This window comes from Oncorhynchus clarkii, chromosome 29 (assembly GCF_045791955.1).
Source record: "Oncorhynchus clarkii lewisi isolate Uvic-CL-2024 chromosome 29, UVic_Ocla_1.0, whole genome shotgun sequence".
Lineage (NCBI taxonomy): Eukaryota > Metazoa > Chordata > Actinopteri > Salmoniformes > Salmonidae > Oncorhynchus > Oncorhynchus clarkii.
Genome location: NC_092175.1, coordinates 48,068,854 through 48,140,942, shown reverse-complemented (window position 1 = coordinate 48,140,942; position 72,089 = coordinate 48,068,854). Strand labels below are relative to the sequence as shown.

The window sequence follows — 72,089 nt, the reverse complement described above, 5'->3', positions numbered from 1 at the left end:
TGACAGACCAGCTAGATCTGCTGTCGCTATTACATTATCACAGGCCAGCTAGATCTACTGTCTCTATTATATTATGACAGACCAGCTAGATATACTGTACCTATTATATTATTACAGACCAGCTAGATCTGCTGTCTCTATTACATTATGACAGAGCAGCTAGATCTACTGTCTCTCTTATATTATGACAGAGCAGCTAAATCTCCTGTCTCTATTATATTATGACAGACCAGCTATATCTACTATCTCTATCATATTATGACAGACCAGCTAGATCAACTACCTCTATTATATTATGACAGGCCAGCTAGATCTGCTGTCTCTAATACATTATGACAGAGGAGCTAGATCTACTGTCTCTATTATATTACGACAGAGCAGCTAGGTCTACTGTCTCACTTATATTATGACAGACCAGCTAGATCTACTGTCTGTATTATAATATGACAGACCAGCTGGATTTACTGTCTCTGTGTCTCTATTATATTATGACAGGCCAGCTAGATCTACTGTCTCTATTATATTATGACAGACCAGCTAGATATACTGTCTCTATTATAATTTGAAAGACCAGCTAGATCTATTGTCTCTATTATATTATGACAGACCAGCTAGATCTGCTGTCTCTATTACATTATGACAGAGCAGCTAGATCTACTGTCTCTACTATATTATAACAGAGCAGCTGGATCTACTGTCTCAATTATATTATGACAGACCAGCTAGATCTGCTATCTCTATTGTATTATGACAGACCAGCTAGATCTACTGTCTCGAGGTCTCTATTATATTATGACAGACCAGCTAGATCTGCTGTCTCTATTATATTATGACAGACCAGCTAGATCAACTGCCTCTATTATATTATGACAGACCAGCTAGATTTACTGTCTCTGTGTCTCTATTATATTATGACAGGCCAGCTAGATCTACTGTCTCTATTATATTATGACAGCCCAGCTAGATATACTGTCTCTATTATATTATGACAGACCAGCTAGATTTACTGTCTCTATTATATTATGACATACCAGCTAGTTCTACTGTCTCTATTATATTATGACAGACCAGCTAGATATACTGTCTCTATTATAATTTGAAAGACCAGCTAGATCTACTGTCTCTATTATATTATGACACACCAGCTAGATCTACTGTCTCTATTATATTATGACAGAGCAGCTAGATCTACTGTCTCAATTATATTATGACAGACCAGCTGGATCTGCTGTCTCTGTGTCTCTCTTATATTATGACATGCCAGATAGATCTACTGTCTCTATTATATTATGACAGACCAGCTAGATCTACTGTCTCTAGGTCTCTATTATATTATGACAGACCAGCTAGATCTGCTGTCTCCTTGTCTCTCTTATATTATGACATGCCAGATAGAGCTAATGTCTCTATTATATTATGACAGACCAGCTAGATCTACTGTCTCTATTATATTATGACAGACAAGCTAGATCAACTGTCTCTATTACATTATGACAGAGCAGCTAGATCTACTGTCTCTATTATATTATGACAGAGCAGCTAGATCTAATGTCTCAATTATATTATGACAGACCAGCTAGATCTGCTATCTCTTTTACATTATGGCAGAGCAGCTAGATCTACTGTCTCTATTATATTATGACAGAGCAGCTAGATCTAATGTCTCAATTATAGTATGACAGATCAGCTAGATCTACTGTCTCTATTATACTATGACACACCAGCTAGATCTACTGTCTCTATTATATTATGACAGAGCAGCTAGATGTACTGTCTCAATTATATTATGACAGACCAGCTGGATCTGCTGTCTCTGTGTCTCTCTTATATTATGACATGCCAGATAGATCTACTGTCTCTATTATATTATGACAGACCAGCTAGATCTACTGTCTCTAGGTCTCTATTATATTATGACAGACCAGCTAGATCTGCTGTCTCCTTGTCTCTCTTATATTATGACATGCCAGATAGAGCTACTGTCTCTATTATATTATGACAGACCATCTAGATCTGCTATCTCTATTGTATTATGACAGACCAGCTAGATCTACTGTCTCGAGGTCTCTATTATATTATGACAGACCAGCTAGATCTGCTGTCTCTATTATATTATGACAGACCAGCTAGATCAACTGCCTCTATTATTTTATGACAGACCAGCTAGATTTACTGTCTCTGTGTCTCTATTATATTATGACAGGCCAGCTAGATCTACTGTCTCTATTATATTATGACAGACCAGCTAGATATACTGTCTCTATTATATTATGACAGACCAGCTAGATCTACTGTCTCTATTATATTATGACAGACCAGCTAGATCTACTGTCTCTATTATATTATGACAGACCAGCTAGATCTACTGTCTCGAGGTCTCTATTATATTATGACAGACCAGCTAGATCTACTGTCTCTATTATATTATGACAGACCAGCTAGATCTACTGTCTCTATTATATTATGACAGACCAGCTAGATCTACTGTCTCTATTATATTATGACACACCAGCTAGATCTACTGTCTCTATTATATTATGACAGAGCAGCTAGATCTACTGTCTCAATTATATTATGACAGACCAGCTGGATCTGCAATCTCTAATGTATTATGACAGACCAGCTAGATCTACTGTCTCGAGGTCTCTATTATATTATGACAGACCAGCTAGATATACTGTCTCTCTTATATTATGACATGCCAGATAGATCTACTGTCTCCTTGTCTCTCTTATATTATGACATGCCAGATAGAGCTACTGTCTCTATTATATTATGACAGACCAGCTAGATCTACTGTCTCTATTATATTATGACAGACAAGCTAGATCAACTGTCTCTATTACATTATGACAGAGCAGCTAGATCTACTGTCTCTATTATATTATGACAGAGCAGCTAGATCTAATGTCTCAATTATATTATGACAGACCAGCTAGATCTGCTGTCTCTTTTACATTATGGCAGAGCAGCTAGATCTACTGTCTCTAATATATTATGACAGAGCAGCTAGATCTAATGTCTCAATTATATTATGACAGGCCAGCTAGATCTGCTGTCTGTAATACATTATGACAGAGGAGCTAGATCTACTGTCTCTATTATATTACGACAGAGCAGCTAGGTCTACTGTCTCACTTATATTATGACAGACCAGCTAGATCTACTGTCTGTATTATAATATGACAGACCAGCTGGATTTACTGTCTCTGTGTCTCTATTATATTATGACAGGCCAGCTAGATCTACTGTCTCTATTATATTATGACAGACCAGCTAGATATACTGTCTCTATTATAATTTGAAAGACCAGCTAGATCTATTGTCTCTATTATATTATGACAGACCAGCTAGATCTGCTGTCTCTATTACATTATGACAGAGCAGCTAGATCTACTGTCTCTATTATATTATAACAGAGCAGCTGGATCTACTGTCTCAATTATATTATGACAGACCAGCTAGATCTGCTATCTCTATTGTATTATGACAGACCAGCTAGATCTACTGTCTCGAGGTCTCTATTATATTATGACAGACCAGCTAGATCTGCTGTCTCTATTATATTATGACAGACCAGCTAGATCAACTGCCTCTATTATTTTATGACAGACCAGCTAGATTTACTGTCTCTGTGTCTCTATTATATTATGACAGGCCAGCTAGATCTACTGTCTCTATTATATTATGACAGACCAGCTAGATATACTGTCTCTATTATATTATGACAGACCAGCTAGATCTACTGTCTCTATTATATTATGACAGACCAGCTAGATCTACTGTCTCTATTATATTATGACAGACCAGCTAGATCTACTGTCTCGAGGTCTCTATTATATTATGACAGACCAGCTAGATCTACTGTCTCTATTATATTATGACAGACCAGCTAGATCTACTGTCTCTATTATATTATGACAGACCAGCTAGATCTACTGTCTCTATTATATTATGACACACCAGCTAGATCTACTGTCTCTATTATATTATGACAGAGCAGCTAGATCTACTGTCTCAATTATATTATGACAGACCAGCTGGATCTGCAATCTCTAATGTATTATGACAGACCAGCTAGATCTACTGTCTCGAGGTCTCTATTATATTATGACAGACCAGCTAGATATACTGTCTCTCTTATATTATGACATGCCAGATAGATCTACTGTCTCTATTATATTATGACAGACCAGCTAGATCTACTGTCTCTAGGTCTCTATTATATTATGACAGACCAGCTAGATCTGCTGTCTCCTTGTCTCTCTTATATTATGACATGCCAGATAGAGCTACTGTCTCTATTATATTATGACAGACCAGCTAGATCTACTGTCTCTATTATATTATGACAGACAAGCTAGATCAACTGTCTCTATTACATTATGACAGAGCAGCTAGATCTACTGTCTCTATTATATTATGACAGAGCAGCTAGATCTAATGTCTCAATTATATTATGACAGACCAGCTAGATCTGCTGTCTCTTTTACATTATGGCAGAGCAGCTAGATCTACTGTCTCTATTATATTATGACAGAGCAGCTAGATCTAATGTCTCAATTATATTATGACAGGCCAGCTAGATTTGCTGTCTCTAATACATTATGACAGAGGAGCTAGATCTACTGTCTCTATTATATTACGACAGAGCAGCTAGGTCTACTGTCTCACTTATATTATGACAGACCAGCTAGATCTACTGTCTGTATTATAATATGACAGACCAGCTGGATTTACTGTCTCTGTGTCTCTATTATATTATGACAGGCCAGCTAGATCTACTGTCTCTATTATATTATGACAGACCAGCTAGATATACTGTCTCTATTATAATTTGAAAGACCAGCTAGATCTATTGTCTCTATTATATTATGACAGACCAGCTAGATCTGCTGTCTCTATTACATTATAACAGAGCAGCTAGATCTACTGTCTCTATTATATTATAACAGAGCAGCTGGATCTACTGTCTCAATTATATTATGACAGACCAGCTAGATCTGCTATCTCCATTGTATTATGACAGACCAGCTAGATCTACTGTCTCGAGGTCTCTATTATATTATGACAGACCAGCTAGATCTGCTGTCTCTATTATATTATGACAGACCAGCTAGATCAACTGCCTCTATTATATTATGACAGACCATCTAGATTTACTGTCTCTGTGTCTCTATTATATTATGACAGGCCAGCTAGATCTACTGTCTCTATTATATTATGACAGACCAGCTAGATATACTGTCTCTATTATATTATGACAGACCAGCTAGATCTACTGTCTCTATTATATTATGACAGACCAGCTAGATCTACTGTCTCTATTATATTATGACAGACCAGCTAGATCTACTGTCTCGAGGTCTCTATTATATTATGACAGACCAGCTAGATCTACTGTCTCTATTATATTATGACAGACCAGCTAGATCTACTGTCTCTATTATATTATGACAGACCAGCTAGATCTACTGTCTCTATTATATTATGACACACCAGCTAGATCTACTGTCTCTATTATATTATGACAGAGCAGCTAGATCTACTGTCTCAATTATATTATGACAGACCAGCTGGATCTGCTATCTCTAATGTATTATGACAGACCAGCTAGATCTACTGTCTCGAGGTCTCTATTATATTATGACAGACCAGCTAGATATACTGTCTCTCTTAATTATGACATGCCAGATAGATCTACTGTCTCTATTATATTATGACAGACCAGCTAGATCTACTGTCTCTAGGTCTCTATTATATTATGACAGACCAGCTAGATCTGCTGTCTCCTTGTCTCTCTTATATTATGACATGCCAGATAGAGCTACTGTCTCTATTATATTATGACAGACCAGCTAGATCTACTGTCTCGATTATATTATGACAGACAAGCTAGATCAACTGTCTCTATTACATTATGACAGACCAGCTAGATATACTGTCTCTATTATATTATGACAGAGCAGCTAGATCTAATGTCTCAATTATATTATGACAGACCAGCTAGATCTGCTGTCTCTTTTACATTATGGCAGAGCAGCTAGATCTACTGTCTCTATTATATTATGACAGAGCAGCTAGATCTAATGTCTCAATTATATTATGACAGGCCAGCTAGATTTGCTGTCTCTAATACATTATGACAGAGGAGCTAGATCTACTGTCTCTATTATATTACGACAGAGCAGCTAGGTCTACTGTCTCACTTATATTATGACAGACCAGCTAGATCTACTGTCTGTATTATAATATGACAGACCAGCTGGATTTACTGTCTCTGTGTCTCTATTATATTATGACAGGCCAGCTAGATCTACTGTCTCTATTATATTATGACAGACCAGCTAGATATACTGTCTCTATTATAATTTGAAAGACCAGCTAGATCTATTGTCTCTATTATATTATGACAGACCAGCTAGATCTGCTGTCTCTATTACATTATGACAGAGCAGCTAGATCTACTGTCTCTATTATATTATAACAGAGCAGCTGGATCTACTGTCTCAATTATATTATGACAGACCAGCTAGATCTGCTATCTCTATTGTATTATGACAGACCAGCTAGATCTACTGTCTCTATTATATTATGACAGACGAGCTAGATCAACTGCCTCTATTATATTATGACAGACCAGCTAGATTTACTGTCTCTGTGTCTCTATTATATTATGACAGGCCAGCTAGATCTACTGTCTCTATTATATTATGACACACCAGCTAGATATACTGTCTCTATTATATTATGACAGACCAGCTAGATCTACTGTCTCTATTATATTATGACAGACCAGCTAGATCTACTGTCTCTATTATATTATGACAGACCAGCTAGATCTACTGTCTCGAGGTCTCTATTATATTATGACAGACCAGCTAGATCTACTGTCTCTATTATATTATGACAGACCAGCTAGATCTACTGTCTCTATTATATTATGACAGACCAGCTAGATCTACTGTCTCTATTATATTATGACACACCAGCTAGATCTACTGTCTCTATTATATTATGACAGAGCAGCTAGATCTACTGTCTCAATTATATTATGACAGACCAGCTGGATCTGCTATCTCTAATGTATTATGACAGACCAGCTAGATCTACTGTCTCGAGGTCTCTATTATATTATGACAGACCAGCTAGATATACTGTCTAGGTATGACAGACCAGCTAGATCTGCTGTCTCTATTACATTATCACAGGCCAGCTAGATCTACTGTCTCTATTATATTATGACAGACCAGCTAGATATACTGTATCTATTATATTATGACAGACCAGCTAGATCTGCTGTCTCTATTACATTATGACAGAGCAGCTAGATCTACTGTCTCTCTTATATTATGACAGAGCAGCTAAATCTCCTGTCTCTATTATATTATGACAGACCAGCTATATCTACTATCTCTATCATATTATGACAGACCAGCTAGATCAACTGCCTCTATTATAAAATGACAGGCCAGCTACATCTGCTGTCTCTAATACATTATGACAGAGCAGCTAGATCTACTGTCTCTATTATATTACGACAGAGCAGCTAGGTCTACTGTCTCACTTATATTATGACAGACCAGCTAGATCTGTTATCTCTATTGTATTATGACAGACCATCTAGATCTACTGTCTCGAGGTCTCTATTATATTATGACAGACCAGCTAGATCTACTGTCTGTATTATAATATGACAGACCAGCTAGATTTACTGTCTCTATTATATTATGACAGACCAGCTAGATATATTGTCTCTATTATATTATGACAGACCAGCTAGATCTGTTGTCTCTATTATTTTATGACAGACCAGCTAGATCTGCTGTCTCTTTTATATTATGACAGATCAGCTAGATCAACTGTCTCTATTATAATATGACAGACCAGCTAGATCTACTTTCTCTAGGTCTCTATTATATTATGACAGACCAGCTAGATCTGCTCTCTATTACATTATGACAGAGCAGCTAGATCTACTATCTCTATTTTAATATGACAGACCAGCTATATCTACTGTCTCTGTGTCTCTCTTATATTATTACAGGCCAGCTAGATCTACTGTCTCTATTATATTATGACAGACCAGCTAGATCTACTGTTTCTATTATATTATGACAGACTAGCTAGATCTACTGTCTCTATTATATTATGACAGACCAGCTAGATCTGCTGTCTCTAATATATTATGGCAGACCAGCTAGATCTGCTATCTCTATTATATTATGAAAGACCAGCTAGATCTGCTGTCTCTTTTACATTATGGCAGAGCAGCTAGATCTACTGTCTCTATTATATTATGACAGAGCAGCTAGATCTAATGTCTCAATTATATTATGACAGGCCAGCTAGATCTGCTGTCTCTAATACATTATGACAGAGGAGCTAGATCTACTGTCTCTATTATATTACGACAGAGCAGCTAGGTCTACTGTCTCAATTATATTATGACAGACCAGCTAGATCTACTGTCTGTATTATAATATGACAGACCAGCTGGATTTACTGTCTCTGTGTCTCTATTATATTATGACAGGCCAGCTAGATCAACTGCCTCTATTATATTATGACAGACCAGCTAGATTTACTGTCTCTGTGTCTCTATTATATTATGACAGGCCAGCTAGATCTACTGTCTCTATTATATTATGACACACCAGCTAGATATACTGTCTCTATTATATTATGACAGACCAGCTAGATCTACTGTCTCTATTATATTATGACAGACCAGCTAGATCTACTGTCTCTATTATATTATGACAGACCAGCTAGATCTACTGTCTCGAGGTCTCTATTATATTATGACAGACCAGCTAGATCTACTGTCTCTATTATATTATGACAGACCAGCTAGATCTACTGTCTCTATTATATTATGACAGACCAGCTAGATCTACTGTCTCTATTATATTATGACACACCAGCTAGATCTACTGTCTCTATTATATTATGACAGAGCAGCTAGATCTACTGTCTCAATTATATTATGACAGACCAGCTGGATCTGCTATCTCTAATGTATTATGACAGACCAGCTAGATCTACTGTCTCGAGGTCTCTATTATATTATGACAGAACAGCTAGATATACTGTCTAGGTATGACAGACCAGCTAGATCTGCTGTCTCTATTACATTATCACAGGCCAGCTAGATCTACTGTCTCTATTATATTATGACAGACCAGCTAGATATACTGTATCTATTATATTATGACAGACCAGCTAGATCTGCTGTCTCTATTACATTATGACAGAGCAGCTAGATCTACTGTCTCTCTTATATTATGACAGAGCAGCTAAATCTCCTGTCTCTATTATATTATGACAGACCAGCTATATCTACTATCTCTATCATATTATGACAGACCAGCTAGATCAACTGCCTCTATTATAAAATGACAGGCCAGCTAGATCTGCTGTCTCTAATACATTATGACAGAGCAGCTAGATCTACTGTCTCTATTATATTACGACAGAGCAGCTAGGTCTACTGTCTCACTTATATTATGACAGACCAGCTAGATCTGTTATCTCTATTGTATTATGACAGACCATCTAGATCTACTGTCTCGAGGTCTCTATTATATTATGACAGACCAGCTAGATCTACTGTCTGTATTATAATATGACAGACCAGCTAGATTTACTGTCTCTATTATATTATGACAGACCAGCTAGATATATTGTCTCTATTATATTATGACAGACCAGCTAGATCTGTTGTCTCTATTATTTTATGACAGACCAGCTAGATCTGCTGTCTCTTTTATATTATGACAGATCAGCTAGATCAACTGTCTCTATTATAATATGACAGACCAGCTAGATCTACTTTCTCTAGGTCTCTATTATATTATGACAGACCAGCTAGATCTGCTCTCTCTATTACATTATGACAGAGCAGCTAGATCTACTATCTCTATTTTAATATGACAGACCAGCTATATCTACTGTCTCTGTGTCTCTCTTATATTATTACAGGCCAGCTAGATCTACTGTCTCTATTATATTATGACAGACCAGCTAGATCTACTGTTTCTATTATATTATGACAGACTAGCTAGATCTACTGTCTCTATTATATTATGACAGACCAGCTAGATCTGCTGTCTCTAATATATTATGGCAGACCAGCTAGATCTGCTATCTCTATTATATTATGAAAGACCAGCTAGATCTGCTGTCTCTTTTACATTATGGCAGAGCAGCTAGATCTACTGTCTCTATTATATTATGACAGAGCAGCTAGATCTAATGTCTCAATTATATTATGACAGGCCAGCTAGATCTGCTGTCTCTAATACATTATGACAGAGGAGCTAGATCTACTGTCTCTATTATATTACGACAGAGCAGCTAGGTCTACTGTCTCAATTATATTATGACAGACCAGCTAGATCTACTGTCTGTATTATAATATGACAGACCAGCTGGATTTACTGTCTCTGTGTCTCTATTATATTATGACAGGCCAGCTAGATCTACTGTCTCTATTATATTATGACAGACCAGCTAGATATACTGTCTCTATTATAATTTGAAAGACCAGCTAGATCTATTGTCTCTATTATATTATGACAGACCAGCTAGATCTGCTGTCTCTATTACATTATGACAGAGCAGCTAGATCTACTGTCTCTATTATATTATAACAGAGCAGCTGGATCTACTGTCTCAATTATATTATGACAGACGAGCTAGATCTGCTATCTCTATTGTATTATGACAGACCAGCTAGATCTACTGTCTCGAGGTCTCTATTATATTATGACAGACCAGCTAGATCTGCTGTCTCTATTATATTATGACAGACCAGCTAGATCAACTGCCTCTATTATATTATGACAGACCAGCTAGATTTACTGTCTCTGTGTCTCTATTATATTATGACAGGCCAGCTATAATCTACTGTCTCTATTATATTATGACACACCAGCTAGATATACTGTCTCTATTATATTATGACAGACCAGCTAGATCTACTGTCTCTATTATATTATGACAGACCAGCTAGATCTACTGTCTCTATTATATTATGACAGACCAGCTAAATCTACTGTCTGTATTATAATATGACAGACCAGCTGGATTTACTGTCTCTGTGTCTCTATTATATTATGACAGGCCAGCTAGATCTACTGTCTCTATTATATTATGACAGACCAGCTAGATATACTGTCTCTATTATAATTTGAAAGACCAGCTAGATCTATTGTCTCTATTATATTATGACAGACCAGCTAGATCTGCTGTCTCTATTACATTATAACAGAGCAGCTAGATCTACTGTCTCTATTATATTATAACAGAGCAGCTGGATCTACTGTCTCAATTATATTATGACAGACCAGCTAGATCTGCTATCTCCATTGTATTATGACAGACCAGCTAGATCTACTGTCTCGAGGTCTCTATTATATTATGACAGACCAGCTAGATCTGCTGTCTCTATTATATTATGACAGACCAGCTAGATCAACTGCCTCTATTATATTATGACAGACCAGCTAGATTTACTGTCTCTGTGTCTCTATTATATTATGACAGGCCAGCTAGATCTACTGTCTCTATTATATTATGACAGACCAGCTAGATATACTGTCTCTATTATATTATGACAGACCAGCTAGATCTACTGTCTCTATTATATTATGACAGACCAGCTAGATCTACTGTCTCTATTATATTATGACAGACCAGCTAGATCTACTGTCTCGAGGTCTCTATTATATTATGACAGACCAGCTAGATCTACTGTCTCTATTATATTATGACAGACCAGCTAGATCTACTGTCTCTATTATATTATGACAGACCAGCTAGATCTACTGTCTCTATTATATTATGACACACCAGCTAGATCTACTGTCTCTATTATATTATGACAGAGCAGCTAGATCTACTGTCTCAATTATATTATGACAGACCAGCTGGATCTGCTATCTCTAATGTATTATGACAGACCAGCTAGATCTACTGTCTCGAGGTCTCTATTATATTATGACAGACCAGCTAGATATACTGTCTCTCTTATATTATGACATGCCAGATAGATCTACTGTCTCTATTATATTATGACAGACCAGCTAGATCTACTGTCTCTAGGTCTCTATTATATTATGACAGACCAGCTAGATCTGCTGTCTCCTTGTCTCTCTTATATTATGACATGCCAGATAGAGCTACTGTCTCTATTATATTATGACAGACCAGCTAGATCTACTGTCTCTATTATATTATGACAGACAAGCTAGATCAACTGTCTCTATTACATTATGACAGACCAGCTAGATATACTGTCTCTATTATATTATGACAGAGCAGCTAGATCTAATGTCTCAATTATATTATGACAGACCAGCTAGATCTGCTGTCTCTTTTACATTATGGCAGAGCAGATAGATCTACTGTCTCTATTATATTATGACAGAGCAGCTAGATCTAATGTCTCAATTATATTATGACAGGCCAGCTAGATTTGCTGTCTCTAATACATTATGACAGAGGAGCTAGATCTACTGTCTCTATTATATTACGACAGAGCAGCTAGGTCTACTGTCTCACTTATATTATGACAGACCAGCTAGATCGACTGTCTGTATTATAATATGACAGACCAGCTGGATTTACTGTCTCTGTGTCTCTATTATATTATGACAGGCCAGCTAGATCTACTGTCTCTATTATATTATGACAGACCAGCTAGATATACTGTCTCTATTATAATTTGAAAGACCAGCTAGATCTATTGTCTCTATTATATTATGACAGACCAGCTAGATCTGCTGTCTCTATTACATTATGACAGAGCAGCTAGATCTACTGTCTCTATTATATTATAAAAGAGCAGCTGGATCTACTGTCTCAATTATATTATGACAGACCAGCTAGATCTACTGTCTCTATTATATTATGACAGACCAGCTAGATCTACTGTCTCTATTATATTATGACAGACCAGCTAGATCTACTGTCTCGAGGTCTCTATTATATTATGACAGACCAGCTAGATCTACTGTCTCTATTATATTATGACAGACCAGCTAGATCTACTGTCTCTATTATATTATGACAGACCAGCTAGATCTACTGTCTCTATTATATTATGACAGACCAGCTAGATCTACTGTCTCTATTATATTATGACAGAGCAGCTAGATCTACTGTCTCAATTATATTATGACAGACCAGCTGGATCTGCTATCTCTAATGTATTATGACAGACCAGCTAGATCTACTGTCTCGAGGTCTCTATTATATTATGACAGACCAGCTAGATCTGCTGTCTCTATTACATTATCACAGGCCAGCTAGATCTACTGTCTCTATTATATTATGACAGACCAGCTAGATATACTGTATCTATTATATTATGACAGACCAGCTAGATATACTGTATCTATTATATTATGACAGACCAGCTAGATCTGCTGTCTCTATTACATTATGACAGAGCAGCTAGATCTACTGTCTCTCTTATATTATGACAGAGCAGCTAAATCTCCTGTCTCTATTATATTATGACAGACCAGCTATATCTACTATCTCTATCATATTATGACAGACCAGCTAGATCAACTGCCTCTATTATAAAATGACAGGCCAGCTAGATCTGCTGTCTCTAATACATTATGACAGAGCAGCTAGATCTACTGTCTCTATTATATTACGACAGAGCAGCTAGGTCTACTGTCTCACTTATATTATGACAGACCAGCTAGATCTGTTATCTCTATTGTATTATGACAGACCATCTAGATCTACTGTCTCGAGGTCTCTATTATATTATGACAGACCAGCTAGATCTACTGTCTGTATTATAATATGACAGACCAGCTAGATTTACTGTCTCTATTATATTATGACAGACCAGCTAGATATATTGTCTCTATTATATTATGACAGACCAGCTAGATCTGTTGTCTCTATTATTTTATGACAGACCAGCTAGATCTGCTGTCTCTTTTATATTATGACAGATCAGCTAGATCAACTGTCTCTATTATAATATGACAGACCAGCTAGATCTACTTTCTCTAGGTCTCTATTATATTATGACAGACCAGCTAGATCTGCTCTCTCTATTACATTATGACAGAGCAGCTAGATCTACTATCTCTATTTTAATATGACAGACCAGCTATATCTACTGTCTCTGTGTCTCTCTTATATTATTACAGGCCAGCTAGATCTACTGTCTCTATTATATTATGACAGACCAGCTAGATCTACTGTTTCTATTATATTATGACAGACTAGCTAGATCTACTGTCTCTATTATATTATGACAGACCAGCTAGATCTGCTGTCTCTAATATATTATGGCAGACCAGCTAGATCTGCTAGTTCTATTATATTATGAAAGACCAGCTAGATCTGCTGTCTCTTTTACATTATGGCAGAGCAGCTAGATCTACTGTCTCTATTATATTATGACAGAGCAGCTAGATCTAATGTCTCAATTATATTATGACAGGCCAGCTAGATCTGCTGTCTCTAATACATTATGACAGAGGAGCTAGATCTACTGTCTCTATTATATTACGACAGAGCAGCTAGGTCTACTGTCTCAATTATATTATGACAGACCATCTAGATCTACTGTCTGTATTATAATATGACAGACCAGCTGGATTTACTGTCTCTGTGTCTCTATTATATTATGACAGGTCAGCTAGATCTACTGTCTCTATTATATTATGACAGACCAGCTAGATATACTGTCTCTATTATAATTTGAAAGACCAGCTAGATCTATTGTCTCTATTATATTATGACAGACGAGCTAGATCTGCTATCTCTATTGTATTATGACAGACCAGCTAGATCTACTGTCTCGAGGTCTCTATTATATTATGACAGACCAGCTAGATTTACTGTCTCTGTGTCTCTATTATATTATGACAGGCCAGCTAGATCTACTGTCTCTATTATATTATGACACACCAGCTAGATATACTGTCTCTATTATATTATGACAGACCAGCTAGATCTACTGTCTCTATTATATTATGACAGACCAGCTAGATCTACTGTCTCTATTATATTATGACAGACCAGCTAGATCTACTGTCTCGAGGTCTCTATTATATTATGACAGACCAGCTAGATCTACTGTCTCTATTATATTATGACAGACCAGCTAGATCTACTGTCTCTATTATATTATGACAGACCAGCTAGATCTACTGTCTCTATTATATTATGACACACCAGCTAGATCTACTGTCTCTATTATATTATGACAGAGCAGCTAGATCTACTGTCTCAATTATATTATGACAGGCCAGCTGGATCTGCTATCTCTAATTTATTATGACAGACCAGCTAGATCTACTGTCTCGAGGTCTCTATTATATTATGACAGACCAGCTAGATATACTGTCTGTATTATAATATGACAGACCAGCTAGATCTGCTGTCTCTATTACATTATGACAGGCCAGCTAGATCTACTGTCTCTATTATATTATGACAGACCAGCTAGATATACTGTATCTATTATATTATGACAGACCAGCTAGATCTGCTGTCTCTATTACATCATGACAGAGCAGCTAGATCTACTGTCTCTCTTATATTATGACAGAGCAGCTAAATCTCCTGTCTCTATTATATTATGACAGACCAGCTATATCTACTATCTCTATCATATTATGACAGACCAGCTAGATCAACTGCCTCTATTATATTATGACAGGCCAGCTAGATCTGCTGTCTCTAATACATTATGACAGAACAGCTAGATCTACTGTCTCTATTATATTACGACAGAGCAGCTAGGTCTACTGTCTCACTTATATTATGACAGACCAGCTAGATCTGTTATCTCTATTGTATTATGACAGACCATCTAGATCTACTGTCTCGAGGTCTCTATTATATTATGACAGACCAGCTAGATCTACTGTCTGTATTATAATATGACAGACCAGCTAGATTTACTGTCTCTGTGTCTCTATAATATTATGACAGGCCAGCTAGATCTGCTGTCTCTATTACATTATGACAGAGCAGCTAGATCTACTGTCTCTATTATATTATGACAGAGCAGCTAGATCTACTGTCTCTATTATATTATGACAGATCAGCTAGATACATTGTCTCTATTATATTGTGACAGACCAGCTAGATCTGTTGTCTCTATTATTTTATGACAGACCAGCTAGATCTGCTGTCTCTTTTATATTATGACAGATCAGCTAGATCAACTGTCTCTATTATAATATGACAGACCAGCTAGATCTACTTTCTCTAGGTCTCTATTATATTATGACAGACCAGCTAGATATGCTCTCTCTATTACATTATGACAGAGCAGCTAGATCTACTATCTCTATTTTAATATGACAGACCAGCTATATCTACTGTCTCTGTGTCTCTCTTATATTATTACAGGCCAGCTAGATCTACTGTCTCTATTATATTATGACAGACCAGCTAGATCTACTGTTTCTATTATATTATGACAGACCAGCTAGATCTGCTCTCTCTATTACATTATGACAGAGCAGCTAGATCTACTATCTCTATTTTAATATGACAGACCAGCTATATCTACTGTCTCTGTGTCTCTCTTATATTATTACAGGCCAGCTAGATCTACTGTCTCTATTATATTATGACAGACCAGCTAGATATACTGTCTCTATTATAATTTGAAAGACCAGCTAGATCTATTGTCTCTATTATATTATGACAGACCAGCTAGATCTGCTGTCTCTATTACATTATAACAGAGCAGCTAGATCTACTGTCTCTATTATATTATAACAGAGCAGCTGGATCTACTGTCTCAATTATATTATGACAGACGAGCTAGATCTGCTATCTCCATTGTATTATGACAGACCAGCTAGATCTACTGTCTCGAGGTCTCTATTATATTATGACAGACCAGCTAGATCTGCTGTCTCTATTATATTATGACAGACCAGCTAGATCAACTGCCTCTATTATATTATGACAGACCAGCTAGATTTACTGTCTCTGTGTCTCTATTATATTATGACAGGCCAGCTAGATCTACTGTCTCTATTATATTATGACAGACCAGCTAGATATACTGTCTCTATTATATTATGACAGACCAGCTAGATCTACTGTCTCTATTATATTATGACAGACCAGCTAGATCTACTGTCTCTATTATATTATGACAGACCAGCTAGATCTACTGTCTCGAGGTCTCTATTATATTATGACAGACCAGCTAGATCTACTGTCTCTATTATATTATGACAGACCAGCTAGATCTACTGTCTCTATTATATTATGACAGACCAGCTAGATCTACTGTCTCTATTATATTATGACACACCAGCTAGATCTACTGTCTCTATTATATTATGACAGAGCAGCTAGATCTACTGTCTCAATTATATTATGACAGACCAGCTGGATCTGCTATCTCTAATGTATTATGACAGACCAGCTAGATCTACTGTCTCGAGGTCTCTATTATATTATGACAGACCAGCTAGATATACTGTCTCTCTTATATTATGACATGCCAGATAGATCTACTGTCTTTATTATATTATGACAGACCAGCTAGATCTACTGTCTCTATTATATTATGACAGACAAGCTAGATCAACTGTCTCTATTACATTATGACAGACCAGCTAGATATACTGTCTCTATTATATTATGACAGAGCAGCTAGATCTAATGTCTCAATTATATTATGACAGACCAGCTAGATCTGCTGTCTCTTTTACATTATGGCAGAGCAGCTAGATCTACTGTCTCTATTATATTATGACAGAGCAGCTAGATCTAATGTCTCAATTATATTATGACAGGCCAGCTAGATTTGCTGTCTCTAATACATTATGACAGAGGAGCTAGATCTACTGTCTCTATTATATTACGACAGAGCAGCTAGGTCTACTGTCTCACTTATATTATGACAGACCAGCTAGATCTACTGTCTGTATTATAATATGACAGACCAGCTGGATTTACTGTCTCTGTGTCTCTATTATATTATGACAGGCCAGCTAGATCTACTGTCTCTATTATATTATGACAGACCAGCTAGATATACTGTCTCTATTATAATTTGAAAGACCAGCTAGATCTATTGTCTCTATTATATTATGACAGACCAGCTAGATCTGCTGTCTCTATTACATTATGACAGAGCAGCTAGATCTACTGTCTCTATTATATTATAACAGAGCAGCTGGATCTACTGTCTCAATTATATTATGACAGACCAGCTAGATCTGCTATCTCTATTGTATTATGACAGACCAGCTAGATCTACTGTCTCTATTATATTATGACAGACGAGCTAGATCAACTGCCTCTATTATATTATGACAGACCAGCTAGATTTACTGTCTCTGTGTCTCTATTATATTATGACAGGCCAGCTAGATCTACTGTCTCTATTATATTATGACACACCAGCTAGATATACTGTCTCTATTATATTATGACAGACCAGCTAGATCTACTGTCTCTATTATATTATGACAGACCAGCTAGATCTACTGTCTCTATTATATTATGACAGACCAGCTAGATCTACTGTCTCGAGGTCTCTATTATATTATGACAGACCAGCTAGATCTACTGTCTCTATTATATTATGACAGACCAGCTAGATCTACTGTCTCTATTATATTATGACAGACCAGCTAGATCTACTGTCTCTATTATATTATGACACACCAGCTAGATCTACTGTCTCTATTATATTATGACAGAGCAGCTAGATCTACTGTCTCAATTATATTATGACAGACCAGCTGGATCTGCTATCTCTAATGTATTATGACAGACCAGCTAGATCTACTGTCTCGAGGTCTCTATTATATTATGACAGACCAGCTAGATATACTGTCTAGGTATGACAGACCAGCTAGATCTGCTGTCTCTATTACATTATCACAGGCCAGCTAGATCTACTGTCTCTATTTTATTATGACAGACCAGCTAGATATACTGTATCTATTATATTATGACAGACCAGCTAGATCTGCTGTCTCTATTACATTATGACAGAGCAGCTAGATCTACTGTCTCTCTTATATTATGACAGAGCAGCTAAATCTCCTGTCTCTATTATATTATGACAGACCAGCTATATCTACTATCTCTATCATATTATGACAGACCAGCTAGATCAACTGCCTCTATTATAAAATGACAGGCCAGCTAGATCTGCTGTCTCTAATACATTATGACAGAGCAGCTAGATCTACTGTCTCTATTATATTACGACAGAGCAGCTAGGTCTACTGTCTCACTTATATTATGACAGACCAGCTAGATCTGTTATCTCTATTGTATTATGACAGACCATCTAGATCTACTGTCTCGAGGTCTCTATTATATTATGACAGACCAGCTAGATCTACTGTCTGTATTATAATATGACAGACCAGCTAGATTTACTGTCTCTATTATATTATGACAGACCAGCTAGATATATTGTCTCTATTATATTATGACAGACCAGCTAGATCTGTTGTCTCTATTATTTTATGACAGACCAGCTAGATCTGCTGTCTCTTTTATATTATGACAGATCAGCTAGATCAACTGTCTCTATTATAATATGACAGACCAGCTAGATCTACTTTCTCTAGGTCTCTATTATATTATGACAGACCAGCTAGATCTGCTCTCTCTATTACATTATGACAGAGCAGCTAGATCTACTATCTCTATTTTAATATGACAGACCAGCTATATCTACTGTCTCTGTGTCTCTCTTATATTATTACAGGCCAGCTAGATCTACTGTCTCTATTATATTATGACAGACCAGCTAGATCTACTGTTTCTATTATATTATGACAGACTAGCTAGATCTACTGTCTCTATTATATTATGACAGACCAGCTAGATCTGCTGTCTCTAATATATTATGGCAGACCAGCTAGATCTGCTATCTCTATTATATTATGAAAGACCAGCTAGATCTGCTGTCTCTTTTACATTATGGCAGAGCAGCTAGATCTACTGTCTCTATTATATTATGACAGAGCAGCTAGATCTAATGTCTCAATTATATTATGACAGGCCAGCTAGATCTGCTGTCTCTAATACATTATGACAGAGGAGCTAGATCTACTGTCTCTATTATATTACGACAGAGCAGCTAGGTCTACTGTCTCAATTATATTATGACAGACCAGCTAGATCTACTGTCTGTATTATAATATGACAGACCAGCTGGATTTACTGTCTCTGTGTCTCTATTATATTATGACAGGCCAGCTAGATCTACTGTCTCTATTATATTATGACAGACCAGCTAGATATACTGTCTCTATTATAATTTGAAAGACCAGCTAGATCTATTGTCTCTATTATATTATGACAGACCAGCTAGATATACTGTCTAGGTATGACAGACCAGCTAGATCTGCTGTCTCTATTACATTATCACAGGCCAGCTAGATCTACTGTCTCTATTTTATTATGACAGACCAGCTAGATATACTGTATCTATTATATTATGACAGACCAGCTAGATCTGCTGTCTCTATTACATTATGACAGAGCAGCTAGATCTACTGTCTCTATTATATTATAACAGAGCAGCTGGATCTACTGTCTCAATTATATTATGACAGACGAGCTAGATCTGCTATCTCTATTGTATTATGACAGACCAGCTAGATCTACTGTCTCGAGGTCTCTATTATATTATGACAGACCAGCTAGATTTACTGTCTCTGTGTCTCTATTATATTATGACAGGCCAGCTAGATCTACTGTCTCTATTATATTATGACACACCAGCTAGATATACTGTCTCTATTATATTATGACAGACCAGCTAGATCTACTGTCTCTATTATATTATGACAGACCAGCTAGATCTACTGTCTCTATTATATTATGACAGACCAGCTAGATCTACTGTCTCGAGGTCTCTATTATATTATGACAGACCAGCTAGATCTACTGTCTCTATTATATTATGACAGACCAGCTAGATCTACTGTCTCTATTATATTATGACAGACCAGCTAGATCTACTGTCTCTATTATATTATGACACACCAGCTAGATCTACTGTCTCTATTATATTATGACAGAGCAGCTAGATCTACTGTCTCAATTATATTATGACAGGCCAGCTGGATCTGCTATCTCTAATGTATTATGACAGACCAGCTAGATCTACTGTCTCGAGGTCTCTATTATATTATGACAGACCAGCTAGATATACTGTCTGTATTATAATATGACAGACCAGCTAGATCTGCTGTCTCTATTACATTATGACAGGCCAGCTAGATCTACTGTCTCTATTATATTATGACAGACCAGCTAGATATACTGTATCTATTATATTATGACAGACCAGCTAGATCTGCTGTCTCTATTACATTATGACAGAGCAGCTAGATCTACTGTCTCTCTTATATTATGACAGAGCAGCTAAATCTCCTGTCTCTATTATATTATGACAGACCAGCTATATCTACTATCTCTATCATATTATGACAGACCAGCTAGATCAACTGCCTCTATTATATTATGACAGGCCAGCTAGATCTGCTGTCTCTAATACATTATGACAGAACAGCTAGATCTACTGTCTCTATTATATTACGACAGAGCAGCTAGGTCTACTGTCTCACTTATATTATGACAGACCAGCTAGATCTGTTATCTCTATTGTATTATGACAGACCATCTAGATCTACTGTCTCGAGGTCTCTATTATATTATGACAGACCAGCTAGATCTACTGTCTGTATTATAATATGACAGACCAGCTAGATTTACTGTCTCTGTGTCTCTATAATATTATGACAGGCCTGCTAGATCTGCTGTCTCTATTACATTATGACAGAGCAGCTAGATCTACTGTCTCTATTATATTATGACAGAGCAGCTAGATCTACTGTCTCTATTATATTATGACAGATCAGCTAGATACATTGTCTCTATTATATTGTGACAGACCAGCTAGATCTGTTGTCTCTATTATTTTATGACAGACCAGCTAGATCTGCTGTCTCTTTTATATTATGACAGATCAGCTAGATCAACTGTCTCTATTATAATATGACAGACCAGCTAGATCTGCTCTCTCTATTACATTATGACAGAGCAGCTAGATCTACGATCTCTATTTTAATATGACAGACCAGCTATATCTACTGTCTCTGTGTCTCTCTTATATTATTACAGGCCAGCTAGATCTACTGTCTCTATTATATTATGACAGACCAGCTAGATCTACTGTTTCTATTATATTATGACAGACTAGCTAGATCTACTGTCTCTATTATATTATGACAGACCAGCTAGATCTGCTGTCTCTAATATATTATGGCAGACCAGCTAGATCTGCTATCTCCATTATAATATGACAGACCAGCTAGATCTACTTTCTCTAGGTCTCTATTATATTATGACAGACCAGCTAGATCTGCTGTCTCTATTACATTATGACAGAGCAGCTAGATCTACTGTCTCTATTATAATATGACAGACCAGCTAGATCTACGGTCTCTGTGTCCCTCTTATATTATGACAGGCTAGCTAGATCTACTGTCTCTATTATATTATGACAGCCCAGCTAGATATACTGTCTCTATTATATTATGACAGACCAGCTAGATCAACTGTCTCAATTATAATATGACAGACCAGCTAGTTCTACTGTCTCTATTATATTATGACAGACCAGCTAGATCTACTATCTCTATTTTATTATGACAGACCAGCTACCTCAACTGCCTCTATTATATTATGACAGACCAGCTAGATCTACTGTCTTAATTATATTATGACAGACCAGCTAGATCTGCTATCTCTATTGTATTATGACAGACCAGCTAGATCTACTGTCTCTGTGTCTCTATTATATTATGACAGGCCAGCTAGATCTACTGTCTCTATTATATTATGACAGACCAGCTAGATATACTGTCTCCATTATATTGTGACAGACCAGCTAGATCTGCTGTCTCTATTATATTATGACAGACCAGCTATATCTACTATCTCTATCATATTATGACAGACCATCTAGATCAACTGCCTCTATTATATTATGACAGGCCAGCTAGATCTGCTGTCTCTAATACATTATGACAGAGGAGCTACATCTACTGTCTCTATTATATTACGACAGAGCAGCTAGGTCTACTGTCTCACTTATATTATGACAGACCAGCTAGATCTACTGTCTCTATTATATTATGACAGACCAGCTAGATATACTGTCTCTATTATAATTTGAAAGACCAGCTAGATCTATTGTCTCTATTATATTATGACAGACCAGCTAGATCTGCTGTCTCTATTACGTTATGACAGAGCAGCTAGATCTACTGTCTCTATTATATTATAACAGAGCAGCTGGATATACTGTCTCAATTATATTATGACAGACCAGCTAGATCTGCTATCTCTATTGTATTATGACAGACCAGCTAGATCTACTGTCTCGAGGTCTCTATTATATTATGACAGACCAGCTAGATCTGCTGTCTCTATTATATTATGACAGACCAGCTAGATCAACTGCCTCTATTATATTATGACAGACCAGCTAGATTTACTGTCTCTGTGTCTCTATTATATTATGACAGGCCAGCTAGATCTACTGTCTCTATTATATTATGACAGCCCAGCTAGATATACTGTCTCTATTATATTATGACAGACCAGCTAGATTTACTGTCTCTATTATATTATGACATACCAGCTAGTTCTACTGTCTCTATTATATTATGACAGACCAGCTAGATATACTGTCTCTATTATAATTTGAAAGACCAGTTAGATCTACAGTCTCTATTATATTATGACACACCAGCTAGATCTACTGTCTCTATTATATTATGACAGAGCAGCTAGATCTACTGTCTCAATTATATTATGACAGACCAGCTGGATCTGCTGTCTCTGTGTCTCTCTTATATTATGACATGCCAGATAGATCTACTGTCTCTATTATATTATGACAGACCAGCTAGATCTACTGTCTCTAGGTATCTATTATATTATGACAGACCAGCTAGATCTTCTGTCTCCTTGTCTCTCTTATATTATGACATGCCAGATAGAGCTACTGTCTCTATTATATTATGACAGACCAGCTAGATCTACTGTCTCTATTATATTATGACAGACAAGCTAGATCAACTGTCTCTATTACATTATGACAGAGCAGCTAGATCTACTGTCTCTATTATATTGTGACAGAGCAGCTAGATCTAATGTCTCAATTATATTATGACAGTCCAGCTAGATCTGCTGTCTCTTTTACATTATGGCAGAGCAGCTAGATCTACTGTCTCTATTATATTATGACAGAGCAGCTAGATCTAATGTCTCAATTATATTATGACAGACCAGCTAGATCTACTGTCTCTATTATATTATGACAGACCAGCTAGATATACTGTCTCTATTATAATTTGAAAGACCAGCTAGATCTACTGTCTCTATTATATTATGACAGACCAGCTAGATATACTGTCTCTATTATATTATGACAGACCAGCTAGATCTACTGTCTCTATTATATTATGACAGACCCGCTAGATCTGCTTTCTCTATTAAATTATGACAGACCAGCTAGATCTACTGTCTCTATTATATTATGACAGACCAGCTAGATATACTGTCTCTATTATTAAATGACAGACCAGCTAGATCTACTGTCTCTATTATATTATGACAGACCAGCTAGATCTACTGTCTCTATTATATTATGACAGACCTGCTAGATCTACTGTCTCTATTATATTATGACAGACCAGCAATATCTGCTGTCTTTGTTATATTATGACAGATCAGCTAGATCTACTGTCTCTATTTTAATAATACAGACCAGCTAGATCAACTGTCTCTATTATAATATGACAGACCAGCTAGATCTACTTTCTCTAGGTCTCTATTATATTGTGACAGACCAGCTAGATCTACTGTCTCTATGACATTATGACAGAGCAGCTAGATCTACTGTCTCTATTATAATATGACAGACCAGCTAGATCTACGGTCTCTGTGTCTCTTATATTATGACAGGCCAGCTAGATCTACTGTCTCTATTGTATTATGACAGACCAGCTAGATCTACTGTCTCGAGGTCTCTATTATATTTTGACAGACCAGCCAGATCTACTGTCTCTATTATATTATGACAGACCAGCTAGATATACTGTCTCTATTATATTATGACAGACCAGCTAGATATACTGTCTCTATTATATTATGACAGACCAGCTAGATCTGCTGTCACTATTATATTATGACAGACCAGCTAGATCTGCTGTCTCTAATAAATTATGACAGACCAGCTAGATTTACTGTCTCTATTATATTATAACAGACCAGCTAGATCTACTGTCTCTATTATATTATGACAGACCAGCTAGATCTACGGTCTCTATTATATAATGACAGACCAGCTAGATATACTGTCTCTATTATTATATGACAGACCAGCTAGATCTACTGTCTCTATTATATTATGACAGACCAGCTAGATCTGCTGTCTCTATTATATTATGACAGACCAGCTAGATCTACTGTCTCTTTTAATATGACAGACCAGCTAGATCTATTGTATCTATTATAATATGACAGACCAGCTAGATCTACTGTCTATAGTGTATTATGACAGACCAGCTAGATCTGCTGTCACTATTATATTATGACAGACCAGCTAGATCTACTGTCTCTATTAAATTATGACAGACTGGCTAAATCTACTGTCTCTATTGAATTATGACAGACCAGCTCGATCTGGTGTCTCTATTATTTTATGACAGACCAGCTAGATCTGCTGTCACTATTATATTATGACAGACCAGCTAGATCTGCTGTCTCTATTATATTATGACAGACCAGCTAGATCTACTGTCTCTATTATAATATGACAGACCAGCTAGATCAACTGTCTCTATTATAATATGACAGACCAGCTAGATCTACTTTCTCTAGGTCTCTATTATATTATGACAGACCAGCTAGATCTACTGTCTCTATGACATTATGACAGAGCAGCTAGATCTACTGTCTCTATTATAATATGACCGACCAGCTAGATCTACGGTCTCTGTGTCTCTTATATTATGACAGGCCAGCTAGATCTACTGTCTCTATTGTATTATGACAGACCAGCTAGATCTACTCTCTCGAGGTCTCTATTATATTTTGACAGACCAGCTAGATCTTCTGTCTCTATTATATTATGACAGACCAGCTAGATATACTGTCTCTATTATATTATGACAGACCAGCTAGATATACTGTCTCTATTATATTATGACAGACCAGCTAGATCTGCTGTCTCTAATACATTATGACAGACCAGCTAGATTTACTGTCTCTATTATATTATAACAGACCAGCTAGATCTACTGTCTCTATTATATTATGACAGACCAGCTAGGTCTACGGTCTCTATTATATAATGACAGACCAGCTAGATATACTGTCTCTATTATTATATGACAGACCAGCTAGATCTACTGTCTCTATTATATTATGACAGACCAGCTAGATCTGCTATCTCTATTATATTATGGCAGACCAGCTAGATCTGCTGTCAATATTATATTATGACAGACCAGCAATATCTGCTGTCTCTATTATATTATGACAGACCAGCTAGATCTACTGTCTCTTTTAATATGACAGACCAGATAGATCTATTGTATCTATTATAATATGACAGACCAGCTAGATCTACTGTCTATAGTGTATTATGACAGACCAGCTAGATCTGCTGTCACTATTATATTATGACAGACCAGCTAGATCTGCTGTCTCTAATACATTATGACAGACCAGCTAGATTTACTGTCTCTATTATATTATAACAGACCAGCTAGATCTACAGTCTCTATTATATTATGACAGACCAGCTAGGTCTACGGTCTCTATTATATAATGACAGACCAGCTAGATATACTGTCTCTATTATTATATGACAGACCAGCTAGATCTACTGTCTCTATTATATTATGACAGACCAGCTAGATCTGCTATCTCTATTATATTATGGCAGACCAGCTAGATCTGCTGTCAATATTATATTATGACAGACCAGCAATATCTGCTGTCTCTATTATATTATGACAGACCAGCTAGATCTACTGTCTCTTTTAATATGACAGACCAGATAGATCTATTGTATCTATTATAATATGACAGACCAGCTAGATCTACTGTCTATAGTGTATTATGACAGACCAGCTAGATCTGCTGTCACTATTATATTATGACAGACCAGCTAGATCTGCTGTCTCTATTAAATTATGACAGACCAGCTAGATTTATTGTTTCTATTATATTATAACAGACCAGCTAGATCTGTTATCTCTATTATATTATGAAAGACCAGCTACATCACTGTCTTTTTATATTATGGGAGACCAGCTACATCTACTGTCTTTATAATATTACGAAAGACCGTCTAGACCTACTGTCTCTACTATATTCTGACAGACCAGCTACATCTATTGTCTCTATTATATTATGTCAGAACAGCTAGATCTACTGTCTCAATTATATTATTACAAACCAGCTAGATCTACTGTCTCTATATTTTGATATACCATTTAGATCTACTGTCTCTTTTAATATGACAGACCAGCTATATTTACTGTGTCTATTATATTATGTCAGACCAGCTAGATCTACTGTCTCAATTATATTATTACAAACCAGCTAGATCTACTGTCTCTATATTTTGACATACCATTTAGATCTACTGTCTCTTTGATATTATGACATCCCAGCTAGATCTACTATCTCGTATATACTACGAAAGACCAGCTAGATCTATTATCTCTATTACATTATGACATCGCAGCTAGACCTACTGTCTATATTTGACAGATAAGCTAGATCTAATGTCTCTATTATTTTATGGTAGATGACAAACATCTACTGTTTCTATTATTTATTGACAGACCAGCTAAATCTACTATCTCAAATATATTATGGGAGACCAGCTAGATCTACTGTCTCTATTATATTATGACACACCAGCTAGATCTACTGTCTCTATTGTATTATGACAGACCAGCTAGATCTGCTGTCTCTATTATAGTATGACAGACCAGCTAGATCTACTGTCTCTATTATATTATGACAGACCAGCTAGATCTACTGTCTCTATTATATTATGACAGACCAGCTAGATCTGCTGTCTCTATTATAGTATGACAGACCAGCTAGATCTACTGTCTCTATTATATTATGACAGACCAGCTAGATCTACTGTCTCTATTATATTATGACAGACCAGCTAGATCTACGGTCTCTATTATATTATGACAGACCAGCTAGATATACTGTCTCTATTATTATATGACAGACCAGCTAGATCTACTGTCTCTATTATATTATGACAGACCAGCTAGATCTGCTGTCTCTATTATATTATGGCAGACCAGCTAGATCTGCTGTCTCTATTATATTATGACAGACCAGCAATATCTGCTGTCTCTATTATATTATGACAGACCAGCTAGATCTACTGTCTCTTTTAATATGACAGACCAGCTATATTTACTGTGTCTATTATATTATGTCAGACCAGCTAGATCTACTGTCTCAATTATATTATTACAAACCAGCTAGATCTACTGTCTCTATATTTTGACATACCATTTAGATCTACTGTGTCTTTGATATTATGACATCCCAGCAAGATCTACTATCTCGTATATACTACGAAAGACCATGCTAGATCTATTATCTCTATTACGTTATGACATCGCAGCTAGACCTACTGTCTATATTTGACAGATAAGCTTGATCTACTGTCTCTAGTATTTATGGTAGATGACCAACATCTACTGTTTCTATTATTTATTGCTAGACCAGCTAAATCTACTGTCTCAAATATATTATGGGAGACCAGCTAGATCTACTGTCTCTATTATATTATGACACACCAGCTAGATCTACTGTCTCAATTATATTATGACAGATCAGCTAGATCTGCTGTCTCTATTATAGTATGACAGACCAGCTAGATCTACTGTCTCTATTATATTATGACAGACCAGCTAGATCTACTGTCTCTATTATATTATGACAGATCAGCTAGATCTGCTGTCTCTATTATATTATGACAGACCAGCTAGATCTACTGTCTCTATTATATTATGACAGACCAGCTAGATCAACTGTCTCTATTATATTATGACAGATCAGCTAGATCTACTGTCTCTATTATAATATGACAGACCAGCTAGATCTACTGCCTCTATTATATTATGACAGACCAACGAGATCTGCTGTCTATATTATAATATGACAGACCCAATTATGACAGATCAGCTACATCTACTGTCTATTATATATTACAACAGACCAGCTATATCTGCTGTCTCTATTAAATCACGACAGACCAGATAGATCTACTGTCTCTATTATATTTTGACATACCAATTTATATCTACTGTCTTTTTTATATTATGACAGACAAGCTAGATCTGTTATCTCTATTTTATTATGAAAGACCAGCTACATCACTGTCTTTTTATATTATGGGAGACCAGCTACATCTACTGTCTTTATAATATTACGAAAGACCGTCTAGATCTACTGTCTCTACTATATTCTGACAGACCAGCTACATCTATTGTCTCTATTATATTATGTCAGAACAGCTAGATCTACTGTCTCAATTATATTATTAAAACCAGCTAGATCTACTGTCTCTATATTTTGATATACCATTTAGATCTACTGTCTCTTTTAATATGACAGACCAGCTATATTTACTGTGTCTATTATATTATGTCAGACCAGCTAGATCTACTGTCTCTATTATATTATGTAACACCAGCTAGATCTACTGTCTCTATTATATTATGACAGACCAGCTAGATCTGCTGTCTCTATTATAGTATGACAGACCAGCTAGATCTACTGTCTCTATTATATTATGACAGACCAGCTAGATCACTGTCTCTATTATATAATGACAGATCAGCTAGATCTGCTGTCTCTATTATATTATGACAGACCAGCCAGATCTACTGTCTCTATTATATTATGACAGACCAGCTAGATCAACTGTCTCTATTATATTATCACAGATCAGCTAGATCTACTGTCTCTATTATAATATGACAGACCAGCTAGATCTACTGCCTCTATTATATTATGACTGACCAACGAGATCTGCTGTCTCTATTATATGATGACAGACCAGCTAGATCTGCTGTCTATATTATATTATGACAGACCCAATTATGACAGATCAGCTACATCTACTGTCTTTAATATATTACAACAGACCAGCTATATCTGTTGTCTCTATTAAATCACGACAGACCAGATAGATCTACTGTCTCTATTATATTTTGACATACCAATTTATATCTACTGTCTCTTTTATATTATGACAGACAAGCTAGATCTGTTATCTCTATTATATTATGAAAGACCAGCTACATCACTGTCGTTTTATATTATGGGAGACCAGCTACATCTACTGTCTTTATAATATTACGAAAGACCGTCTAGATCTACTGTCTCTACTATATTCTGACAGACCAGCTACATCTATTGTCTCTATTATATTATGTCAGAACAGCTAGATCTACTGTCTCTATTATATTATGCCAGACCAGCTAGATCTACTTTCTATATTATATTATGACGTACCAGCTAGATAAAATGTCTCTATTATATTATTTTAGACCACCTAAATCTACTGTCTATATTATATTATGACAGACCAGCTACATCTACTGTGTCTACTATATTATGGCAGACCAGCTAGATCTACTGTCTTTATTATATTATGTTAGACCAGCTAGATCTACTGTCTCTATTACATTATGACAGACTAGCTAGATCAACTGTCTCCATTGACTTATGACAGACTAGCTAGATCTACTGCCTATATTATATTATGACAGACCAATTATGACAGTCCAGCTACATCTACTGTCTTTAATATATTATAACAGACCAGCTAGATCTACTGTCTCTATTATATTATGACAGACCAGCTAGATCTACGGTCTCTATTATATAATGACAGACCAGCTAGATATACTGTCTCTATTATTATATGACAGACCAGCTAGATCTACTGTCTCTATTATATTATGACAGACCAGCTAGATCTGCTGTCTCTATTATATTATGGCAGACCAGCTAGATCTGCTGTCAATATTATATTATGACAGACCAGCTAGATCTACAGTCTCTATTATATTATGACAGACCAGCTAGATCTGCTGTCTCTATTATATTATGACAGACCAGCTAGATCTACTGTCTCTTTTAATATGACAGACCAGCTAGATCTACTGCCTCTATTATATTATGACAGACCAACGAGATCTGCTGTCTCTATTATATGATGACAGACCAGCTAGATCTGCTGTCTATATTATATTATGACAGACCCAATTATGACAGATCAGCTACATCTACTGTCTTTAATATATTACAACAGACCAGCTATATCTGTTGTCTCTATTAAATCACGACAGACCAGATAGATCTACTGTCTCTATTATATTTTGACATACCAATTTATATCTACTGTCTCTTTTATATTATGACAGACAAGCTAGATCTGTTATCTCTATTATATTATGAAAGACCAGCTACATCACTGTCGTTTTATATTATGGGAGACCAGCTACATCTACTGTCTTTATAATATTACGAAAGACCGTCTAGATCTACTGTCTCTACTATATTCTGACAGACCAGCTACATCTATTGTCTCTATTATATTATGTCAGAACAGCTAGATCTACTGTCTCTATTATATTATGCCAGACCAGCTAGATCTACTTTCTATATTATATTATGACGTACCAGCTAGATAAAATGTCTCTATTATATTATTTTAGACCACCTAAATCTACTGTCTATATTATATTATGACAGACCAGCTACATCTACTGTGTCTACTATATTATGACAGACCAGCTAGATCTACTGTCTTTATTATATTATGTTAGACCAGCTAGATCTACTGTCTCTATTACATTATGACAGACTAGCTAGATCAACTGTCTCCATTGACTTATGACAGACTAGCTAGATCTACTGCCTATATTATATTATGACAGACCAATTATGACAGTCCAGCTACATCTACTGTCTTTAATATATTATAACAGACCAGCTAGATCTACTGTCTCTATTATATTATGACAGACCAGCTAGATCTACGGTCTCTATTATATAATGACAGACCAGCTAGATATACTGTCTCTATTATTATATGACAGACCAGCTAGATCTACGGTCTCTATTATATTATGACAGACCAGCTAGATCTGCTGTCTCTATTATATTATGGCAGACCAGCTAGATCTGCTGTCAATATTATATTATGACAGACCAGCAATATCTGCTGTCTCTATTATATTATGACAGACCAGCTAGATCTACTGTCTCTTTTAATATGACAGACCAGCTAGATCTACTGCCTCTATTATATTATGACAGACCAACGAGATCTGCTGTCTCTATTATATGATGACAGACCAGCTAGATCTGCTGTCTATATTATATTATGACAGACCCAATTATGACAGATCAGCTACATCTACTGTCTTTAATATATTACAACAGACCATCTATATCTGTTGTCTCTATTAAATCACGACAGACCAGATAGATCTACTGTCTCTATTATATTTTGACATACCAATTTATATCTACTGTCTCTTTTATATTATGACAGACAAGCTAGATCTGTTATCTCTATTATATTATGAAAGACCAGCTACATCACTGTCGTTTTATATTATGGGAGACCAGCTACATCTACTGTCTTTATAATATTACGAAAGACCGTCTAGATCTACTGTCTCTACTATATTCTGACAGACCAGCTACATCTATTGTCTCTATTATATTATGTCAGAACAGCTAGATCTACTGTCTCTATTATATTATGCCAGACCAGCTAGATCTACTTTCTATATTATATTATGACGTACCAGCTAGATAAAATGTCTCTATTATATTATTTGAGACCACCTAAATCTACTGTCTATATTATATTATGACAGACCAGCTACATCTACTGTGTCTACTATATTATGACAGACCAGCTAGATCTACTGTCTATATTATATTATGACAGACCAATTATGACAGTCCAGCTACATCTACTGTCTTTAATATATTACAACAGACCAGCTATATCTGCTGTCTCTATTAAATCACGACAGACCAGATAGATCTACTGTCTCTATTATTTTTTGACATACCATTTATATCTACTGTCTCTTTCATATTATGACATCCCAGATAGATCTACTGTCTCGATTATAATTGACAGATGAGCTTGATCTCATGTCTCTATTATTTTATGGTGGATGAGCTACATCTACTGTTTCTATTATTTGACATACCAGCTAAATCTACTTTCTCAACTATATTATTGGGAGACCAGCTACATCTACTGTCTCTACTATATTATTTGAGACCAGCTAGATCTACTGTACGCTTTATATTATGAAAGACCAGCTACATTACTGTCTTTTTATATTATGGGAGACCAGCTAGATCTACTGTACGTTTTATATTATGACAGACAAGCTAGATCTACTGTCTCTATAATATTATGACAGACCAGCTAGATCTGTCTAAATTATATTATCACAGACAAGCTAGATCTACTGTCTCTATTATATTATGACAGACAAGCTAGATCTACTGTCTCTATTATATTATGACAGACAAGCTAGATCTACTGTCTCTATTATATTATGACAGACAAGCTAGATCTACTGTCTTTATAATATTACGAAAGACCGTCTAGATCTACTGTCTCTATTATATTATGCCAGAACAGCTAGATCTACTTTCTGTTATATTATGACGTACCAGCTAGATAAAATGTCTCTATTATATTATTTGAGACCACCTAAATCTACTGTCTATATTAAATTATGACAGACCAGCTACATCTACTGTGTCTATTATATTATGACAGAACAGCTAGATCTACTGTCTTTATTATATTATGGCAGACCAGCTAGATCTACTTCCCGTTTTACATCATGACAGACCAGCTAGATCTATTGTCTCTATTAAATTACAACAGGCCAGCTAAATCTACTGTCTCTACTATATTATGACAGACGAGCTAGATCTACTGTCTCTATTATCCTTTGACAGACCAGCTTGATCTACTGTCTCTAATATATTATGACAGACCAGCTCCGTCTACTGTCTCTATTATATTATGACAGACCAGATAGATCTACTGTGTCTATTATATTATGACAGACCGGCTAGATCTACTGTCCGTTTTATATTATGACACACGAGCTACATCTACTGTCTTTCCTAAATTTCGATCGACCAGCTCTGTCTACTGTCTCTAATATCTTACGACAGACCAGCTAGATCTTTCTTTCTCTATCTCTTCCGTTCATCTGTCCAAACAATTGTACGCAAGTATAAACATGGTCTGCAACTGCACATGGGGACAAAAATCGTACTTTTGGAGAAATGTCCTCTGGTCTGATGAAACAAAAATAGAACTGTTTGGCCATAATGACCATCATTATGTTTGGAGGAAAAAGGGGGAGGCTTGCAAACCGAAGAACACCATCCCAACCGTGAAGCATGGGGGTGAGAGCATCATGTTGTGGGGGTGCTTTGCTGCAGGAGGAACTGGTGCACTTCACAAAATAGATAGCATCATGTGAAAGGAAAATTATGTGGACATATTGAAGCAACATCAGTCAGGAAGTTAAAGCTTGGTGGAAAATGGGTCTTCCAAATGGACAATGACCACAAGCATACTTCCAAAGTTGTGGCAAAATGGCTTTAGGACAACAAAGTCAAGATATTGGAGTGGCCATCACAAAGCCCTAACCTCAATCCGACGGAATATGTGTGGGCAGAACTGAAAAAGCGTGTGCGAGCACGGAGGCCTACAAACCTGACTCAGTTACACCAGCTCTGTCAGAAGGAATGGGTCAAAATTCCCCCAATGTATTGTGGAAAGCTGGTGGAAGGCTACCTGAAACGTTTGATCCAAGTTAAACAATTCTGTTATACTCACAGGTAAGGCCACCAAATACTAATTGAGTGTATATAAACGTCTGACCCACTGGGAATGTGATGAAAGAAATAAAAGCTGAAATAAATCACTCTCTAGTTGTATTCTGATATTTCACATTCTTAAAATAAAGTGGTGATCCTAACTGACTTAAGACAGGGAATTTTAACTAAATGTCAGGAATTGTGAAAAACGAAGTTTAAATGTATTTGGCTAAGGTGTATGTAAACTTCCGACCTCAACTGTATAATGACGGCCTTCCCCGGCTAACGCTGGGTCAATTGTGCGCCACCCTATGGGACTCCCAATCACAGCCGGATGTGATGCGGCTTGGATTCGAACCAGGGACTTGCACTGAGATGCAGTGCCTTATACTGCTGCGCCACTCGGGAGCCCCTTTTGGAAAACTCCAAGCGGGCTGTCATGTGCCTTTTACTGAGGAGTTGCTTCCGTCTGGCCACTCTACCATAAAAGGTCTGATTGGTGGACTGCTGCAGTGATGGCTGTCCTTCTGGAACCTTTTCCAAATCTCCACAGAGGAACTCTAGAGCTCTGTCAGAGTGACCATCGGGTTCTTGGTCACCTCCCTGACAAAGACCCTTCTCTCCCGATTGCTCTGATGAAGCTAATCAGGTAAATAATTAACTGGAAAGTCGGGGCACCACAAAATAATGTTTATAGAGCTGTTATCTTCTGAATAAACTCTTAAAGACCTGGTAATCTTTTACCTCAATAGCAGTCAATATTTAATCGTCACCTTATTTAGTCTCATCTGAAAGTTGTAAATTATTGGTTATCTTCACGAACCCTGGCTAACAAGTTGAATCAGCAATAGAAAATTTGGTTTAAAACCTCTTTGGGCTAGGGGACAATATTTTGACATCCGGATGAAAAGCGTGCCCAAAGTAAATTGCCTGCTACTCAGGCCCAGCTAGGATATGCATATAATTGGTAGATGTGGATAGACAACACTCTGAAGTTTCTACAACTGTTAAAATAATGTATGTGAGTATAACAGACCTGAAATGGCAGGCGAAACCCCGAGGACAAACCATCCCACCCAAAAAACAATTCAGCATAACACCGATTCCAATGGCTGGCACTTTTATTATAGGGCGAAATCCTCCCTGATTGCAGTTCCTAGGGCTTCCACTAGATGTCAACAGTCTTGAGAAAGAGTTTCAGACTGGTTTTTTGAAAGATGAGGGCGAAGTTGTAGATTTTCTATGTGGCTCCTATTTTGGCTGTAGTGTTTCCAAGCGCATGGCCAAGAGTGCGCGTTCTTTTTGTTAATCTCCGGTAAAGACAATAACGATTCTTCGTCTTAAATTTGATCGATTAGTTACGTATTAGGGTACCTAAGGTTTGATTATAAATGTTGTTTGACTTGTTTGGACAAGTTTATTAGTAACGTTTGGGATTCATTTTGTATGAATTTTGCTGGAGGGAAATCGGTGGATTATTGACTGAAGCGCACCAGCTATTTATGGATATAAATTAGGACTTTATCGAACAAAAGGAACATTTGTAATGTAACTGGGACCTATTGGAGTGCCAACAGAAGAAGATCTTCAAAGGTAAGGCATATATTATATCGCTATTTCTGACTTTTGTATCGAAACGGCCTGGTTGAAATCTGGGTTTCATGTTTTTGTATGCAGGCGCTGTCCTCAGATAATCTCATGGTTTGCTTTTGCTGTAAAGCCTTTTTGAAATCTGACACTGCGGCTGGATTAACAAGAAGTTAAGCTTTATTTTGATGTATTACACTTGTATTTATATGACTGTTAAATATTTATATTTCTGTCGTTTGAATTTGGCGCTCTGCAATTTCACTGGATGTTGTCAAATCGATACCGCTAAATGGATTTAATTATTTATTTACTAAATACCTAAATAATCATGCAGAATTACATCTACACAGACTGGATCATACATTGATTACAAATTATGTCATAAAGGAAAATGTCCCTAGCGGACGGAACATATATGACGGCTGGTTACACAAAGTAAGGGGGTTGGGTTTTGAATGAAAGAGCGGGAAAAGATTTTGTGTCTCTATCGGGCCGTAGGCAGCTAGTCTATCGTAAATACAGAATCTTATGCATTCTAAATAACCACCCATTTGGAAAAGGAAAATGCAATAAACATTTACTCTGAGCTGCGCTTCGGTAGATTGGTCGTAGATAGAAGGCGGGGGGGTCCAGCATGGATCTCTGGTCCTCTGAAGAATGTCTAGTGGTGAACTGGAGCATGGTAGAATGGATACTCTGTCCGTCCTCTCCTAGCCCACGCCTACAGTTGCTGCGCTAATGCAACGGCTAGGAAGTGTCACTTCTTTAGTGAATAAGAGTTCAAAGTTCATACCAAGTTGCCATACTTTAAGCTCATGCGATATTCTGGCTGGTATAGTCGAAATTCAGCCTTTCGGCGTGTGGGTCGTCATCTTCACGTTGAAATTCGATGTTCATTTCGTTAGGTTCTTGTCGTTCAACCAGAGCTCACGCCGAGGTTGGCTTAGTTCTGTAGGAGACCTTGTCCTTTTCAACGCGGGGACAGCATGTCCTCACGTTCTTGGAACAGGAAGTTGAATTTTCGTCAACGGGTTTATATAGTGGTGAAAGAAGGGTGTGTTTCATAGTTTACAACCAGTGTCTGTTCACTTGGGCGGGGCCTCTGAGTGAGCAGAGTTTCTCAAACTCAAAAATTTGACAAACCGTTCTCTCATTTAAGAAGTGAAATTACATTTAATCTTTTCACAAATAGTTTCATATTTAAACATTGAAATTATACAACAATTCCAAGTGAATCTGATAACTAGAATTTGTAGACTTTCCAAGATACAGTTTATGTCATCCTATCATCAGTAATAATGTCTCAGATGCCAACTGATCTGACATCATATTCATTAAGTATCAATGTATATTTTCAACTGGTTGGATTACCAAAATATGGTACAGTTTCCCACCTTTCGATGTTACCAGACTCTCTGTTAACAAAGGGATTTTCAACAGTCACATTGGTAGAGTAGAGACAGGAAAAAGGGGAAAGGTATTTATGGGGGTCATAAACCTCCCCCAACAGGCCAACGTCATGACACTAGGCTCGAGGTCGACCGATTAATCGGAATGGACGATTAATTAGGCCCGATTAATTGGGGCCGATTTCAAGTTTTTATAACAATCGGAAATCGGTATTTTAGGACACTAATTTGTCAGATTTTTTTTTTTTTTTTTTACACCATTATTTAACTAGGCAAGTCAGTTAAGACCACGTTCTTATTTTCAATGACGGCCTAGGAACGGTGGGTTAACTGCCTTGTTCAGGGGCAGAACGACAGATTTTTACCTTGTCAGCTCGGGGATTCAATCTTGCAACCTTACGGTTAACTAGTCCAACGCTCTAACCACCTGCCTCTCATTGCACTCCACGAGGAGCCTGCCTGTTACGCGAATGTAGTAAGAAGCCAAGGTAAGTTGCTAACTAGCATTAAACTTATCTTATAAAAAACAATCAATCAATCAATCATAATCACTAGTTAACTACACATGGTTGATGATATTACTAGTTTATCTAGCATGTCCTGCGTTGCATATAATCGATGCGGTGCGCATTCGCGAAAACGGTACCTAACCATAATCATCAATGCCTTTCTTAAAATCAATACACAGAAGTATATATTTTTAAACCTGCATATTTAGTTAATATTGCCTGCTAACATTTCTTTGTGTCACTTCTCTTGCAACAGAGTCAGGGTATATGCAGCAGTTTGGGCCGCCTGGCTCGTTGCGAACTGTGTGAAGACTATTTCTTCCTAACAAAGACAGCCAACTTCGCCAAACGGGATGATTTAACAAAAGCGCATTTGCGAAAAAAGCACAATCGTTGCACGATTGTACCGAACCATAAACATCAATGCCTTTCTTAAAATCAATACACAGAAGTATATATTTTTAAACCTGCATATTTAGCTAAAAGAAATCCAGGTTAGCAGGCAATATTAACCAGGTGAAATTGTGTCACTTCTCTTGCGTTCATTGCAGGCAGTCGGGCTATAAGCAACTGTTTGGGCTGCCTGGCTCATTGCGAGCTAATTTGCCAGAATTTTACATAATTATGACATAACATTGAAGGTTGTGCAATGTAACAGGAATATTTAGAGTTATGGATGCCACCCGTTACATAAAATACGGAACGGTTCCGTATTTCACTGAAAGAATAAATGTTTTGTTTTCGACCAGATTCGACCATCTTAATGACCTAAGGCTCATATTTCTGTGTGTTATTATGTTATAATTAAGTCTATGATTTGATAGAGCAGTCTGACTGAGCAATGGTAGGCACCAGCAGGCTCGTAAGCATTCATTCAAACAGCACTTTCGTGCGTTTTTCCAGCAGCTCTGCTGTTTTTGACTTCAAGCCTATCAACTCCCGAGATTAGGATCAATGGAAACAGGATGCACCTGAGCTCAATTTCAAGTTTCATAGCAAAGGGTCTGAATACTTATGAAAATAAGATGTTCCTGTCATATATTTTTAATACATTTGCAAAATTTTCAAAATAACTTTTCGGTTTGTGTGTAGATTGAGATTTTAAAAAAAGTTATTATTTCATTTGTTTTAGAATAAGGCTGTAACATAACAAAATCTGGAAAAAGCCAAGGGGTCTGAATACTTTCCGAATGCACTATATGAACAAAAATATAATCCTAACATGCAACAATTTCAAAGATTTTACTGAGTTACAGTTCACATAAGGAAATCAGTCAATTGAAATGAATTCATTAGGCCCTAATTTTTGATTTCACATGACTGGGAATACAGCATTATCTGGTGTGACCACCATTTGCCTCATGCAGCCCGACACATCTCCTTCGCATCGAGTTGATCAGGCTGTTAATTGTGGCCTGTGGAATGTTGTCCCCACGGCTGTGCGAAGTTGCTGGATAATGGGAGGAAGTGGAACACTGTCATACATGTCAATCCAGAGCATCCCAAACATGCTCAATGGGTGACATACCTGGTGAGTATAAAGGCCATGGACAATATGAGACATTTTCATCTTCCAGGAATTGTGTACAGATCCTTGCGACATGGGTCGTGCAATATGCTGAAACATGAGGTGATGGAGGAGGATGAATGGCACGACAACGGGCCTCAGGATCTCGTCATGGTATCTCTGTGCGTTCAAATTGCCATCGATAAAATGCAATTGTGTTCGTTGTCCGTAGCGTATGCCTGCCCATACTATAAACCCACCATGGGGCACTCTGTTCACAACCACTTGCACACACGACGCCATACACGTGGTCTGCGGTTGAGGTTGGTTTGAAGTACTGCCAAATTCTAAAATTATGTTGGTGAATGCTTATGGTAGAGAAATGAACATTCAATTCTCTGGCAACAACTCTGGTGGACATTCCTGCAGTCAGCATGCCAACTGCATGCTCCCTCAAAACTTGAGACATCTGTGGCAGTGTGGCAAAACTGCACATTTTAGAGTGCCTTTTTATTGTCCCCAGCACAAGGTGCACCTGTGTAATGATCATGCAGTTTAATCAGCTTCTTGATATGCCACACCTGTCAGGTGGATGGATTATCTTGGCTAAGGAGAAATGCTCACTAACAGGGACGTAAACAAGTGTGAGGACAACATTTTAGAGCAATAAGCTTCTTGTGCATATGGAACATCTCTGGGATCTTTTATTTCAGCTCATGAAACATGGGATCAACACATTTATATTTTTGTTCAGTGTATAATATATATATTACATATAACAGAGCTTTAATATATATATTAATATAGGACTCTCCACAACAGCACCATAGTAGCTCATTTTGACTCAATTTATTCAGCAATAATTCCCATGGCAACGGTACATCCAGCTTCACTTCTTTGTGCGTTTCACTTGTTTTCAGATGATGTCATGTAAATACACAACGTTTCCTGTTCAGAATGTTTGTTAACAGGTTAGAAAATAATAACATGTCCAGGGGAAGAAGGGGATTGGCCGAGTGCTTAGTCAGGGGGTGATGTCATAAATAAAGCCCCTCCCACTGTAAATGAAGACTCCACCCATCCTAGATTAGCTGATCATAGAGCAGGGGTCTCCAACCTTTTCTAGCATAAGAGCTAGAGATGTCTTCAGCTACTCATTTCTTTCTAGCTTTCAAATACAGTGAGGAAAAAAACTATTTGATCCCCTCATTAAAATGCAAATCAATTTATAACATTTTTGACATGCGTTTTTTCTGGATTTTTGTTGCTGTTATTCTGTCTCTCACTGTTCAAATAAACCTACCATTAAAATTAGACTGATCATTTCTTTGTCAGTGGGCAAACGTACACAATCAGCAGCGGATCAAATACTTTTCCCCCTCACTGTAGGCACATTCTCCTCTTTCCTGCTACTCAGAAAGTAGTGAACTGTGTTTTCTGTCAATATACCTGGTCAAATAACAGTTCATTCATAAACAACTCTAAGGGGGGCTATAAAATCTGTTTTTTCTCTCCTAAATGATGGTTAGAATTGTTCATAGAGAAACAATGACATTAGGTTGAGTCCATGTCATTAAATCACATCAGAAGACCTATAGAGCCCCACAGTGGAGGTGTCATAATGGATGTTCTGAGTCCATGTCAATACTTAAATCACACAAAGCCATTTTATGGGCGTCTGGAAGAAAACAAACAAATTTAGACTTTTTGGGGTATAATTCCCCTTTAATTGTGCATCTGGCCCTTTAATTGTGAATCTGGGGAGTGAGGAATGTCCCATCTAATGTGCTGATATAGTAGTGATGGTTCTGGACTGCTGCTGCTCAGTTCATGGCAGTTAACAAATAACAGATGCAAATGACGTACTTACTCATGATATGCTTCTGCCAGGTAAGCCTACTTTGCAGTTAACATTTAATTGAGAAGGTTTTGGCGAAAGTATTTTTGTAAAACCACAAGACGGTTATCATATTAACTGGCCACACACTGAGTGATAGAAAAACATGCACACCACACAGACAGAGGCAATATTGTTGGAAAATAATTGCCAGGTATTGTGTTAGGTATTGGCTTTTGAAGCCAATAGTCGCTAACCAGGGGTGGGATAATGTCAACGTTGTGTTGTTTAGATAGTAGTTGGGAGCTTTCTGTGTCTGATACTGACAATTGCATGTACTTTCAGAATTGTTTGGTGAACTACTCATAGGTGGGCTGGTAGCTACTGGTAGATGGACCTGTTGGAGACCCCTATCATAGAGCATCACAAGATAGATCAGCTGATCATAGAGCATCACAAGATAGATCAGCTGATCATAGAGCATTACAAGCTAGATCAGCTGATCATAGAGCATCACAAGATAGATCAGCTGTTCTCAGCTCCATACCTGGAGGTCAGCTGCACGGCTAGTTGTCATCTTTCCTCTGTAATCAGGGACTGATTCAGACCTGCTATAGGCGATTGAACTCTGGCCAATCAGTGACATTCAATCGCTCAATTACCTACCATGGAGAGAAGACAACCAGCAGAGATGTGGACCTCCTGTCAATGTATTTACATAAACAACACTGGTTCTACATAGCAGGCTGATCAGAGGGGCTGGGCTAGCGTGTGACTATACTGGTTCTACATAGCAGGCTGATCAGAGGGGCTGGGCTAGTGTGTGACTATACTGGTTCTACATAGCAGGCTGATCAGAGGGGCTGGGCTAGTGTGTGTGTTTGTCTGTGTGTCTCTTCAGGTCTCTCTCTCTCTCTTTGCTAACGTACTCTTAGCTCCAATCTCATATTTTTTTTAAACTTTAAACACAATCTTCTCCCAACTGTAACAGTTACCTTTATAAACAACATGTTGTAGTGACATCACAGCCACTAGGCTAAACTGTAACTATGTCAATAACTATGTCAACAGTTATGGAGGGCGAGAGACAGAGGAAGAGGGAAAAGTGTCTTATATTCTGAGGGGAGTGAGTCCTGCCTCACCCCTTTAAGGGGGAGGGGGAGTGTCCTTGTGGTGGGCCAGCCAATCACAGAAACATGATGAACGGTTTCCACCAATCAGCTTGGCGACGGCTCCAGCCAACCACAGTGTGGCCTGGTGAGGGTGTTATCCAATCAGAGCAGCATGGTGACAGGCTTCTCCAGGAACTTCCTGAACTCTGCGAGCCACTGAGCTCCCACTGCTCCGTCCACCACGCGATGGTCACAACTTAACGTCACCGACATCATGCTGGCCACATCAAACCTACACACACACAGTAAATAACAGAACAGCGTATGATCAACCTTAAGATTAAAAGGCCCTGTCCAGTCAATTCATGGGTGGCACCTATGTCACGTCATGCCATTATTATAACTGTTCTACAGACGCTGCAGGGGCAGCCATATTGGTGCCTGAAAGTCAAGTGGTGCCCAGTCATTCTGAATGGAGGCTAATGACTGTTTCCATCAAATTACACCAGTGTGATTTTGAAATACGATGACATTGCTTAAGTAGGCAAATATTTTGTAGGAACAACTTTGCCGTTGTCACATTTCCTTTAGACGGATGGCAATATTGTAATTTTCATCAGCATCAATTGACAATGCATCGAGTAGAACGCTTAGTCGGGCGTCCAACGATATTGTGACGAAACGTGCAGCCTATTAATATCGCGATGACATCACAAGTATCACATTCAATCATGTCAACAATGACGTCACAATTTCACATTCAGTCACGTCAACGATGAAGTCACGATATCACATTCAATCATGTCAACGTCCCGATATCACATTCAATCATGTTAGCGATGAGCCATTATCATTTACCTGATGACAAGACATCACAGGTTTTGGTAACATAGGATGGGTTAGGGTGGGAAAGGGTTGGGGTGAGATAGGGTTGGGATGGGATAGGGTTGGGATGAGATAGGGTTGGGATGAGATAGGGTTGGGATGAGATAGGGTTGGGATGAGATAGGGTTGGGATGAGATAGGGTTGGGATGAGATAGGGTTGGGATGAGATAGGGTTGGGATGAGATAGGGTTGGGATGAGATAGGGTTATTGTTGATAGTGCTGTTAAGAAGGTAGAAACTAGGGCCTGTCGGACCTGCCTTGTTGATAATGCTGTTAAGAAGGTAGAAACTAGGGCCTGTCGGACCTGCCTTGTTGATAGTGCTGTTAAGAAGGTAGAAACTAGGGCCTGTAGGACCTGCCTTGTTGACAGTGTTGTTAAGAAGGCAGAGCAGCGCTTTATTATGGACAGACTTCTCCCCATCTTAGCTACTGTTGTAATGTTTTGACCATGACAGTTTCCAATCCAGGGTGACTCCAAGCACTTTTAGTCACCTCAATTTGCTCAATTTCCACATTATTCATTACGAGATGTAGTTGAGGTTTCGTGAATGATTGGTCCCAAATACAATGCTTTTAGTTTTATAAATATTTAGGACTTATTTTTCTTATTTCTTGCCACAAACTGAAACTAACTGCAGCTCTTCGATAAGTGTTGGAGTCGTTTCAGTCGCTGTGGTACAGAGCCTTGTATTCATCCCTCTTGGTGTTTTTCCTATTTTGTTGCATCACATCCTGTAATTTAAATGTATTTTTATTTGGATATCATGTCATGGACATACACAAAAATCTAAATTGGTAAAGTGAGAAAAAATATATATATATATTTTAAATAAAATGCGTAAAACTGGTGGGTGTATATGTGTTCACCCCCTCTGGTCAAACATCATTTTTTCCAGAAGTTTACTAAGGAGGGTTGGTAACAGGCTGATTGGTCGGCTATTTGAGCCAGTGAAGGGGGCTTTACTATTCTTGGGTAGGGGAATGACTTTAGCTTAAAAGGTGGGTTAGGATGGGTGTCCCTGGGGAAGAAAAGTTTGAAGACCCCTGGTAGTGTATTTACCCGTTCAGTATACAGGCCTGGGGTAGTATTTTAGCCTAGTATAGTGTAGCTATAGTAGTAGTAGTATAGTATAGTGGTAGTGTAGTTACCCTTTCTCATTGTCAGCGGGCAGCAGTCTCTTCTCTGAGCCCCCTACTGCCAGAATACAGGCCTGGGGAGGGTTAATGATGGCTGAGAAGTTCTTGACGCCAAACATTCCCAGGTTAGAGATGGTAAACGTGCCTCCCTGAAACGCACAGTTTTAGAGGATTCAACTCCTGGAACCTGTGGGACCAACTAATGTTGCAGAAGTGTTTAACACATTTGTTTTTAGTGTGTAATCATTTGTTTTTAGTGTGTAGTTGGTAGTTACCTGGAACTCATGTGGCTGTAGTTTCCCGTCGCGGGCCTTGGCAGCCAGGGCTGAGACATCAGAGCTGATAGCAGCCAGTCCCTTGGTGTGGGCGTTGAACACGATGGGCGTTATCAGACCGTTGGGTGTACTCACCGCCACACTCACGTCCACCACATGGTTCCTACACACACACACACAAAAACTTGACCTATCCAAAAATGTGTTTTTGGGTGGTGTGACGTGAGTGGTTGTGGTGTGAAACGCACGACACAAACAACTGGATTCGTTATCCCTTTCATGCCCGGCCTCCAGTCCACTTACCGATATCTGAACAAGAGAGCCTCATCGAAATTGCAACAAGCGGATTTTTGGATAGGGCTTCGCTCAGAGTATCCTACCCTTGGCAAATCATGCTGTTAAGACACTGAGATGCCCTTTGCAACCACATACCTAGGTGAGGGTGGATTCACTAGCATGAAAACTAGATACAGGCACATACTGTGTTTAGAAAGTGATTGAAGACTGAGTACTCTGTGGTGAGTTATTCACAATTTTTGATGAACAAATAAGGTTTCACATGTAAGATGGCTAAATAAAGAGAAAAATGATTGATTATTATAATATTATTATTTGTGCCCTGGTCCTATAAAAGCTCTGTCACTTCCCACGAGCCGGGTTGTGACAAAAACTCACACTCATTCCTATGAGCAATAAATGTATCGTATAGTGGCAGGACCGGCAGCGTAGCCTCGTGGTTAGAGCGTTGGACTAGCAACCGACCGAGTTCGAATCCCCAAGCTGACAAGGTACAAATCTGTTGTTCTGCCCCTGAACAGGCAGTTAACCTAGGCCGTCATTGAAAATAAGAATTTGTTCTTAACTGACTTAACTGCCATGTAAAATAAAAAATAATAAAGTATAGTGTGCGTGTGGCAGGCAGGCTTACAATGATGGCAAAAAACAACAGTTGAGAGTGCGCTGACCCTGGTGCTAGAGGGGGTACAGCTGGAGGTTAAAGTGTTTGGGAATCACTGCTCTAGAGCACAAAAAAACTACACATACTTCGGCCTAAACATCAGCGCCACAGGTAACTTCCACAAAGCTGTGAACGAGCTGAGACAAGGCAAGAGGGGCCTTCTATGCCATCAAAATGAACATAAAATTCGACATACCAACTAGAATCTGGCTAAAAAAAACTTGAATCAGTTATAGATGGTTGTGAGGTCTGGGGTCCGCTCACCAACCAAGAATTCACAAAATGGGACAAACACAAAATTGAGACTCTGCATGCAGAATTCCGCAAAAAGTATCCTCTGTGTACAACGTAAAACACCAAATAATGCATGCAGAGCAGAATTAGACCGATACCCACTAATTATCAAAATCCAGAAAATAGCCGTTAAATTCTACAACCACCTAAAAGAAAGCGATTCCCAAACCTTCCCTCCGATTACACAGATCCACAAAGAATTTGAAAACTAAGCCAATAATGATAAACTCCCATATCTACTGGGTGAAATACCAGTGTGCCGTCACAGCAGCAAGATTTGTGACCTGTTGCCACAAGAAAAGGTCAACCAGTGAAGAACAAACACCAGGGTAAATACATATGTCAAATCAAATGTATTTATAAAGCCCTTCGTACATCAGCTGATATCTCAAAGTGCTGTACAGAAACCCAGCCTAAAACCCCAAACAGCAAGCAATGCAGGTGTAGAAGCACTGTGGCTAGGAAAAACTCCCTAGAAAGGCCAAAACCTAGGAAGAAACCTAGAGAGGAACCAGGCTATGTGGGGTGGCCAGTCCTCTTCTGGCTGTGCCGGGTGGAGATTATAACAGAACGTGGCCAAGATGTTCAAATGTTCATAAATGACCAGCATGGTCGAATAATAATAAGGCAGAACAGTTGAAACTGGAGCAGCAGCACAGTCAGGTGGACTGGGGACAGCAAGGAGTCATCATGTCAGGTAGTCCTTGGGCATGGTCCTAGGGCTCAGTATGTGTGTCCATTGCCAATAAAGCCCTTGAGACAGACAAGGGGAGACAGAGAGGGGGAGACAGACAGACAGACAAGAGGAGGCAGACAGACAGACAAGGGGAGGCAGACAGACAGACAAGGGGAGGCAGACAGACAGACAAGGGGAGGCAGACAGACAGACAAGGGGAGGCAGACAGACAGACAAGGGGAGGCAGACAGACAGACAGACAGACAAGGGGAGGCAGACAGACAGACAGACAAGGGGAGGCAGACAGACAGACAAGGGGAGGCAGACAGACAGACAAGGGGAGGCAGACAGACAGACAAGGGGAGGCAGACAGACAGACAAGGGGAGGCAGACAGACAGACAAGGGGAGGCAGACAGACAAGGGGAGGCAGACAGACAAGGGGAGGCAGGCAGACAAGGGGAGGCAGGCAGACAAGGGGAGGCAGACAAGGGGAGGCAGACAGAAAGAGGTAGAGTATGTACTCACTGTCGGATGACAGAGTCGAGCCATTGGGAGTTGGCTTCCGGGACCTTGAGGCAGGCCAGAGAGCTGGCTTTAATGATGAAATCATTCACACTCAGCTTGATGTTCTGGGCCTTTACCTCCTAGGAAGGAGAGTAGAGTATTACTTTAATAATCCCAATTTGGGAATTTTTTTTATTTGAAACTGGAAATAAATTGGTCTCGCTGTAATCAATGAAAGCAGCTACATTTCTGCCGTTGCATTTCCCCCCCAGAATAAGATAAAAAAATAAAATACACTGGGTTTTACTGTCTGCTGCCGATGCTTGGCTCAGAGCTGTAGAAAGCGGGGAAGAAACCTATGGTCATTGGTGGAAACATGAAATCAGCTGATACAAATGGACCAATAGAGATTATTTGGGAGGTTGGTGGAAAGTAACATATGAAATCAGATTATATAATAGGCCAATAGAGATTATTTTGGAGGTTGTAATGAACTTGCCAGTTGTTGTGATTTAATTGATTAAATAGGCTTCAAAAGAACTCAGTTAAATGAGAAGTTGTCAGGCCCCTTGTCAGCGATAGCTCTTTTCTTTGGTTGTTTGTCATGACTGTGAGTGCTTGAATTTACGCATACTTGAGTCCTTTCATATTTCCTGATGAAGAACTGTGGATCGATGTATCCACCTAAGCAGATTTCCATTGACGGGATTGTGCTCTGTGACAGTGTATGTAGCACGGGACTGTGCTCTGTGACAGTGTATGTAGCACGGGACTGTGCTCTGTGACAGTGTATGTAGCACGGGACTGTGCTCTGTGACAGTGTATGTAGCACGGGACTGTGCTCTGTGACAGTGTGTGTAGCACGGGACTGTGCTCTGTGACAGTGTATGTAGCACGGGATTGTGCTCTGTGACAGTGTATGTAGCACCTGCAATACTGAGCGTTGACGCTGCACTGGCGTCAAGCACCGATGTTTCTCCAAGTAGCATGTTGTTTTTAAATGTGTGCATGCCTCTCTCCTCCGAGAGAACAACGGCTGATTCAAAGGTGGTGTGGCGGATTTCAAAACGCTTCTGTGATAGGGAGCCCGTCAGACACACACGAGTATCCTTAGTCTCCTTCTCCTTAGCCTCCTTCCGACTGTTGATTATTAATTCATTAACAATCTCCTACATAAGACCACCATTTACCAGTTTCCGGGTCACGGAGTAGTTCAGGAGAGGACAGAGTTTTCCCAGAATCTCACAATATCTCTCCGAGGCATGCTTAGAAACTCATCCAGGTGCTGGGGGTCAAACTGACACAAGGTACAGAAGGACCCAGGCAACCTCTCTACTAAGGAAGCTAAGTCCTGTCTATTCACAGAGTAAGGGTTAGACAGACAGACTCACAGCGTTGAGCTCCGTGCGTAGTTCCAGGACTTGGTCCATGTTGATGTCAACAGACAGGTAGTAGTGGGGAATGGTCTGTTTAGACTGCATCAACCTCTGGGCTATCACCTAGGTAACAACAATAACAATATCACCTGGACACACAGAACAATGTTTAACATAATGGTGAAGATATCTTTCAGATATGTAGGTAACTGGTGTGTGTACGTGTGTTAGTGCTGAGCGATTGGTGCGTTTAAAGGTCGGTTCAGTTTCCACGATTAACCACGATTATTTTTAAAACATTAAATGTATTATGAAATAATGACAAGAAGACTTGACTATTTAAATGAAAATTACAAAGCCACATTTTCAGTTGAGTATATTACTTTGTTTTTATTTGATGACTTTATTATATTTAATTCCATAAAGTCATCATCTGTTCAGAGGCAGTATCAGCCAGACAACCATCTAACATTATATCTGTGCTCACCAGACAGTCTTTAGTCCTCCTATTCACCAGACTGTACAGTCGTTAATCCTCCTATTCATCAGACAGTCTTTAGTCCTCCTATTCACCAGACAGTCTTTAGTCCTCCTATTCACAAGACTGTACAGTCTTTAGTCCTCCTATTCACCAGCCTGTGCAGTCTTTAATCCTCCTATTCACTATACTGTACAGTCTTCAGTCCTCCTATTCACCAGACAGTCTTTAGTCCCCCTATTCACCAGACGGTGCAGTCTTTAATCCCCCTATTCACCAGATTGTACAGTCTTTGGTCCTCCTATTCACCAGACTGTACAGTCTTTGGTCCTCCTATTCACCAGACTGTACAGTCTTTGGTCCTCCTATTCACCAGACAGTACAGTCTTTGGTCCTCCTATTCACCAGACAGTCTTTAGTCCTCCGATTCACCAGACAGTCTTTAGTCCTCCTATTCACCAGACAGTCTTTAGTCCTCCTATTCACCAGACTGAACAGTCTTTGGTCCTCCTATGCACCAGACTGTACAGTCTTTGGTCCTCCTATTCACCAGACAGTCTTTAGTCCTTCTATTCACCAGACAGTCTTTAGTCCTCCTATTCACCAGACTGTCTTTAGTCCTCCTATTCAACAGACTGTACACTCGTTAGTCCTCCTATTCACCAGACTTCTTTAGTCCTCCAATTCACCAGACAGTCTTTAGTCCTCCAATTCACCAGACAGTCTTTAATCCTCCTACAGTCTTTAGTCCTCCTATTCACCAGACTGTACAGCCTTTAATCCTCATATTTACCAGACAGTCTTTAGTCCTCCTATTCACCAGACAGTCTTTAATCCTCCTATTCATCAGACAGTCTTTAATCCTCCTATTCACCAGACTGTCCTTAGTCCTCCTATTCACCAGACAGTCTTTGGTCCTCCTATTCACCAGACAGTCTTTGGTCCTCCTATTCACCAGACAGTCTTTGGTCCTCCTATTCACCAGACTGTCCTTAGTCCTCCTATTCACCAGACTGTCCTTAGTCCTCCTATTCACCAGACTGTCTTTAGTCCTCCTATTCACCAGACTGTCTTTATTCCTCCTATTCACCAGACTGCACAGTCTTTGGTCCTCCTATTCACCAGACTGTACAGTCTTTGGTCCTCCTATTCACCAGACAGTCGTTAGTCCTCCTATTCACCAGACAGTCTTTAGTCCTCCTATTCACCAGACAGTCTTTAGTCCTCCTATTCACCAGACAGTCTTTAGTCCTCCTATTCACCAGACTGTCTTTAGTCCTCCTATTCAACAGACTGTACACTCGTTAGTCCTCCTATTCACCAGACTTCTTTAGTCCTCCAATTCACCAGACAGTCTTTAGTCCTCCAATTCACCAGACAGTCTTTAATCCTCCTACAGTCTTTAGTCCTCCTATTCACCAGACTGTACAGCCTTTAATCCTCCTATTTACCAGACAGTCTTTAGTCCTCCTATTCACCAGACAGTCTTTAATCCTCCTATTCATCAGACTGTCCTTAGTCCTCCTATTCACCAGACAGTCTTTGGTCCTCCTATTCACCAGACAGTCTTTGGTCCTCCTATTCACCAGACAGTCTTTGGTCCTCCTATTCACCAGACAGTCTTTGGTCCTCCTATTCACCAGACAGTCTTTGGTCCTCCTATTCACCAGACAGTCTTTGGTCCTCCTATTCACCAGACTGTCCTTAGTCCTCCTATTCACCAGACTGTCCTTAGTCCTCCTATTCACCAGACTGTCCTTAGTCCTCCTATTCACCAGACTGCCCTTAGTCCTCCTATTCACCAGACTGTCTTTAGTCCTCCTATTCGCCAGACTGTCTTTATTCCTCCTATTCACCAGACTGCACAGTCTTTAGTCCTTCTATTCACCAGACTGTCTTTAGTCCTCCTATTCACCAGACTGTCTTTAGTCCTCCTATTCACCAGACTGTCTTTATTCCTCCTATTCACCAGACTGCACAGTCTTTGGTCCTCCTATTCACCAGACTGTACAGTCTTTGGTCCTCCTATTCACCAGACAGTCTTTAGTCCTCCTATTCACCAGACAGTCTTTAGTCCTCCTATTCACCAAACTGAACAGTCTTTAGTCATCGTATTTAGCTAGCCTGCATAAATTTGCTGCAGAGCTGTCTGCCCTTATTTTTATTTAACCTTTATTTAACTAGGCAAGTCAGTTTAAGAACAAAATATTTATAACAATGATGGCCTGCCCCGGTCAAACCCAGACGATGGGTTTGACCGGAACTCCCAATCACGGCCAGATGTGATACAGCCTGGATACGAACCAGGGACTGTAGTGATGCTTCTTGCACTGAGATGCAGTGCCTTAGACCGCTACGCCACTCGGGAGCTCATTTGACTAGTTCACAATAGATAAGGCATACTTTCACAAACTCTATCCCTCTTTCTCATTGTTGTGTAGGCTACATTCCTCTGTCAGGTGTAAAAGTGCATCCATCTCTGTCCAAGTGGAACAGGCGCAATGGATTATGGTCATTGTAGTTAATTATCACGTTCCTGCTCTGAACTAGGTTGAATATTTACTTTATGAAAACTACAGCGCTTCAGCCCAGTGTCCCACATAGTTCTTGACTTAATTTCTCTAGTGAATGATTTGATTTCTCTCCAGAGAAATGGCGCATTGGGCTCACAATTTTTATTTTTTTACTAAATTGTATTCAAGTAATTGAACCGACATCGGTTAATCGCTCAGGACTAGTGTGTGTGTGTGTGCATTACCCTGCGGATGTTGCTGATAGGAACGTCAGTAAAGGTGCCTGTTGGCACGGCAACACCCGGGGCAGGTGTAGGGGCGTGGCTAGCCGGGGAAGGAGGGGCTGCAGCAACAGGAGCCTACACACCATCAGAAAACCAATCCAGTCTAAAGTGAACATTGCATCAGAAAACCAATCCAGTCTAGACCGAACATTGCATCAGAAAACCAAACCAGTCTAGATCGAACATTGCATCAGAAAACCAATCCAGTCTACAGTGAACATTGCATCAGAAAACCAATCCAGTCTAGAGTGAACATTGCATCAGATGTGTCTACAGACAATGTTTTATGCTCAATATGTATCAATGGTAAGTATAAAAAACAAAACATTTAGGATAAATGCAGTAAAGTGAGTGTGTGGTGACTTACAGCAGGGGCAGCCTTGGGGGGGACGAAAGTCTCAATGTCTTTCCTGGTGACTCTACCATCAGGACCGGAGCCTGAAACACACACACAAAAAAAACGTGTCAGAGAGAGGAAGGTGTGCGTGTGTGTGTGTGTGTGTGGACACTCACCGCTGACCTGGGCTAGGTCAATGCCCTTCTCTGCAGCGAGCTTCTTGGCTAGCGGACTGGCGAAGACACGCCCTTTCCTTGGGGTTGCCGGGGCCACATGAGCTGGGCTAGCTGCTGCAGGAGTGGGGGCTACAACCTAGAAGACACACAGTGTTGTTGCATCGTGTCGCTATGACTTGATGTTCTGTTATTCTCTAGTCTGTCAGAGAACTATCTGGAAAATGTAGCAAGATCTCTACGCTAGCTAACATTTTAAAATACAAGATTTCTAACAACGCTAGCTAACATGTTATAATACAAGATCTCTAACAACGCTAGCTAACATGTTAAAATACAAGATCTAACAACGCTAGCTAACATGTTATAATACAAGATCTCTAACAACGCTAGCTAACATGTTAAAATACAAGATCTAACAACGCTAGCTAACATGTTAAAATACAAGATCTAACAATGCTAGCTAACATGTTATATATAATACAAGATCTCTAACAACGCTAGCTAACATGTTATAATACAAGATCTCTAACAACGCTAGCTAACATGTTATAATACAAGATCTCTAACAACGCTAGCTAACATGTTAAAATACAAGATCTCTAACAACGCTAGCTAACATGTTAAAATACAAGATCTCTAACAACACTAGCTAACATGTTAAAATACAAGATCTAACAACGCTAGCTAACATGTTATAATACAAGATCTAACAACGCTAGCTAACATGTTATAATACAAGATCTCTAACAACGCTAGCTAACACGTTAAAATACAAGATCTCTAACAACGCTAGCTACACATCCATATCGAGTAGAGCTGGGCGATACGGACACACATCCATATTGAGTAGAGCTGGGCGATATATACAGGGCACCAGTATCGAGTTGATGTGCAGGTGTTTGAGGTAATTGTGGTAGATATGTACATATAGGTAGGGGTTAAGTGACTAGGCAACAGGATATATAATAAGCAGTAGCAGCTGTTTATGTGATGATTCAAAAGAGTGCAAAAGGGGGTCAATGCAGATGGTTTGGGTAGCTATTTAGCAATCTTATGGCTTGGGGGTGGAAGCTGTTCAGGGTCCTGTTGGTTCTAGACTTTGTACATCGGTATCGCATGCTTTGCAGAAGCAGAAAGAACAGTCCATGACTTGGGTGGCTGGAGCCTGACAGTTTTTACCGCCTTCCTCTGACACCGCCAGGTATAGAGGTCCTGGGTGGTGATAAGCTCTGCACCAGTGCTGTACTGGGCAATGTCACACTACCCTCTGTAGCTCCTTGCGGTCAAATGCCAAGCAGTTGCCATACCAAGGGGTGATGCAGCCAGTCAAGATGCTCTCAATGGTGCCGAGGGCCCATGACGAATCATTTCAGCCTCCTGAGGGGGAAGAGGCGTTGTTGTGCGTTCTTCACAGCTGTGTTGATGCCTACCCTCAGCACCTGGGGGCGGCCCGTCAGGAAGTCCAGGATCCAATTGCAGAGGGAGGTGATTGGTCCCAGGGTCCTTAGCTTAGTGATGACCTTGGAGGGGACTATGGTGTTGAACGCTGAGCTGTAGTCAATGAATAGCATTCTCACATAGGTGTTCCTTTTGTCGAGGTCTGAAAGGGCAGTGTGGAGTGCAATTGAGATTGAGTCATCTGTGGATCTGTCGGGGCTGTATGCGAATTGGAGTGGGTCTACGGTTTCTGGGATGAATGTGTTGATGTGAACCATGACCAGCCTTTCAAAGCATGTGCTACGGGGCAGTAGTCATTTAGGCAGGTTAACTTGGTGTTCTTGGGCACAGGGACTATGGTGTTCTGAATGTATGGTTGTCTGCTCGGTGTACGCATCCTGGTGAATGTTAGCAAAGAGACACACCCCTCCTCTCTTCATCTTACCCAAAGACGCTGTCCGGTCTAGACGATGCATGGAGAAACGAGCGGGATGTATATCCATGTCCTTGTTCAGCCACGACTCCAAGAAACAGAATGTTCCAGTTGTTCAGGTCCCGTTGATAGTCTCAAATGGAACCTGTCCAGTTTGTTCTCTAGTGATTGTACGTTCGAGCTGTAGAGGCGATTGATTTGTTCACCAACGTAGTCTTGTCAGCATGCTGCCTCGACTGCCTCTTTCACAGCCGCTTCCACTGCCGACTAGATGTAGAAATTGTCATCCAAATTAAAGGTTAGTGAGCGCTGTTCTGGTGTCCAGAAGCTGTTTTCGGTCAAAGGAAACGATGGCAGAAACATTATGTAGTAAAAAAGTTGAGATCAATGTAAAAAAACAAAGAACAACACAAGAATTGGTCAGGAACCCATAAAACGCCTGTGTGTGTTACCGGTGCCGGGGGAGGGGGTTAGGGTGTGTGTTACCGGTGCTGGGGAAGGGGGTCTGGTGTGTGTTACCGGTGCCGGGGGAGGGGGTTAGGGTGTGTGTTACCGGTGCTGGGGAAGGGGGATAGGGTGTGTGTTACCGGTGCTGGTGAAGGGGGATAGGGTGTGTGTTACCGGTGCCGGGGGAGGGGGTTAGGGTGTGTGTTACCGGTGCTGGGGAAGGGGGTCTGGTGTGTTTTACCGGTGCTGGTGAAGGGGGTTAGGGTGTGTGTTACCGGTGCTGGGGGAGGGGGTTAGGGTGTGTGTTACCGGTGCTGGGGGAGGGGGTTAGGGTGTGTGTTACCGGTGCTGGGGGAGGGGGTTAGGGTGTGTGTTACCGGTGCTGGGGAGGGGGTTAGGGTGTGTTTTACCGGTACCGGGGGAGGGGGTTAGGGTGTGTGTTACCGGTGCTGGGGAGGGGGTTAGGGTGTGTTTTACCGGTGCTGGGGGAGGGGGTTAGGGTGTGTTTTACCAGTGCTGGGGGAGGGGGTTTGGGTGTGTGTTACCGGTGCTGGGGAAGGGGGTTTGGGTGTGTTTTACCGGTGCTGGGGGAGGGGGTTTGGGTGTGTTTTACCGGTACCGGGGGAGGGGGCTAGGGTGTGTGTTACCGGTGCTGGGGGAGGGGGTTAGGGTGTGTGTTACCGGTGCTGGGAAGGGGGTTAGGGTGTGTGTTACCGGTGCTGGGGAGGGGGTTAGGGTGTGTTTTACCGGTGCTGGTGCAGGAGCAGGGGGTGGGGTGGAGACATCAGTCCCCGCTGCCTCTACATAGTCGCTGAAGGCAGCGATGTCACTCTCCTTCTCCACGATGATGCAGAGAGGAGCGCCCAGAGGAACGTCACGCGTTCCCTCAGACACCATGATCTTCGCCAGGTAACCCTCCTCCTGCACCTCAAACCCTGCACACACATACACAATTGAAATCACACACACACAATTGAAATCACACTGAGTGTACAGTCTGTCTGTGTGTTTATACATTGTGTGTGTACAGTCTGTGGTGTGTACTGACCGATGGTAGCCTTGTGTCTATGGTGTGTATACCCTGTGGGTGTGTGTGGTGTGTATACCCCGTGGGTGTGTGTACTGACCAATGGTAGCCTTGTGTGTCTATGGTGTGGTGTGTATACCCCATGGGTGGTGTGTGTGGTGTGTATACCCCATGGGTGGTGTGTGTGGTGTGTATACCCTGTGGGTGTGTGTGGTGTGTATACCCCATGGGTGGTGTGTGTGGTGTGTATACCCCATGGGTGGTGTGTGTGGTGTGTATACCCCATGGGTGGTGTGTGTGGTGTGTATACCCCATGGGTGTGTGTACTGACCGATGGTAGCCTTGTGTGTCTATGGTGTGGTGTGTATACCCCATGGGTGGTGTGTGTGGTGTGTATACCCCATGGGTGGTGTGTGTGGTGTGTATACCCCATGGGTGGTGTGTGTGGTGTGTATACCCCGTGGGTGTGTGTACTGACCGATGGTAGCCTTGTCGGTCTCTATCTCCGCCAGTAGATCTCCTTCACTGAGTTTCTCTCCAACCTTCTTCTCCCAGCGCTGCACTGTCCCCATGGTCATAGTAGGAGACAGGGCTGGCAGACACACCTAACACACAGGGTTCCTGATAAGACTAAATGGACCGGAGACGCAGACTGGTCGGGGACTTGAAACAATCTTAATTGAAAGTGTTTAGTACAGGAAAATGTAAGGTGTTGTGTCCCACCTTCATGTGGGGTGGTAGGGAGCTGCCAGGGGCGACAGCAGTGGGGGGGGGAGGGGCAGCTGCAGAAGGGGTGGAGCTAGCAGCCAGCTTGTCCAACGTCAGGTCCTTAAAGGCTGGGATCAGATCAGCACTGATAAAACACAGAGCGGTTAGAACACACACACAGAGAGGTTAGAACACACACACACACACACACACACACACACACACACACACGGTAAAATAGACTCAAACACACACCCCTGTGGACAACACACACAGACGTACCTGTCGACAGTGATGCAGATGACAGAGCCCACGGAAACTCCAGTTCCTTCAGCTACCAGGATCTTAGCCAGGTAACAGTCCTCCAACAGCTCAAACCCCACCGTGGCCTTGTCAGTCTCCACCTAACACACACACAGTTAGCCAGGTTTGTGTTCACTACGTATGAAACAGAGGAACACACGGTGAAGATATAGAGGAGAAGAGAACCATTCAAACCATGAACAAAGTAACATTCAAATGACAAATAACATGCGCCGTGGTGGTGGTGGGGGACATGCGCCGTGGTGGTGGTGGGGGACATGCGCCGTGGTGGTGGGGGACATGCGCCGTGGTGGTGGGGGACATGCGCCGTGGTGGTGGGGGACATGCACCGTGGTGGTGGTGGTGGGGGACATGCGCCGTGGTGGTGGGGGACATGCGCCGTGGTGGTGGTGGGGGACATGCGCCGTGGTGGTGGGGACATGCGCCGTGGTGGACATGCGCCGTGGTGGTGGTGGGGGACATGCGCCGTGGTGGTGGTGGTGGGGGAGTAGGGGGACATCCACGGTGGTGGTGGTGGGGGGGACATGCGCCGTGGTGGTGGTGGTGGTGGACATGCGCCGTGGTGGTGGTGGTGGGGGAGTAGGGGGACATCCACGGTGGTGGTGGTGGGGGGGACATGCGCCGTGGTGGTGGTGGTGGACATGCGCCGTGGTGGTGGTGGTGGGGGAGTAGGGGGACATCCACGGTGGTGGTGGTGGGGGGGACATGCGCCGTGGTGGTGATGGTGGGGGGGGGACACATGCGCCGGGTTGGTGGTGGTGGGGGGGGCATGCGCCGTGGTGGTGGGGGGATATGTGTTTAATTACTAGTTGTCACCTCCTTGTGAGTATGTTTAATAACTAGTTGTCACCTCCCTGTGAGTGTGTGTTTAATAACTAGTTGGTGTAAAGCGTGATTCATCACTCCAGAGAACGCAACTGCTCCAGAGTGCAATAGCTGCGAGCTTTACACCACTCCAGCCGACACTTGGCATTGCTCATGGTGATCTTAGGCTTGTGTGAGGCTGCTCTGCCATGGAAACCCATTTCATGATGCTCCCGATGAACAGTTCTTGTGCTGCTGTTGCTTCCAGAGGCAGTTTGGAAGTCGGTAGTGAGTGTTGCAATCGAGGACAGAAGATGTCCCATTCTGTGAGCTTGTGGCCTACCACTTCGCGGCTGAGTCGTCGTTGCTCCAAGATGTTTCCACTTCACAATAACAGCACTTACAGTTGACCGGGGTAGCTCTAGTAGGGCAGAAATTTGACGAACTGACTTGTTGGAAAGTTGGCATTGAAAGTCACTGAGCTCTTTAGTAAGGAGAATCTACTGCCAATGCGTGTCTATGAAGATTGCATGGCTGTGTGCTTGATTTTATACACCCGTCAGCAATGGGTGTGGCTGCAATAACTGAATCCACAAATTTGAAGGGGTGTCCTCACGCTGCTGTACATATACTGTATGTTGAAGGGGTGTCCTCATACAATAGTCGTAATTATTGTAGAATAATAGTGAAAACATCAAAACTATGAAATAACACATATGAAATCACATAGTAACCAAAAACAAGTGTTAAACAAATCAAAATATATTTTATATTTGAGATTCTTCAAGTAGCCACGCTTTGCCTTGATGACGTCTTTGCACACTCTTGGCATTCTCTCAACCAGCTTCATGATGTAGTCACCTGGAATGCATTTCAATTAACAGGTGTGCCTTGTTAAAAAATTATTTGTGGAATTTCTTTCCTTCTTAATGTGTTTGAGTCAATCAGTTGTGTTGTGACAAGGTAAGGGTGGTATACAGAAGATATCCCTATTTGGTAAAAGACTGAGTCCATATTATGTAAAGAACAGCTCAAATAAGTAAAGAGAAACGACAGTCCATCATTACTTTAAGACATGAAGGTCAGTCAACGCGGAACATTTCAAGAACTTTGAACGTTTCTTAAAGTGCAGTTGCAAAAACCATCCAGCTCTATGATGAAACTGGCTCTCATGAGGACCGCCACAGGAAAGGAAGACCCAGAGTTACCTCTGCTGCAGAGGATAAGTTCAGAGTTACCAGCCTCAGAAATTGCAGCACAAATAAATGCTTCACAGAGTTCAAGTAACAGACATCTCAACATCAACTGTTCAGAGGAGACGACGTGAATCAGGCTTCCATGGTCGAATTGCTGCAAAGAAAACACTACTAAAGGACATCAATAAGAAGAAGAGACTTTCTTCTGGCAAGAAACACAAGCAATGGACATTAGAACAGTGGCAATTTATCTAGTGGACTTCAGTGGACTTCAAATTTGAGATTTTTGGTTCCAACCACCGTGTCTTTGTGAGACGCAGAGTAGGTGAACGGACGATCTCTGCATGTGTAGTTCCAACCGTGAAGCATGGAGGAGTGATGGTGCATCCTGGTGACACTGTCAGTGATTTATTTAGAATTCAAGGCACACTTAACCAGCATGGCTACAACAGCATTCTGCAGCAATACGCCGTCCCATCTGGTTTGCGCTTAGTGGGACTATCATTTGTTTTTCAACAGGACAATGACCCAACACACCTCCAGGCTAGTCAGTTTTACGAGGGTATGTTTGGAGGCATGAGTGAAGGAGGCTTTGTTGCGAAATAGGAAGCTGAATCGAGATGTAATTTTGGATTGGAGATGCTTAATGTGAGTCTAGAAGGAGAGTTTACAGTCTAACCAGACACCTAGGTGTTTGTAGTTGTCCACATGTTATGTCAGAACTGTCCAGAGTAGTGATGCTGGACAGGCGGGCAGGTGCCGGCAACAATCGGTTGAAGAGCATGTATTCAGTTTCACTAGCATTTAAAACCAGTTGGACGCCACGGAAGGAATGTTGTATGGCATTGAAGCTCATTTGGAGGTTTGTTATGTATACAGCATGGTATCGTCAGCGTAGAGGTGGATCAGAGAATCATCAGCAGCAAGAGCGACATCATTGATATATACAAAGAAAAGAGTCGGCCCGAGAATTGAACACTGTGGCACCCCCATAGAGACTGCCAGAGGTCCGGAAAACAGGCTCTCCGATTTGACACACTGAACTCTGTCAGAGAAGTAGTTGGTGAACCAGGCGAGGCAGTCATTTGAGAAGCCAAGGCTATTGAGTCTGCCGATAAGAATGCAGTGATTGACAAGAGTCGAATGCCTTGGCCAGGTCGATGAAGACGGCTGCACAGACAGTACTGTCTTTTATCGATGGCGGTTATGATATTGCATAGGACCTTGAGCGTGGCTGAGGTGCACCCATGACCAGCTCGGAAACCAGATTGCATAGAGGAGAAGGTACGGTGGGATTCGAAATGGTCTGATCTGTTTATTAACTTGGCTTTCGAAGATTTTAGAAAGACCTATATCCATCCTGCCCTGCCTATCAGTTAGGGTCTGGAGTGTCTCCCCCTTTGAAGAGGGGGATGACCGCGGCAGCTTTCCAATCTTTGGGGATCTCAGACGATACGAAAGAGAGGTTGAACAGGCTAGTAATAGGGGTTGCAACAATTTCGGCAGATAATTTTAGAGAGAGAGGGTCCAGATTGTCTAGCCCAGCTGATTTGGAAGGAACCAGATTTTGCAGCTCTTTCAGAACATCAGCTATCTGGATTTGGGTGAGCAAGTTGCTGCAGGGGGTGCTGAGATGTTGGCCGGGGTAGTGGTAGCCAGGTGGAAAGCATGGCCAGCCATGGAAAAATGCTTATTGAAATGATCGATTATCGTAGATTTATCGGTGGTGACAGTGTTTCCTATCCTCAGTGCAGTGGGCAGCTGAGAGGGTCTCTAATTCTCCATGTGTGTCCCAAAAAGTTTTGGAATTAGTGCTACAGAAAGCAAATTTCTGTTCGAAAAAGTTAGCCTTAGCTTTCCTAACTGACTGAGTATATTGGTTCCTGACTTCCCTGAAAAGTTGCATATCGCGGGGACTATTTGATGCTAATACAGAATGCCACAGGATGTTTTTGTGCTGGTCAAGGGCAGTCAAGTCTGGGGTGAACCAAGGGCTATATATGTTCTTAGTTTTACATGTTTTGAATGGGGCATGTTTACTTAAGATGGAGAGGAAAGCACTTTTGAAGAGCAATCAGGTGACCACTAAATTGTTATAGTTAGGGATGGACATTTCAGGATTTTTGGTGGCCTTCCTAAGCCAGGATTCAGACACGGCTAGGACATCCGGGTTGGCGGAGTGTGCTAAAGCAGTGAATAAAATAAACTTAGGGAGGAGGCTTCTAATGTTAACATGCATGAAACCAGTGCTTTTACGGTTACAGAAGTCAACAAATGAGAGCGCCTGGGGAATGGTAGTGATGCCGGGGGCTGCAGGGCCTGGATTCACCTCTACATCACCAGAGGAACCGAGGAGGAGTGGGATAAGACTACCGCTAAAAGGCTAAAAGAACTGGTCGTCTAGTGCGTTCGGAACAGAGTAAAGGAGGCAGGTTTCTGGGCACGGCAAGGATAGATTCAAGGCATAATGTACAGACAAAGGTAGTGGTAGGATGTGAGTACAGTGGAGGTAAGTCTAGGCATCGAGTGACCGAGAGAGGTTTTGTCTCTAGAAGCACCATTTAAGCCAGGTGCGGTCACCGCATGTGTGGGGGGTGGAACATAAGGGCTAGCTGGGCTGGAGGCTCTACAGTGAAATAAGACATCAATTACTAACCAAAACAGCAATAGACAAGGCATATTGACATTAGGGAGAGGCGTGTGTAGCCGAGTAATCATAGGGTCCAGTGAGTAGCTAGGCGAGCTGGAGGCACGGAGATTCAGACAGCTAGCAGGCCGGGGCTAGCAGCAGGCTAGCAGATGGGCCTCAGGGGGACGTCGCAATGGGAGAGCCTGTTGAATCCCCCTCCGACGGTTTCGTCGGCAGACCAGTCGTGATGGATTGGCGGGGCTCCCTGTCAGCAGCAAAGGGTCCAGACCCATTGGCAACAGAGGTAATTGAAGCCCATGGATTCTTGATAGATATATTTTGCTAGCCGGGAGATGGGCCTAGATTCGAGGCTAGCTCCAGGCTAACTGGTGCTTGCTTCGGGACAGAGACGTTAGCCAGGAGTAGCCACTCGGATAGCAGCTAGCTAACTGCGATGATCCGGAGTAAAGGTTCAGAGCTTGTAGTAGGAATCCAGATATATGGTGGATAAAAGCAGTCCGATATGCTCTGGGTTTATATCGTGCTGTGCAGGCTCGCAGGAGTTGACCGGGCTGAAGCTGACAGATGTCCCAGTTAACGGTGATGGCTAACTGACTACTAGCTAGTAGCTGGCTAGCTTGAAGGGGGTTACGGATCTAAAGTATAAAGAATAGCAGATCCATACCGCATTGGGTGAGGCGGGTGGCAGGAGATTATTCCAATCTGTAGATGGAAAAATTTGATAAAAATATATAGTAAATATATACGAAGAAAGAAACGATATATACAAGGGACGGGACAAGACCATCAAAACATCCCACTACTACGCCATCTTGGATATCTGGGAGTTGAACCACAGAGTGAAGGAAATGCAGCCAACAAGTGCTCAGCATATGTGGGAACTCCTTCAAGACTGTTGGAAAAGCATTCCAGGTGAAGTTGGTTGAGAGAATGCCAAGAGTGTGTAAAGCTATCAAGGCAAAAGGTGGCTACTTTGAAGAACCTAAAATCTAAAATATATTTTGATTTGTTTAACTTCTTCGATATAGGGGGCGCTCTTTTAATTTTTGGATGAAAAACGTTCCCGTTTTAAACAAGATATTTTGTCACGAAAAGATGCTCGACTATGCATATAATTGACAGCTTTGGAAAGAAAACACGTTTCCAAAACTGCAAAGATATTGTCTGTGAGTGCCACAGAACTGATGTTACAGAAAAAAACCCAGATAAAAATACAATCAGGAAGTGCCGCATTTTTTGAAACCGCCTCATGGCAATGACTCCTTATATAGCTGTGGAGGAGCTAGGCGTCATCTTACCTTTTCCACGTTTTCCCCAAGGTGTCTGCAGCATTGTGACGTATTTGTAGGCATATCATTGGAAGATTGACCATAAGAGACTACATTTACCAGGTGGTCGCTTGGTGTCCTCCGTCGCAATTATTGCGTAATCTCCAGCTGCAGTATTTTTCCGTTATCTTCTGATGAGAAGCCAGCTGCCACCACTGATAGATTCTAAACAACGTTTGCCATGTTTCTGTCGATATTATGGAGCTAATTTGGAAAAAAGTTTGGCGTTGTAAGTGACTGCATTTTCATTTTTTTTCTTAGCCAAACGTGATGAACAAAACGGAGCTATTTCTCTTACACAAATAATATTTTTGGAAAAAATGAACATTTGCTACCTAACTGAGAGTCTCGTCATTGAAAACATCCGAAGTTCTTCAAAGGTAAATGCTTTCATTTGAATGCTTTTCTTGTTTTTGTGAAAATGTTGCCTGCTGAATGCTAGGCTTAATGCTATGCTAGGCTATCTATACACTTACACAAATGCTTGTGTAGCTTTGGTTAAAGCATATTTTGAAAATCTGAGATGACAGTGTTGTTAACAAAAGGCTAAGCTTGTGAGCCAATATATTTATTTCATTTCATTTGCGATTTTCATGAAAAGGAAACGTTGCGTTATGGTAATGAGCTTGAGGCTATGATTACGCTCCCGGATACGGGATTGCTCGACGCTAGAGGTTAACACTTTGTTGGTTACTACATGATTCCATATGTGTTATTTCATAGTTTTGATGTCTTCACTATTATTCTTCAACGTAGAAAATAGTAAAAATAAAAACCCTTAATTGAGCAGGTGTCCAAACTTTTGACTGGTACTGTATATTAAAAATATACTCAAGACACATTATCTTCACACATATATTTAGATTGTTGAGAATGGTGTTTTCCTGCTAACTGTATTAAACGTGATTTCTGTCATTCTGACCACCGTGGGTGGACACCTAATAGGTTACACACGCAATGCATATGGGTCCGGTAAACATTTCAAATAGCCCGTAAATGAATATCTTCACGTTGTCTGGCGCCACATTTTTCTAACAGAAAATCTGGCTTGTGTGTGTGTGTGTGTACTCACCTCAGCGATAAGGTCTCCCTCATTGATCTTGTCTCCCTCCTTCTTCTCCCAGCGAGCGATGGTTCCAGTCTGCATGGTGGGGGACAGAGCAGGCAGCTCCACCTACCACACAGTCACACACAAATAATACAAACGTACATTCAGAGTCTGAATCTCTTTATTAAATACATACATTGTTAACTGCCTATGGCAATTTGTATGTGCAAAAAAGTGAGTAAACCTCCCATCTGTACAGTAATATGTCTAGTAAACCTCCCATCTGAACAGTAATATATCTAGTAAACCTCCCATCTTTACAGTAATATATCTAGTAAACCTCCCATCTGAACAGTAATATATCTAGTAAACCTCCCATCTGAACAGTAATATATCTAGTAAACCTCCCATCTGTACAGTAATATATCTAGTAAATCTGCCATCTTTACAGTAATATATCTAGTAAACCTCCCATCTGTACAGTAATATATCTAGTAAATCTGCCATCTGTACAGTAATATATCTAGTAAACCTCCCATCTTTACAGTAATATATCTAGTAAACCACCCATCTTTACAGTAATATATCTAGTAAACCTCCCATCTTTACAGTAATATATCTAGTAAACCTCCCATCTTTACAGTAATATATCTAGTAAACCACCCATCTTTACAGTAATATATCTAGTAAACCTCCCATCTGTACAGTAATATATCTAGTAAACCTCCCATCTGTACAGTAATATATCTATTAAACCTCCCATCTGTACAGTAATATATCTAGTAAACCTCCCATCTGTACAGTAATATATCTAGTAAACCTCCCATCTGTACAGTAATATATCTAGTAAACCTCCCATCTGTACAGTAATATATCTATTAAACCTCCCATCTGTACAGTAATATATCTAGTAAACCTCCCATCTGTACAGTAATATATCTAGTAAACCTCCCATCTGAACAGTAATATATATAGTAAACCACCCATCTGTACAGTAATATATCTAGTAAACCTCCCATCTGTACAGTAATATATCTATTAAACCTCCCATCTGTACAGTAATATATCTAGTAAACCTCCCATCTGAACAGTAATATATCTAGTAAACCACCCATCTGTACAGTAATATATCAAGTAAACCTTCCATCTGTACAGTAATATATCTAGTAAACCTCCCATCTGAACAGTAATATATCTAGTAAACCTCCCATCTGTACAGTAATATATCTAGTAAATCTGCCATCTTTACAGTAATATATCTAGTAAACCTCCCATCTGTACAGTAATATATCTAGTAAATCTGCCATCTGTACAGTAATATATCTAGTAAACCTCCCATCTGTACAGTAATATATCTAGTAAATCTGCCATCTGTACAGTAATATATCTAGTAAACATCAATGACAGTCAGGAGTCTTGAATACCGCAACTAGTGTTTGCATGATATGCAATGCATTTTCAGACTGGTTGAACAATTACCATTTTCTCCAAAGTATTGTTTGTTTGTTATTATATGTGTATTAATATTTCATGGCTGTATTTCATACATGGAAAGCATGGAATTTGGGCAATGCAGAAATAATGACACACTGAAGATAAACAACTTGTGCAATATACATGTAGCACCTTTAAAATCAGTGGCGCCATTGTTGTCATTCCCTTGTTATTGATTGAATATACACTGTGTGTACAAAACATTAGGAACAGTACAGACTGACTGGTGAATCCAGGTGAACGTTATGATGCCTTATTGATATCACCTGTTAAATCCACTTCAATCAGTGTAGATGAAGGGGAGGAGACAGGTTAAAGAATGATTTTTAAGCCTTGAGACATGCATTGTGTGTGTGTGTGTGTGTGTGTGCCATTCAGATGGAGAATGGGCAAGACAAATAAAGTTAGTAGGTGCCAGGCGCATTGGTTTGACTCAAGAAGTGCAACGCTGCTGGGTTTTTCACGCTCAACAATTTCCTTTGTGTATCATGAATGGTCCACCACCCAAAGGACATCCAGCCAACTTGACACAAATGTGGGAAGCATCGGAGTCAACATGGGACAGCATCCCTGTGGAACCCTTTTGACAACTTGTAGAGTCCATGCCCCGACAAATTTAGGCTGTTCTGGGGTTAAAGGGGGTGGCACATTTTTTGATAACACTATACTAAATATAATCACGTCACCAAATAATTGATTAAAACAAGCTGTTTTGCAATGAAGGTCTTCAGTAGCCTCAACAGCATTATGTAGGTTAGCACCATGGTGTAGCCGGAGGACAGCTAGCTTCCGTCCTCCTCTGGGTACATCGACTACCATACAAAACCTAGGAGGCTCATGGTTCTCACCCCCTTCCATAGACTTACTAATTATGACAACTTCTGGAGGACATCCTCCAACCTATCAGAGCTCTTGCAGCATGAACTGACATGTTGTCCACCCAATCATAGGATCAGAGAATGCATCTAGTACTGAAAGCATAAGCTACAGCTAGCTAGCACTGCAGTGCATAAAAGTTGGTTAGTAGTTGACTCAAAGAGAGAGAAAGACAATAGTTGAACAAATTAATTTCTTCCAAAATGAAGGAGAAGCAAGAGAGAGCTAGAGAGAGAGTTTAAAATGTGAAGCTTCACTTTCTTAGCTAGCAAATGCAGCTAGCTAGTTTAGTCTACTCAAACAGAGGGATGCTATGTTAGCTAACTGGCTATGACAGTGGGATGCTATGTTAGCTAACTGGCTATAACAGAGGGATGCTATGTTAGCTAACTGGCTATGACAGAGGGATGCTATGTTAGCTAGCTGGCTATGACAGAGGGATGCTATGTTAGCTAGCTGGCTATAACAGAGGGATGCTATGTTAGCTAACTGGCTATGACAGAGGGATGCTATGTTAGCTAGCTGGCTATAACAGAGGGATGCTATGTTAGCTAACTGGCTATGACAGAGGGATGCTATGTTAGCTAACTGGCTATGACAGAGGGATGCTATGTTAGCTAACTGGCTATGACAGAGGGATGCTATGTTAGCTAGCTGGCTATAACAGAGGGATGCTATGTTAGCTAACTGGCTATGACAGAGGGATGCTATGTTAGCTAGCTGGCTATGACAGAGGGATGCTATGTTAGCTAACTGGCTATGACAGAGGGATGCTATGTTAGCTAGCTGGCTATAACAGAGGGATGCTATGTTAGCTAACTGGCTATGACAGAGGGATGCTATGTTAGCTAGCTGGCTATGACAGAGGGATGCTATGTTAGCTAGCTGGCTATAACAGAGGGATGCTATGTTAGCTAACTGGCTATGACAGAGGGATGCTATGTTAGCTAGCTGGCTATAACAGAGGGATGCTATGTTAGCTAACTGGCTATGACAGAGGGATGCTATGTTAGCTAACTGGCTATGACAGAGGGATGCTATGTTAGCTAACTGGCTATGACTATCCAACACCATAGTGGAACTCTTCCAAGGCAAAAAAACCTTATGCTTTGACTAATTTATAGCCACTGTAGCTTGCAAACAGAACGAAACGGGGATAAACATACCTGAATTTGTCCAACAGAAATTCTTGTTTGCAACTGTTGGACTAATGATTACACCCTAGATCAGCTAGATGCAGGCAAGAGTGTGAAAGGCGGTGTTGAATGTGTCACTGTCATGTGTTTGTCACCTCAAATGTTTATCTCGACCTGTGCGCACCTACGTTGTAAACTTTCATTCATAGGCTAAGTTGTAGCAATCTCATGATGGGCATAGGGACAATTTGAGTATCATGTAGTTGCCTAAACCTATCGATGTTACATTGAACTGGGTGAATGGAATATGAATGACAGTCATCCAATATGCTGTAATAGAAATAAGGCCATACTCATGAAAATAATAATAATTGTCCTCCCTCAATGGCACTGACCGTCACTGGTTGAAATACATATATGTAACATTGCATAAATATTGCCAGGAGTGTTGAATAAAAAAAACATGTTATTTGGGGTCTCCTTGGGCAGTCCACTACTTAATTTTCGTGCAATGAAAACTTTTAATAAACCAGGACCAAGTTAACGTTCACTGATACACAATTCAAAACAATGTCGATGGCTTGCATGGCAATAAAGCTGCATTTTTATCTTTCGGATCTATTTGGGTCGGATACAGACCCGAACCAACTTGGATGCGATTCTCTCTCACCTCAGACATGTTTTGGGATCTGGTCCACCTCGGATCGGATATTGATTTTTTTTTTAAATTACAGGATCCTGTCGGGGTCAGGTAGGAATCTAACGCATCCAATGCTGTTAGGAACTGAATTTTAGGATCCGAGAAGACTTCTAGTCATAGCCCACACAAGCACAAAGTTAACTAGCTAGCTGGCAAGCTACATCACTAAAGTTACCTTCTGGTGCGGTGGTAGGCTGTAGAAGCGCTGGGTGCCGCTGGCGGGCAGCGGGGCTGTTCTGCTGGCGAACACCACGGTGTTCAAACTACCTCCATTGCAAACAGCCCTTGACCGGACAAAACCGTGGTAAAGCCTCAGATGACAAGGTCCCGGAGAGGGGCGAGAGCTCAGGGCAGGCCCAGGTAGGGCACCACGGCACCGGGGAATCGCTGAAGAATTCCTCAGCCGCAGGACGAGACGAAGCATTTCGTCTTGGTTAGTTTAGTCGCTAAAGACCTTTTAAATTCCGCTGGATCTACTCCGGTACCGGAATAGCTGGTAGCAATAAAGTATCTTTCTGTCCCCCGAACCAGCCCAGGTAGCTCTGTGCTCACTTTCCAATGACCTCTCTCATCACAACACAACGCTTTACGGCTCTCCTTCCCCCGTCCTACGCCCGTCCTAAACTAGGTTGCCAGGTTGAATTGCAGATGAAACTCTCCGACGTCATTTCATGTGTACTCTGTTTTTTTTTGCCGTGTTATATTTACTTAATCAGTATGACATTAGGATGAATATGAATATGAAATATATCTAGTAAACCACCCATCTTTACAGTAATATATCTAGTAAATCTCCCATCTGTACAGTAATATATCTAGTAAACCTCCCATCTGTACAGTAATATATCTATTAAACCTCCCATCTGTACAGTAATATATCTAGTAAACCTCCCATCTGTACAGTAATATATCTAGTAAACCTCCCATCTGTACAGTAATATATCTATTAAACCTCCCATCTGTACAGTAATATATCTAGTAAACCTCCCATCTGTACAGTAATATATCTAGTAAACCTCCCATCTGAACAGTAATATATATATAGTAAACCACCCATCTGTACAGTAATATATCTAGTAAACCTCCCATCTGTACAGTAATATATCTATTAAACCTCCCATCTGTACAGTAATATATCTAGTAAACCTCCCATCTGAACAGTAATATATCTAGTAAACCACCCATCTGTACAGTAATATATCAAGTAAACCTTCCATCTGTACGGTAATATATCTAGTAAACCTCCCATCTGTACAGTAATATATCTAGTAAATCTGCCATCTGTACAGTAATATATCTAGTAAACCTCCCATCTGTACAGTAATATATCTAGTAAATCTGCCATCTGTACAGTAATATATCTAGTAAACATCAATGACAGTCAGGAGTCTTGAATACCGCAACTAGTGTTTGCATGATATGCAATGCATTTTCAGACTGGTTGAACAATTACCATTTTCTCCAAAGTATTGTTTGTTTGTTATTATATGTGTATTAATATTTCATGGCTGTATTTCATACATGGAAAGCATGGAATTTGGGCAATGCAGAAATAATGACACACTGAAGATAAACAACTTGTGCAATATACATGTAGCACCTTTAAAATCAGTGGCGCCATTGTTGTCATTCCCTTGTTATTGATTGAATATACACTGTGTGTACAAAACATTAGGAACAGTACAGACTGACTGGTGAATCCAGGTGAACGTTATGATGCCTTATTGATATCACCTGTTAAATCCACTTCAATCAGTGTAGATGAAGGGGAGGAGACAGGTTAAAGAATGATTTTTAAGCCTTGAGACATGCATTGTGTGTGTGTGTGTGTGTGTGTGCCATTCAGATGGAGAATGGGCAAGACAAATAAAGTTAGTAGGTGCCAGGCGCATTGGTTTGACTCAAGAAGTGCAACGCTGCTGGGTTTTTCACGCTCAACAATTTCCTTTGTGTATCATGAATGGTCCACCACCCAAAGGACATCCAGCCAACTTGACACAAATGTGGGAAGCATCGGAGTCAACATGGGACAGCATCCCTGTGGAACCCTTTTGACAACTTGTAGAGTCCATGCCCCGACAAATTTAGGCTGTTCTGGGGTTAAAGGGGGTGGCACATTTTTTGATAACACTATACTAAATATAATCACGTCACCAAATAATTGATTAAAACAAGCTGTTTTGCAATGAAGGTCTTCAGTAGCCTCAACAGCATTATGTAGGTTAGCACCATGGTGTAGCCGGAGGACAGCTAGCTTCCGTCCTCCTCTGGGTACATCGACTACCATACAAAACCTAGGAGGCTCATGGTTCTCACCCCCTTCCATAGACTTACTAATTATGACAACTTCTGGAGGACATCCTCCAACCTATCAGAGCTCTTGCAGCATGAACTGACATGTTGTCCACCCAATCATAGGATCAGAGAATGCATCTAGTACTGAAAGCATAAGCTACAGCTAGCTAGCACTGCAGTGCATAAAAGTTGGTTAGTAGTTGACTCAAAGAGAGAGAAAGACAATAGTTGAACAAATTAATTTCTTCCAAAATGAAGGAGAAGCAAGAGAGAGCTAGAGAGAGAGTTTAAAATGTGAAGCTTCACTTTCTTAGCTAGCAAATGCAGCTAGCTAGTTTAGTCTACTCAAACAGAGGGATGCTATGTTAGCTAACTGGCTATGACAGTGGGATGCTATGTTAGCTAACTGGCTATAACAGAGGGATGCTATGTTAGCTAACTGGCTATGACAGAGGGATGCTATGTTAGCTAGCTGGCTATGACAGAGGGATGCTATGTTAGCTAGCTGGCTATAACAGAGGGATGCTATGTTAGCTAACTGGCTATGACAGAGGGATGCTATGTTAGCTAGCTGGCTATAACAGAGGGATGCTATGTTAGCTAACTGGCTATGACAGAGGGATGCTATGTTAGCTAACTGGCTATAACAGAGGGATGCTATGTTAGCTAACTGGCTATGACAGAGGGATGCTATGTTAGCTAACTGGCTATGACAGAGGGATGCTATGTTAGCTAACTGGCTATGACAGAGGGATGCTATGTTAGCTAACTGGCTATGACAGAGGGATGCTATGTTAGCTAGCTGGCTATAACAGAGGGATGCTATGTTAGCTAACTGGCTATGACAGAGGGATGCTATGTTAGCTAACTGGCTATGACAGAGGGATGCTATGTTAGCTAACTGGCTATGACTATCCAACACCATAGTGGAACTCTTCCAAGGCAAAAAAACCTTATGCTTTGACTAATTTATAGCCACTGTAGCTTGCAAACAGAACGAAACGGGGATAAACATACCTGAATTTGTCCAACAGAAATTCTTGTTTGCAACTGTTGGACTAATGATTACACCCTAGATCAGCTAGATGCAGGCAAGAGTGTGAAAGGCGGTGTTGAATGTGTCACTGTCATGTGTTTGTCACCTCAAATGTTTATCTCGACCTGTGCGCACCTACGTTGTAAACTTTCATTCATAGGCTAAGTTGTAGCAATCTCATGATGGGCATAGGGACAATTTGAGTATCATGTAGTTGCCTAAACCTATCGATGTTACATTGAACTGGGTGAATGGAATATGAATGACAGTCATCCAATATGCTGTA

General features: G+C 40.1%; 1 protein-coding gene across 2 annotated transcripts; it reads right to left on the bottom strand.

Moving 5' to 3' along the window:
* Positions 1-40,694: 40,694 nt before the first annotated feature.
* On the bottom strand, positions 40,695-69,069 carry LOC139387768 (dihydrolipoyllysine-residue acetyltransferase component of pyruvate dehydrogenase complex-like). Of its 2 annotated transcripts, XR_011629222.1 has the most exons (15): positions 68,648-69,069; positions 64,291-64,392; positions 57,199-57,320; positions 56,932-57,061; positions 56,687-56,813; positions 55,929-56,116; positions 52,865-53,000; positions 52,719-52,789; positions 52,313-52,426; positions 49,092-49,199; positions 47,722-47,840; positions 45,268-45,430; positions 45,005-45,141; positions 42,540-43,260; positions 40,854-41,212 (listed from the first exon to the last, which is right to left on the bottom strand). XR_011629222.1 is itself a non-coding variant. In XM_071134005.1 (14 exons), the coding sequence occupies exons 1-14, from the start codon at positions 68,894-68,896 to the stop codon at positions 43,131-43,133; spliced, it is 1,896 nt and encodes a 631-aa protein (XP_070990106.1). In that variant the 5' UTR covers positions 68,897-69,069; the 3' UTR covers positions 40,695-43,130. The 2 variants fall into 2 exon arrangements, 1 of the variants encoding a protein (XP_070990106.1); XM_071134005.1 differs by having other exon boundaries at positions 40,695-43,260.
* Positions 69,070-72,089: the final 3,020 nt, after the last annotated feature.

What these genes read in the sequence shown, in the direction of transcription:
- LOC139387768 (XM_071134005.1), bottom strand. Translation starts at nt 68,896, where the DNA reads ATGCTTCGTCTCGTCCTGCGGCTGAGGAATTCTTCAGCGATTCCCCGG. An exon ending in CTGCTCCTGCACCAGCACCG is followed by an intron (nt 53,001 to 55,928) that starts GTAAAACACACC and finishes TGTGTCTTCTAG; the next exon opens with GTTGTAGCCCCCACTCCTGC. An exon ending in TACGCACGGAGCTCAACGCT is followed by an intron (nt 47,841 to 49,091) that starts GTGAGTCTGTCT and finishes TCTCCTTCCTAG; the next exon opens with GAGGTAAAGGCCCAGAACAT.